This window comes from Phyllopteryx taeniolatus, chromosome 10, assembly GCF_024500385.1.
Source record: "Phyllopteryx taeniolatus isolate TA_2022b chromosome 10, UOR_Ptae_1.2, whole genome shotgun sequence".
Classification (NCBI taxonomy): domain Eukaryota; kingdom Metazoa; phylum Chordata; class Actinopteri; order Syngnathiformes; family Syngnathidae; genus Phyllopteryx; species Phyllopteryx taeniolatus.
In genome coordinates this window covers 19,112,289-19,174,808 of record NC_084511.1, presented here as the reverse complement: position 1 = coordinate 19,174,808, position 62,520 = coordinate 19,112,289, and the positions used below count along the sequence as shown (strand labels likewise).

General features: G+C 41.2%; 2 protein-coding genes across 4 annotated transcripts in view; both read left to right on the top strand.

Moving 5' to 3' along the window:
• The window catches only part of cysltr1 (cysteinyl leukotriene receptor 1), a 10,017-nt gene extending 897 nt beyond the window's left edge, over positions 1–9,120 (top strand). Inside the window, exons 2-3 of one of the 3 annotated variants that reach the window (XM_061787685.1) lie at positions 5,822–5,946; positions 6,812–9,120. In XM_061787685.1, coding sequence (XP_061643669.1) covers positions 6,821–7,885 — 1,065 coding nt within the window. In that variant the 5' untranslated portion in view covers positions 5,822–5,946; positions 6,812–6,820 and the 3' untranslated portion in view covers positions 7,886–9,120. Of the gene's footprint in view, positions 1–5,664; positions 5,947–6,811 lie in introns of all 3 variants that reach the window. The other 2 variants (XM_061787687.1, XM_061787684.1) reach the window with 2 other exon arrangements.
• A 26,409-nt stretch (positions 9,121–35,529) lies between these two features.
• On the top strand, positions 35,530–62,013 carry LOC133484852 (endothelin receptor type B-like). The gene is made up of 8 exons (XM_061787983.1): positions 35,530–35,680; positions 41,556–42,082; positions 53,982–54,094; positions 54,180–54,384; positions 54,966–55,115; positions 58,548–58,681; positions 58,800–58,908; positions 60,763–62,013. Exons 2-8 carry the CDS (start codon positions 41,696–41,698, stop codon positions 60,901–60,903), a joined length of 1,239 nt encoding a protein of 412 aa, XP_061643967.1. The 5' UTR covers positions 35,530–35,680; positions 41,556–41,695; the 3' UTR covers positions 60,904–62,013.
• Positions 62,014–62,520: the final 507 nt, after the last annotated feature.

The following is a 62,520-nucleotide window of genomic DNA, read 5'->3' as shown; positions in this document are numbered from 1 at the left end:
AAAAATCAGCAAATTCCACAAGTTGCATTTTTAGACAAATAGTGCATTTTGTGTTGCAACATTTTGTAGACACATTAGAATTACAATATCACAATCAAATACTTGTAAAAATGAGACATACCTGTACATTGTAGTTCTTGCCAAAGTAAACACCTATCATCTCTCATATGCGTGGACCAGCCAGGATATCTTCTGTGCATCAGAGCAAGGCTAGCATTGATGTCAACATTAATGTTCATGTCGTGTGCAGTGTTTGTACACATTTGGTCAGATACTTAAACGATAAGATCAAACAATGTTCCCTCCAAGTCATGAAGTCATACCACAGACATGCCTTGTTAATGTTTGGCCCCAACATTCAATGGCTTCACTTCTGTTGTTTTTGAGCGACCATTACACCAAGACAACGAAAAAAAAAAAATCTGTATTGTCTGTACTGTTCATATTGACCAAATTTGGACTGTGCATATAACCCATCTTTTTTGTAAGAACTGCAAGCATATATTGGAGCAAGGGATGGCTTTTTAGGGTTTTGGCACGTTACTCAAGCGGACCATACAGACATGGCTGCCCACAAACAAAATAAAACGCAAAAAACACTTTATAAAGTTGTACAAATTAAACAGTAAACATGCAGTATGTGTCACTAAGCATGGATTTCTAAGCAAGCTTAATGTCAAATTTGCATAAAGATTGTCAGCGTGTATACAAATACTTTGGGCACTTGAAATGGACAAACAAACTATTGACTTGACATTATCAGATCAGTAAGACCTTATCTGATTAGACAGTGCTTGTGTGCAGTTTTTTTGTGGTTTATGAGCGCCAAGGTTTATGTGGGTCCATATGTGAGCCAGGCCTGAAGTTTTTGGTGAGTATGATACAGGACACATGTACTGCGCATATGGAAATGCAATCATTATAATAGTGTATTTTCTATCCATGTATGGAGATGATGTCATGGTGATAAAAATGGTCTGTGTTTGATTATTTATGCCATTTTCACCATACATATAGTCTTGAATATTTCATAATTTACTGTGGTTCCTTACCTGAAGGATCCATCTGTATCTACTAACACACTGTGTGGCCCAGCAAAAAAAGTTAGCAGTTAAAAAAAATTGCAGATGTTTCAATAAATGTGTTTGTGGTCAGGTTACTGTGCTCTATTTTGCACGTCATTAAATTGTTGAGCCAGGAGCATTTCAGAGATAACATGACCTATATAAACATGTTCATCTGCACAGTATTCAATTTTTTCCGCAGTACATTTCACTGTCAGCAGGCCACCCAGGCATTTATGGTGCTTCATTTCAACAAACATTTTAAAATTTACACCCACCAAATCTGCGTGAATTGATACATTAAAAGGAACACAATAACATTTTGCAACTAAAGCAATGTCACAGAGTGGAAAAAGTTCCAATAGATGAGATCAGATCAGAGGTTGCTCTCACTTCCATGTAAGGAGCTGGAGCTGCTGCTGCTGGCTCAAATATGCACACTAACATCTAGTAAACACAAGTCATCAAGAGCAAATTCCTCACCACATATATACAGCACACATATATGAGGTGTTTTGAAAAAATGATAGATTTTTAGCATCACATTTGGCTGTTAAAATGTTTAGAATAAACTTCAGCTTGAAGAACATTGGCCAATACAAAAGCAAAAACATCCCTTCCATTGCTGTCGTCACATTCCATATGGAGCTCATTGTCGACATAGCCTAAAAAAGAAATACATATTACATGTGAAGCAAGAGCTTGATGCAATATGTATATTAACTTTTCTTTACGCACTCACATAACCTAATGCTGATTCAAAATAGTTCCAAAGAAACAGTCATAAGCATTGTTGCCAATGCACCTCACTACAGCAGAATTACTGTAATTTCCTAATTCATGTACAGTGGAACCTCCAAAGTTCAACTCCTTAGAAATTGTACATTGTAAAATTCAACCACAATTTTTAGGAAAAATATGGCTCTGAAGCTGGGGTGGATTAAAAATGGCCCGGTGGCCACATACGGCTTTCTCAATTCTTGAATCCAGCCCACCAGCTTAGCATTTCCGTTGTCAAGAGTCCTGTAATATTTGTTGCATCAACTAAGCAATTTTTTTTGCCCCCCAAAGTTGGTTTATTAAAACGGATGTATTCATTTTTATTGTTTTAAATAATTTCTCACAAAATTATTGTTTAAATGATTTATTAGAAATAATATATTTACCATATTAGTAAAATACACTTATTTTACATGTCACATTAAATAACAAAAAATAAAAATGAGCATCATAAGTATTTTAGTATTAAAATAACTGTTGCATTAATTAAGCCATCCATCCATCCCTTTTCTATACCCCTTATCCTATTCAGGGTCGCAGGGTGCTGGAGCCTATCCCAGCTGACTTCAGGCAAAAGGCGAGCTACACGCTGAACTGGTCACCAGTCAGTCAAGGGCACATACTGTATAGAGACAGACAACCATTCACTCTCACTTTCACTGAATGGGAAGTGAACCCACACTAACTGCACCAAAGTCAAGCAGATATACCACTACACCATCAGTAATGCTAATTTTGCCAGTTTTTTCTAAACTAGGTTAATCACGTAAAATATATTCTTGAATAACTTGATTCAGCATTCTTTTATTGTATTAAATAATTGGTTAGTGAATTCTAATAAATCATTTATGATTACTATTTTACAATAAGCATGAATGACTATAGTTAGTAAAATCGAAGCTCCACATTTGAACAACTTATACCTGATCTATGAATGACCTGGCTCGTCTGTCTGATTTTATGATCAAATGTGGCTCTCGAGCACAAAACCTTCCCTGCTCTAAAGGATCATAAAAACCTCTCATCACGCAAATTTCACTTCAGTGTTAACACCACAAGTATATTTTAAAATGTAAGCGTGACAAGGGAAAGCCACAGAAATTGTCTGGTGGGGAGGGTCACATGAGCATTTGCTCAGCCACCCACCCCTTCAGTACACAATCTTAACATTGTTTAGTGGTGATGGGATGACGTCCCAAAAGGCAAACTGTGAACTTCTGATTTTTTTAATTTATTTATTTATTTATTTTTGTGCAATTAACGAATGCATAATGCAACACATACAGGACATTTTATTTGACAACTGACAAGTAATTACAAGATTTTAAAATCTTGCACAGTAATTTAAAGGTTTTGTGTAATACTACTGAACCACTGGATTATGTTATACTTTTTCTTGTTTGTTTGAATAGCTGATTAATGTGCTATCAACATATTCAGTAAATACAAGCAAAGTTTTCACAAAACAAAACAAAAAATACAACTAATGTCTATCTTAATGGTCTAATAAATCTTTCCTTCCCCCACAATTTAAAAACTGTCCTGTAATTATTTGAAGCTCACTTTAAATGGTTCCTTGCACTAAACGTTTGGTTTCATGTTTAATTTTGATAGTATGTAATGGCTAAATGAGTTACAGTAAAATTGGCCCACCCTTTCACCACACAGGCCTTTCAACTGTGAAAATTAGTTCGTTCATTTCCACTCGGGCATCCGGATTTACAGTAATTTGCTAATCACAAGGCAAACTCATTAACAACTTTCAAAGGAAATGCTGCAGAATAAACACACGTCCTCTATAATCACAAGGAATCACTTTGTGTGACCTGTTTTTCAGCTTTTGTATTTTGATCTCACAACATCTAACTTTCAGTCCTAAATATTTAGATCTCCAAGTAAAGCCAACTCAGATGAGTAAGGGAAATGTAAACATAGTTATAATGTTTTAGATCTGATCATTCCACGGTCCCCTGGGAAAAAAGGGGAAAACAGTATCACTTTTTGGCATTTATTTTACGAAGAGCCATTAGAAAAATGGTTTCAGTCTTTGAAAATGATACCACTATCATTTCTTTATAAACATTGGAAACGTTGTCTGTGAAGAAGATGACTGGGTATGGACTTTATATATTCATTGTAAGGATGCATGAGTATGTCACAATCAAAAACACGTGGTGCTGCTTGAAAATTAGCTTAGTAATGCTTTTCTCGGAAAGTGTACCACTACTATGATCTGTGGGGATAGGTTAGAGTGGATTCTCACATTTAAAATACATCTGTTCCATCACCAGGGGCAGCTGGTCAATAGAGGGCCCTAGGGTGCTGCCCCAACATTGACAATGGTCACCACACTACCGTATTTTTCAGACTATAAGTCGCAGTTTTTTTCATAGTTTGGCCGCGACTTATATTCCAGAGCGACTTATATTTGAAATGATTAACACATTATTATATAATTTCACATGTTATTTTCACACTGACAACCGTAAGAGGGCGCTCTAGGCCTGTGTATCTGTACCTTAAACTGACAATGAGTCTGACGAAAGCGACGTAGGAGAGGAAGCGGAGCATCGTCCACCTCCGGCGTTGGCGGAGTTGTTTAGAAGTAAGACCGAGGATGAAGATTTAATTGGATTTAGTGATTTGGAGTGACACTGATGGTTTGGTAAACTTGATAGCATGTTCTTTATGCTATAGTGAGCTGAATGTGTTACGTTAACATGCCGTACACCTATTCAGCCTGTTCTCTATTCTATTTTTATTTTGAATTGCCTTTCAAGAATAAATGTCTGTTCTTGGTGTTGGATTTTATCAAATAAATTTCCCCCCAAAAATGCGACTTATACTCCAATGCAACTTCCATCACTAGGGTCGCGGGCGCGCTGGAGCCTATCCCAGCTATCATCGGGCAGGATGCGGGGTACACCCTGAACTGGTTGCCAGCCAATCGCAGGGCACATACAAACAAACAACCATTCGCATTCACATCCACACCTACGGGCAATTTAGGGTCTCCAATTCATTATAAGGCGCCCCGTCCATTTTGGAGGAAATTTAAGACTTTTAAGTGTGCCTTATGGTCTTGAAAATACAGTAGCTTCTAGGAACATTGGGACACACAAACTCCACCACAGTAATATGATCTTTAGAGCACTTAACTTTAGTGCAATAAAGTTTGAATAACTGAAAAACGCACAATGCTTTTTAAGAACACAGACAGATGGGAAAGACTTGAGTTTGTTTCCACTCTCTCAGCTGCTCAATTATCTCTTTCAGCTGCTCAATTATGATTGATTCCACCCTGACATGAATTTCACAGGATAAAGATAAAATCTCAAGATAAACACCATGTTCCAAATTATTCGACAAAAACTGTTTTTATTTTTTTTACATTTTCTTAGTCTATATACAATTTATATATATATATATATATATATATATATATATAGGTGTACCCCGCCTCCTGCCCGATGATAGCTGGGATAGGCTCCAGCGCGCCCGCTACCCTAGTGAGGAGAAGTGGCTCAGAAAATGGATGGATGGAAGTTGCATTGGAGTAAAAGTCGCATTTTTTTTTCCAGAAAATGGATGGATGGATGTTTGTTTGTTTTTTAACTCAGCTGACCACTCCCACATTATTGTTCTCTGGATGTGAGGTTTAATTACTTTGTTGTATTTTAAGTCTCAAATTTTACTAGAATGCAATTTTTCTTCAGGATAGTGAAGTTGGCTTGAGTTGGGTTAAATGTATCCATGGATTCTGTGTTTTTCCACATTATATTGTAATAGAATATATAATATACAATAACTGGCTTTTCAGATATCATCATTAGTCCATTCATCAAGATGAGTAAAGTTAAACCACTGGAGGTCAGCACAGATATTTTCCTACAGATGATGACATCACCAAGTATGATGCACGGTAGTAGTGAAGAAGTCCCACCTTCAAGAGATTCAAAATACATGACCCTCTGCAGAAGCAGCCACCTGCAGGAGCGTCCTTCTGCAAGCAGGGTGTTGACATCAGGCAGAGAGGAGCAGCCATTCGCAGACAGTGCATCAGACTGACGTGAAGATCAAGCATCGTCAGGAAAACGTATTGGTGAGCATTCAATTTTTTTTCTAATTTAAATTGACCTTTAGCAAGATTTGTTTTGTTGCAGGAAAGTAAGATTTAAAAAAAATTTACAAGCAAAATATCAGTATGCAAGATATTTTTCTTTTACACATTTCTGTATTTTAAATGCCATCATAAATTTGTCATGTAAATGTATTGTATTCAAACTGAGACAATGTTTGAATTTAATAACATGTCAGATGAGTCTCTGCTGTGTTATCTAACTGCATTATACTGTATACAGCACATCTACACCTGCAGCCCAAAAAATCCCTGTATGAAAGACTAGCTGATTTAATATTTGGGTACTTAAACATTTTGCACAACGTTACTGCAGCAAATGAGAAAATAATGGAGACTACAACTATCCCATGGAAACTATAATTACAATTAAAAGAACTATTGCAAGCTCATATAGATGTCATTACTTTGTGTAAGTGTAATGAGTTGAGATGTCAAGATGAAGTTTTCGTCATAGTGATAAGCTTCTTGTATAAAAGACGCATTGCAAAAGATATTTTAGTTGTGACACAATTTCTCGTAACACAGCCTCAATGTGGCTCTGGAGCGCTTCACTTGAGTAGTTTGTAATCCATTTTGCACTGAGTTTAGTAAATTGTTGTCCCCATTTTATTAAAGGCACATTGCTAAATGATTAGATAAGAATTAGACAAGAATAAGATTTGAGAAAAGTAGTCTTTTATTTATCCTGTGACTACCATGACACAGGATAAATATCCATGTTAATCTCATTTATGGGTTTCCTGATGTCAGCACTGCAGGTGAAAATCTGTAAAATAATCTGTGAACCGTGTTTTACATTCAATGACATGATTTGTGCTCATTTCAGCAGCTGCAGATGGAACCAGTTAATCAAATGCACAGTGAAGAGAGCAACTCCACTAACTGTCCCTCCATCGATGACTTCCGTAATCAGGTTTACTCCACATCCTACTCCCTCATCACGGTGTTAGGCCTGACTGGAAATGGCTTCGCCTTGTTGGTGCTGCTACGAACGTATCGCCCGAGTTCTCCTTTCCAAGTCTACATGCTGAATCTGGCTGTGTCCGACCTGCTGTGTGTCAGCACTCTGCCAATGCGGGTCGTCTATTACGTCAACATGGGACAGTGGAATCAGGGCGATTTCCTGTGTCGCATCACCTCCTGTGCCCTCTACGTCAATCTGTACTGCAGCATTTACTTCATGGCGGCCATGTCTGTGACACGTTTCGTGGCCATTGTCTTCCCTGTGCAGAACCGACTGTTGGTGACAGTGAAACATGCACGACTAGTGTGTGTGGGCATTTGGATTTTTATCTGTTTAGCATCATCACCCTTCTTGATGTTTGGCCAGAAATTTGACCCCGTCTCCAATAAAACAACGTGCTTTGAACCTCCGATACGTCAGGATGTGTCAAAAGTAGTCATGCTGAATAATTTGTCTTTGGTCCTGGGTTTTATCCTCCCCTTCCTCATCATACTCATCTGCTATGCTGGTATTATCCATACCCTACTGTACCGCACCCCTGGTACAAGACGTCAGCAAGACACAGGCCCAAAAGCCATTCGAATGATCGTCATTGTCCTACTGACCTTCTTAGTTAGCTTCATGCCGTACCATGTGCAACGCTCCGTTCACATCCACTCCTTGTACCGGACTGACACTTCCTGTTCTGAAATAGTGATTATGCAAAAGTCAGTTGTAGTGACGTTGTGTCTGGCCGCAGCCAATTCATGCTTTGACCCTTTGCTTTACATTTTTTCTGGGGAGGGTTTTCTCGAACGTCTTTCCTCCATGCGCCTGTCACGATCAGCTAGCATCTCTAACCATTCCGTTAGGTTAAATGTTGCCAGTAACCAGACTGGCGTCAACAGACAGCTCAATGGCACTTCATTTGTACTTAACAGGAACGCTGTCCAATAAGGTGAATGACATGTCGAAAAGGTGGATTACTCACAAACAAAAAACAGCCTGTTGTCCACAAGAATTTAGTATTCGTCAAAAAAATAAATAAATGTAAAGCACTGGAATTAGTAGACACCCTACGAATTATTGTGGCTACTGTGTATATGAGATAATATCTATCCATCCGGAACTACTTGTCTTTTTTGTCGCAAGTGAATTTGGGCGAGAGCTGGGATACACCCAAAACCGTTTGCCAGTTAATCCCAGGATAAATACATTTTGAAGAAAAAAAAAATAAGTATAATACATGTTATTTTCCTGCTATTGACTGGCCCAACATTGTATTTCAAGGCATCTTTTCGAAAGGTCAAATTGATTGTCTTTATCTTATTGCAAAATATGGTGTTTTCATGGCAAGTTATTGTATTTGGACAGTTTGTCTTTATTCACCACCATAAGTTTTAAATAAAACAAATCATTAATTAGAGATGGTTCACAGAAATATGGTTACAATTAGAAATTACAACGAGTTACGTCCATTTTCAGGGGCTCAAAACCATTTGTAGTATTTTGACCAAACGGTATCATTTCGGTATCACATGACTATATGTGGGAATGCTGCAACTGTCGCTATGTGCACTTGCTAATCTTGGCTTTTCATCACAATATCCCCCAATTGCACAACTAACCTTTTTATATATATATATATGTATATCATCAACATTAGCAACAATGACTTGAAAACACTTTGCTTCGGATTTTGATCAAATCTGATTTCTCTACTGTATCCATGTCATGGAACTTACAATAAAGCTCAGACTATCACAATTAAAAATGCTGTATAGAAGCAGTTTTACTGTCAATCTGTATTAGTGTAATGTGATTTTGTTTGTGTCATGCATCATGCATGAGGCCAGGAAGGCCATGAACATGCTGACTACCCCATGACTGTACTTGTGGCGAGTTTCTGTGCCTTCCCAGGGTCTGGGTCACATAGCTGAACCTATAGTGCAAGGGTCACCAGCATGGTACCTGGCAGGCACCAGGTACCCCCTAAGGAGCACATGAGTAGCATGTGGGCCTGTTCTAAAAATAGTTCAACTGTGGTGGGAGATTGTGATTTCGTGGACATGTTGTAGAAGTGATCATTTGAAAATGTAAACACATGCAGAGATTTCTAGAAATAAATCAATTCAAATGGATATCTATTTCCAATGTTGTTAAATCATTGTTAATAATTATTGTTGGTCATGACCAATGACCAATGATCATGGAGGAATGTAATCAATTATTAAAAACATGTAATTCAAGATAACGAGGTAATTTATTGTTTCAGATGAGTTTTAAACTGGTAGCCCTTCAAATTTGTACATAAGAAGTAGTTCGAAGTTTAAAAAATGGCGGTGACCCCTGATATAGTGTCTCGCCTTTTTATTCTGACTGCTTGATGAATTACAACTTGTGTCCACTAGGTGTTACACCAGCACAGATATTCTCTTTGCTCTTCAATATCCCACCCTGATTATTTTCCAACGTTTTTGTCGACTAAAGATGACAAGATACAGTATTATTCCTTAGGGTGGAATTTATTCATTACTTTCTGTTGTCACTGGTATCATCGATCAAGCTATAAACACAATGGAGAAAGAAAACACATGACTAACAGGAACCTTAGGTGACAGGGCTGCATACAAACAAGTAATCAAGTAGTTGGGTGTCAAGGGGACTTTATGAGGTGAAATAGAACCTGCGCCTCAACGTCTTATTTATTGAGTAAAACAAATCGGCAAAGGAGTGAGTGTAATGTCCATCTTACAAAAAGGTCCCCAAAATGTATAAATGAGCTCTCTATCTGTAACAATGAAGGTTGTTAGCCTATAATCCCAGAAGAAGGTCCCTCTCACTTCAGTACAGAGACCAGATTTACACATTCATTAAGACAATAGACAACGCACATAACATGTCCCCTAGATCTGATCTAGCTGAGACTGACCCTGCTGATGAGCACATAGAAGGCCACTGTATTAGTGCTTCATAAACTGATTATTTCGAGCACATGATCAACTGCTTCCTCTCTTTGCACAAAAAGATGTTTGTTTCTGTCAGAAAACACCGACAGGGGACCATGCTTGCACTGTTAGTTTGGCTAATCTGTCTTCTAGCCATTAAAACGCAAAGGAAAGCGTTTAGATAACAATGATTGAATGATTATGGATAATATGGGAACATTTTGTTTATTTGTGTGGCTTCTCAAAAATGGCTTTATTATAAATTACATTTTGCGAAGTTCTGAGGTTTTTAGATGCATGCCCTGGAACAACATTGTCCACTCACATGAGTAGAGCCTGCACGTAATTAAGAAAACGGGTTGAAGACACTCAGGGCCTTATTTATTAAAGTTTTATGGGTGCAAATGTGATTGCATATGCAAATAGATGTGGAAGCTGATTTATTAGCGGGATGCAACTAGGACTGTTATTGCCAAACACTGCTGTCACAAGTTCTAATGTTATGCAGGGTGGGCACATAAATCCAACTGCTTAGCACTCGGGACAAGTTCAGTCAAGCAAGACATGGTTGTTATGTGGTTGCTGCTTTCCCCAAAATTGTTGCCATGATAGATCTTCTTTTCCTTTGAAAGTAATTGTTTCTCTTTCTCTAAAACTTCGAACTCAATCACTTCAAACTTCATTTTTTCACTGTGTTGACTGAGTTGTTCAAAGGTGCCCCGTTTTTTTTTTTTTTTTTTTTTTACCGTTAAGTAGTCTTATCGTGCTAAAGTGGATGCACTATCACATCATTTTAGCTGTGATATGTATTGGCCGAGGATATGTTTTCTGCCGGTTGTTTAGTATGCTGACATAGAACGGCGAGGAGCAACTGCGCTTCAGACATGTTGCAGGCATCCTCCCCCGGGTGCACTTCGTGAAGGAGGGACTCATCGAGGGAGTTACAGAAAAAAATTGCGACCAAGATGTAACCAGGAGGCTATGCATGGGCGATGTCGATAAGTGTCGGCCATGGCCTACATTTGAGAGTTTGACAGCAAAAGAGAAAAGGAATACATATATCAATACTTACTGATGTTAAAAGTGTAAATTAGATTTCAACTGAATTTGTGAACCCAGGGGGCGGTACTGTTTGAGCTGTTATGAGCCTGGGTGACTGGAATTAATGAAATAATTAATGTGAAAATTGAGGTCTCTATCTATCTATCTATCTATCTATCTAGATATGGAATAATATGAGCTTACTGGATAGCCTCCTGTTTGCAATCTTTTCTAGTCACATGTACTTCTGTAACACTAACGCCAAAGTAAGAGAGGATAAAAAAGGACAGGAGACTTAAATCGTTCCTTCTAACGATCTTTATGGGAAACAAGTCATTCCTCGCCAATAAAACAGAGGAACCGATGGCTGTAGTAAACAGCCAGAGGTCTAACAGGGAGTGTAGCCTCTTGTGTTCCAAGGAGATATGGCTGACATTAAATGTATTTATCTCTCACTTTGTTGTGCCCAGGAGTTTCCTGGACCTCATTAATGGCAGCCTGGTACTCATCACAGCCGCTGCCTTACTGGGCTTTCTCAGTGCAGGGTAACCCTCCAGATCCACAACCTGAGCAATAACCTATCCCAGTTGACTTAATGTAATGGACAGCATTGGGCAAACTAGACAGCTTACCAGTCATTAAAAACATTGCCTCTGATCCACCTGCAGAGCAAATCTAATACTAAATAAACATTTTGTTCGGACTCAAAATTAGTCTTTGAACGTGACTGTATTTTAATGCATTTTTGCTGCTTTATTGTGAACGCTTGCACACTTCATATCCAAAATAATGCATTTAATTTTCACTTTTGCTTGACACAGAGGTTTTAATCCTTCCATCCATCCATTTTCTGAGCCGCTTCTCCTCACTAGGGTCTTGGGCATGCTGGAGCCTATCCCAGCTATCATCGGGCAGGAGGCGGGGTACACCCTGAACTGCCAGCCAATCACAGGGCACATACAAACAAACAAACAACCTTTTGCACTCACAGTCACACCTATGGGCAATTTTAGAGTCTCCGATTAATGCATGTTTTTGGGATGTGGGAGGAAACTGGAGTGCGGCTGTGAGGCTGACGGTCTAACCAGTCAGCCACCATGCCGCCGAGGTTTTAATTTGTTTAATACAACTATCTTTAGCGGCACGGTGAAAGACCGTTTAGAGCGTCTGCCTCACAGTTCTGAGGACCGGGGTTCAATCCCCGACCCCGCCTGTGTGGAGTTTGCATGTTCTCCCCGTGGCTGCGTGGGTTTTCTCCGGGCACTCCGGTTTCCTCCCACATCCCAAAAAGATGCATGGTAGGTTCATTGAAGACTCTAAATTGGCCGTAGGTGTGAATGTGAGTGCGAATGGTTGTTTGTTTGTATGTGCCCTGCGATTGGCTGGCAACCAGTTCAGGGTGTACCCCGCCTACTGCCCGAAGATAGCTGGGATAGGCTCCAGCACTCCCGCGACCCTTGTGAGGATAAGCGCCTAAGAAAATGGATGGATGGAATACTATCTTTATTATTGTGGTAGTACTTTTTAGTGCGGCCTCCCTGTGGACTTTGTATGTTTTCCAAATGCTTGGTTTCACATTCCAAAAACATGCATGTTAGGTTCACTGAAGATTCTAAATTGTCCATAGGTGTGAATTGTTGTTTCTGTTTGTCTATATGTTCTATGCAATTAGCTGGCAACCAATCAAAGGTGTACCACGTCTCCCGGCTCCAGCGCACCCACGACCCTAATGAGGACAAGCGGTATAGAAAATGGATGGGTAGTTTGTAATAGCGAAAACTGTTCTGCATAACACAGACCTCTTCAAAAAAATTTGTCTCTCTCATGTTAATAATTAAGGTAAAAATACAGAAACACTCTTTATGATCCAGTGCAGTTTTATAAAACTGCAAACTACAACCACTAAAGTAAACGTAAAATTAATAACTCACTGACAATATCCATTAAAACATCTGTCACGATTCAATCGTATCAATGTTGACTGTACCCAGAAGCAGACGGAGGAAGTAGTGGAGAATGGTTTATTAGAATCCAGTTCAGGGTATCTCCAAGGCGTGATGGTGGACTGTCGGGACAAGGAACGTGCAGGAAGTGGGGGGCGTGAGCAGGTGGGAGAGCTTGGTGGCGTGGCTGGAGCGGACAGAGAGGCGGGAGGCACGGAAGGAGCACTGGAGACGAAGAAGAACACAAGGAGGTTAGTAAGTGTGATTACGGGAAGTCGAGTAATTTTTAACAAGAGTGCGAGAGTCAGCCTATGTACCACAATCGAGTGATAATACTCTGGCGGTGCAATCCTGGATCTGGCAGGATTATATGCAGGCAATGATGAGTGCTGATTGAAGACAGGTAGGCGACCCAGGTGATGTTAATTGCTGGGAAGAGAGAGGGCGAGAGAGAAAGGCAAGGCGCAACGCACCACCCAAACTCCTAAGGAGGAACTGCAGGGCACAGATCAAGAAAAGATCTTTGCAAAGCAAGAATTTTTGAAATAGCTCTTGAATTGGATATAATTAAAGTTTGCAAGTCGTCGTAATGGTGGACAACTGGTTACCACTTCTGCCTCGGAGTACAGAGGTTGCGTGTTCAAATCTGGTCTCCCACTTTCCTGTGTTGAGTTTGGTTGCCAGTTTATGTTTTCTCCGGGTACTCCGGTTTCCTCCCACATTCCGAAAACATGCATGGTAGGTTAATTGGCGACTCGGAAATGCCTGTACGTGTTAATGGGTATTTGTCTGTAGGGTGGCATCCAGTCCAGAGTGTAGAATGCCTCTCGCCTGAAGTCAGCTGGGATGGGGTCCAGCGCACCGGCGACCCTAATGAGGATAAGCAGTATTAAAAACAGATGGAAGTCATCATCATGTTGTGGTTGCTTAATACTATGAAAACGTTGCCTTTGGTTGGATTTTCTACAGACAAAGGCAAATTTTACTGAAACAAAAACAAATAGAAACATTACTTCGCAGTTCGCCTCCAATCAATCTATATTATAAATGTGGAATCTGGCACAGGCACACTTAACTTTTGCAGTAAAAAATATGGAAGCAGCCTACAAGAGCAGCAGTGTTAGTGTTAATGACCTCAGGGACAGTATATTGTAAAGCGAAGGGTTACTCCAGTCTTGAAAAACAACCCCTGCTTCAAAGTGAAGACATTAACAAATGTCACGCTACATGATTCCTATGCACGTCACTGGACAAAACCATTCGTCCTGATCTTATGTCATAAATTTGGACACAGAAAAACATTTGATGTCACTGATTGTGTGTGTGGCCGACTGGTTAGAGCGTCTCCCTGCCAGTTCTGAGGTCTGGGGTTCAATCCCCGGCCCCGCCTATGTGGAGTTTGTATATTCTCCCCGTGCCAGTGTGGGTTTTCAGCTTCTCTCTAAAGGTTTGAATCTCACACAGCTTCTGTGTTTTTCATAGTCTGACCGCATATTCTAATCATGTGCAACACAACGGGCCTCCCCTATTTGCGGGGGATAGGGATCCAACCGTGAATAGCGAATTTGCTGAATAACTGACGCTCCCCTAATCCATCCATCCATCCATCCATTTTCTTCCACTTTATCCGGGTTGGGTCACAGGGGCAGCATCTGATCGAGAAAAGCCCAGACGTCCCTCCCCGCAGCCACTTCTTCCATCTCTTCCAGTGGGGACCCGAGCCGTTCCCAGGTCAGCCGGGAAACAATTCTACTCCTTAGCCCTTCTCCTTCCTCTTATCCCTACCCCTTAGCCCTTCGTTTAAAGGGCCAAGATGAAAGGCTAAATGGCACTAGAAATTGGGACAACCCCTTAGCTCCTGCTGGCTGTGTATTAGGCAGACGTGACAATTGTTTACATTTGTAAGATGCCATCTTGTGTCAAATGAATGTTACTCTTATTATGAATAGCTTTTATTGAAATGTGTCTGTGCAGTTTCTAAATTGACTGGTATTTTAAAATTGCTCATAATAAATGTTTCCTACCACATGACAGGGTGCATACATTTCTATATTTCATTTTTATCTAGTCTAAAAACAAATTTTTAAAGAAGGAACTTATTTTGACTCACTTTATGGCCTAATGTTGGCCAATAAATAACACCAACAACAACCATCACAAAACACATAACCAAACATTTGTAAACACACACACACACACACACACACACACACGCAAGAAAAAATATCAAACAGAATAGAATAGAAAATAACTTTGTCACTGTCACAGGAACAATGAATATCAGTTAGACATCTCACAATTTGCAGCGTTGAGGTAAAATATAAGCATGCAATTATCAAAGAGACACACTTCTTTACAGAACATACAGTTATTGACATTTGGGAAAATGTCCATGTAGTAATGTGATTTCTTTATACTTGGGTATTGTAGATTTTCTCATTTGAAATTTGGAAAATATTTATATAAGAAATGTATCGAACATACGTGTATGACTATAAATACTTATGAAATACAAATAATACAATGTTAGGAACATAACCAACAAATTTAAATACAGTATCTAAATGTTACCTTTAAAATATATATTTTTTGCCTCAGTCTCATGTTGTTTTTATGCATATTCCTCTGAAACCATCATTAGAATTGCATTTTGTGTCTGTTGTCATTTTGGCACTGGGCTTGTTGTTCTCGAGTGTTGTGTGCTTTTGTAGAAGACGGTTGCCTTGTTGTGTCCCTGTGGAAAAGGCGTCTGTTTATTTATTACATTTACCTCATGTGTTTTTCGTAACCTAGTGTGAGATCAGGACATTCACGGGGAATCACAGCTAAGGGTTCACACCGATGAAATATTGCATTACACGAGTAATGTGGCTACAGCTTTAGTATATGGAAAGCTAACTTCACGATATCTTCAGAAGCGACATTATTAGCGACACTACAGTGGCGACTTTGCTTCCGAATGTGACTTTGCTGTGTAATAATTCTTTCTAATCGTTTGTAAAATACAGTACATTGTGGTGAAGTGCGGGCGATATGCTCATTGTTTGTCCGAAGCTTCGAAAAATACAACCCGTGACTAGCGCAGCTCTTGTCTTCTGATTTTTATCTGGCCCTTCGAGTCTTGGATTTATTTTTGCTTCCTGAAAACTTAGAAATATGTCTCATGAAGAAAACCCTGCCTGCAACCGATTCCAGAGGGTCCTGACCAAGATGCTGTACACCAGGGCTCGTGCACGCGCAAAATCAAGGACAAAGGGGAAGGGTTAAGTGGTAGAATTAGCATTGGCCCAATAGTCCCTCGAGCATGTCCTTGGCCATCCTCTGGGCCTACCACCTCAGCAGGGAGGCTTCCAGGGGGCATCCTAATCAGATACCCGAGCCATCTCATCCGGGTCCTCTCAATGCAGAGAAGCAGCGGCACAACTATGAGCCCCTCCCGGATGACCAAGCGCCTCACCATCTCTCTAAGGGAGAGGCCGGATACCCTGCCCTTGTATCCGTGATCTTGTTCTTTCGGTCACAACCCAAAGCTCGACCATCGTTGAAGGTAGGAACCTAGATCGACCGGTAGATTGAGAGCCTCGCCTTTCGGCTTAGCTCCTTCATTGTCATGACAGAACGATGCAGCGCCCGCATCACTGTAGACGCTGCACCATTTCGCCTGTCAATCTCCCTCTCCGTTCTTCCCGCACTCGTGAACAAAGACCCCAAGATACTTGAGAGGGCATGCCATCCTTTTCTGACTGAGGACCATGGCCTCAGATTTGGAGGTGCTGCCGCTTCACACTCGACTGCGAGAGTTGAAGATCGCTGCTTGATGAAGCCATCATAAACACAGCGTGTGCAAAAAGCAGATATGCAATACTGATGTCACCAAACTGAACCCCATCAACGCCTAAACCTAATTATGTCCATAAGGGTAATGAACAGAATGAGTGACAAAGGGCAGCCTTGGTGAAGTCCAACCCTCAGTGTAAACCAGTGACAGTGTCATGGTGGGTGGCATGCGCGGGCCACACCCCGCTAAATGCCTTAAAGCTTCTCTATACTCACGCGCGCGTCGACCGCACTGACGTCACTACAGCTGTCCCGCGCGTAGTTTGCCTTTATACTCGAGTGCAACCCACGCGTGCAGTTTTGAAAATGTACTGCAGTTCACCTCCAAATCGGGGTGTCGCTACGGCTGGCATTGGCTAGGACGCCACAGGGTGGAGTTTCCTCTGCATTTTTTGGACCATTTCCGGTAGCCGTTTTTACTTTCCTTTCTGTAGCAAGGAACAAAGCAACAACTATGGCGACCGTGGAACAGTGTCTGCTAGAACAAATGAACCTAGATGACCAGATGATACGTTTAATTATGCTGCAAAATCAATCGCGAAGGCGGCGGCGTCGATGGTATGTCGACCCAAGGGGCATGCTGATTACGTCATCACAGCATGTGACTAAAACGGACCAATCACGAGAGATGATCTCTCATTCTACGCACAGCAACAATTTTTGCCTTGTGCGCGTCAAGCTACACAGAGGGGCCAGGCAGGCCAATTCTTCAGTAACGTGATGCAATTCCGTTGCGCGGGAGTATGAAGAGGCCTTTACTGTGCGCCCCCCCCCCAAATGGGTTTTGCCGTGCCACAGGTTTCTGAAGTGTAGCCTTTTCGTGCTAGCCTTTATGTATAATTTCATCAATTTATTTCAGCCGCTAACAGTGAGATAAATATAAAATAGAAACAATGACTTTGGTGCGGGCAACGTGGGTTCAGTTCCCACTCAGTGACGGTGTGAATGTGAGTGCGATTGGTTGTCCGCGTCTATATGTGCCCTGCGATTGGCTGGGGACCAGTTTAGGGTGTAGTCCGCCTTTCGCCCGAAGTCAGCTGGGATAGACTCCAACGCCCCGTGACCCTAACAGGATAAGCGGTGTTGAAAATGGGTGGATGGAAGGTTCAGCTGGCGTTTGAGGAACGTGACGTGACCCAAAAGCGAGTGGAAGGACAGTAGGACACCGTCGCCAGTCGGTCACATTTAGAAAAATGTACAGTACGCCGACTCAACTCTTCTAAAGCTAAGCCATGTGTTTTATTGACCCAATGCCCACCGTCAAATACTTATTTTTTAACACTTAATGTTCAATGTGTGTGACTGTGTGTGTGTGTGTGTGTGTGTGTGTGTGGCCACCGTAACGTATACCTGTTTTAATGTTGTGTGTGACTGTGCGCAATGTAAGTGACCCAATCCACCCTATTACGTTGCAATTTTACAAAATATACAAAAATGCAATATAACAATGCATGGCATTACATTACAGAGTGAGAGAAATTATTTTATTATTTATTATCATTAATTATTAGATGCTTAAAGGTCAAATTTCTGAGATTTAAAAATTCCTCTTAATACCTCTCGAACTCCTTTACAAATCATAACTGCCATTTTTAGGTTATTATATAGCTAAAAATAAATCCAATCAATTTTGGAATAAGGCTGTCAGAAAATGTGGAAAAATAGAAGCACTATGGATACTTCCATCCATCCATCCATTTTCTGACCCGCTTCTCCTCACTATGGTCGCGGACGTGCTAGAACCTATCCCAGCTATCATCGAGCAGGAGGCGGGGTACACCTTGAACTGGTTGCCAGCCAATCACAGGGCACATAGAAACAAACAACCATTCGCATTCACATTCACACCTACAGGCAATTTAGAGTCTTCAATTAACCTACCATGCATGTTTTTGGGATGTGGGAGGAAACCAGAGTGCCCGGAGTAAACCCACGCAGGCACACAGGCAGGGCCGGGGATTGAACCCCAGACCTCAGAACTGTGAGGCAGAGAGCGTCTGCCATACTTTCTGGGTGTAATGAATATCAAAGCTCAGGACTTGTACTGAGGAGCATGGATTGCAAAAAATGAAATTCCATTGTTGACAGAAGCAGTCACCAAACCACAATGCCATATAATACGGAAGACATTGCCATAATTAAATTGATAATATTTTTTGACTGAACATCAAAAACAAAAAACGGCGTTTGAAGCAGCCCCTCAGATAATTGTCAGGTCCACTCATTTATGTTAAGGTCTCAGTTTTAAGTCATGTCTTTCATATTGTCATATTGCTTTTATTTTGTAGTGGAATGTCGGGTTACGAACGACCGGTACTACGTTGTAGGAACAACTTGGGTTACGTCCAATTATCTCGACTGTATTCATGTATTATTTTTGGTTTGCGAATTGTCTTGGTATGGATGAACGGAAGGATCTATGTTGTGATTCTCGAGCTGCATGACGATAATTGATTCCATGCATAATGCATTGCAGTAAGCTGAAAATTAGTTGTCTGCGATATAAGTCGGAAAGCTGTTCTACTTGTTGGCGGAAGTTCTTTTCATCAAAAAATACTATCTATGTTATGCATGTTATTGATTGTAGAATGTCTAATTAAGAAGAGAAATGGTTAATGTCGGGGTTGGAAAGGCAAAATTTCCACCTCTGCCTCCTCAATCATCCTCCTCAATGTTAAAGTGTTTCATGTTTTGTAAATTTGTTTTCTGAAATGTTAAAGTGTTTTTTGTTTTGTTTTTGTGGTTCCGGAAATCTTAAAGTGTTTTGGGTTTTGTTAATTTGTTGTTCTGAAATGTTAACGTGTTTCACAATCTGTTATATTGTTTTGCACTTGCAGGCCACCGTAGGGGCAGCAGCAGGCTCCGCCCATCAGCGATATCCAAGGAAACTGCAAGACAAAAATGAACACAGACAGAAACAAGGAGCAAAACAGTTTACTTTCTTCCAGTCTATTAATTTGACCAAGAGAGTGACTAGAAGCCTCTGCACCTCGGATGCTGTTTGTTTATTCAGAGTTTGACCCGAAAGTAGATCATACCACTATTATTTTTTTAAGTATTTCCAAATGGCTTAAGGTTCCAGATGCAATTTTCTTAGAACATATCGTGTTAGACGTGATTTGAAGCACAGGCACATTTGGTTTTATGAGCTGTTTCATATACATTGCAAATACACCTCATATACTAAATAAGTCACCTCCAAATTAGGAAGATGAAAACCACAAGTCTAACTGGTCAAGATATGCTATGTACTTTTGTGCATGTGTTAAATATACTTTGAATATGGCCACTGAACCATCTTCAAAGGTCCCATGCGGTTTGAATTTCTTTGGCTCCAGTGTGCAAGGTTAAAGGGTATTATTTGAGGTGATGGTCATTGTTGAGTTCCGACTGGAGGAAGGTGATGCAGACAAAAATAGTTATTCAGAGCTGGAGGCATCTTTCAAGACTCTAGCTTGCTAGACGATATAGCTTCAATCAGCAAGCCAACTTTCTGCCTGCACTATTGGGTTGAAAGATAAGGTAAGATAAAGTTTTATTTAAAAATAATACCTATCCGAGTATTTTATGTCACAATTTTTAGTTACGTGTCACACTATTAACTATGTCACGCCATGAGATAAGTTTATACAGTAGCCTACCTACTGTAGCGCAGAACAATTAAAATTTATTTTGTGGATATACATTTTATAGATTTATGTGTTCCATGTAAGAGAAAGGCAGCAATAATCGAGCTGTTGATGATCTATCTATGGTAATAAAGATTTTTTTGTTTGTGAAAGTTTGGATCTATTATTGGTGTGACTCGTTACTTGCCCCTATCCCTTATTTCACTCTGGCTGCTTCAAGTTTGAATGAATGTTATTTCCAGACCAGTGCAACTGGTAACCATTAAAGATTTTAATACTGGCCTTCTTGTGTCTAAGGCAGTGATTCTCAACCAGTGTGCCGTGAGCGCTTTTCAGGTGTGACGTGGAAAATTATAAAATTGTACTTAATTGCGCCAAAAATTATTTATTTACAAGAAATACTGTATCTTTGTTCATCTATTTATGCGACTGAGGCATAGTGACAGACAGAACAAATAAATGCTCTTCTATTAGATGGACGAAAGTACATACAGGATTTAATGTATCCGCTTATTGTGACATTTCTGTTTGTTGGTGTGCCGTGAGATTTTTCAATTGTAAAATATGTGCCTTGGCTCCATAAAGGTTGGAAATCACTGGCCTAGGGTCATTCTTGAATAAAGTAAACAATTGGGCTCTTCTTGCCAAAAACATGTAAACATTAATTTCACAGAGATAATCCAAAATGTAGACAACAGCCAATACTGCAGATGCTTCACACTGAACAAACTCTTTTCACCACCTTTTTAATGGCATTCCATTGCATCCAAATTTAATCACACTCTAAAAAAGTAATTGAACTCAGTTGTTTATTTCTCCAGATATAAATGCCACAGAACGAAGTACGAGTACTAACAAAGTATGAGCACAAGCTCATTTTTCATTATATAACTTATTTAAAGATGAACAAGACATACAGTAAAACTGAAACAATAAATGTACTCTTTACCCAGATCACATCTGTCAGATTACTGTATGTGTTTATGATGAGTCTCCTCACATTAAAATGGTTCCTGACAAAACAGCTGACTTTGCAGTGTGTTCTTTTTTTCTTACTGTATATTAACAATGTTTAGAATGGCATTTATGAAAAACATCAAATTGTTGTATATATTTTTCTTCAGGTTCTAACACCATCAAGTAAAGGCGCAGCATTGACAGCTAACGCTCCTCATTAAATGGCTGAGTGGGATTAAAGGTCTAAATGCTTGCTATCTAATTGCTGCAAATCATAACGATTGCATTGGTTACAGGCGCATATCTAAGCTTCTGAACGTTCCAGTGAGCACGGTTGGGGCCATAATGCGTAAGTGGAAAGACAATCATACCACCATAAATTTGCCTCGATCAGATGCTCCTCGCAAGATTTCTGACAAGAGGAGTGCAAAGAATAAACAGAAGAGTTGTCCAAGAGCCAAGGACCACCTGTGGAGAGCTTCAAAAAGACCTGGAATTAGCAGGTACTATTGTCACAAGGAATACAGTGAGTAATGTACTCCGCCCCTATGGCCTGTATGCACGCTCACCACGCAAGACCCCATTGCTGAAAAAAGAAAGCATGTAAAAGCTCATTTAAAGTTTCCTGAACAACATTTGGACAAGCCAGTTAAATTCTGTGAGATTATAGTCTGGTCTGATGAGAGTAAAATTGAACTCTTTGGATGCCATAATGCACACCACATTTGGAGGAGAAATGGCACTGCACATCACCCTAAAAACACCATACCAACAGTGAAGTTGAGAGGTGGGAACATGACGGTGTGGGGCTAACAAATAAAATTCATCCTCTGCAGGGTTTAGGTCTGGAGATTGCCAGTCTAAAACCTTCAACTTCTTGCTTCTGATTAGCAAACTCCTTGGTATGGCAGTGTGTGTGGGTCATTATATTGCTACATGATGAAATATCTTCCAATCAATTTCCAATCTTTCTAAATTGGCAGACACAATTTTTCAGTTGACATCTGAGTTCATTTTGCTGATGCCATCATCTGTTACATCCAGGGCTTGACATTAACAGCCGCCAAGCCACCAAATGCGGGTGAATTTCAGCAGTGGCAGTTAGCACCACCCGCTCCAACTAGCCAGTTTTACGGTTGTATTTTCAATCGGGAAATAATTCCATCTCCAGCCCCCCCAACCGCGTTGATAAATGTATTTTGATAAAAAATAGCTCGATCAGCATTCTCCCTCCCCGTTGACGATAGTGGTTGGCAAAATACTTACATACAATATAATATAGTGGCTGGTTAAAATGCTGGGTGGCTCGTAACTCTGGGAAACCAGTAGCCACGGTGGCTCGTGACCCAAAAAGTTCATGTCAATGGTTACATCATCAAAGAAGATTAGTGAGCCAGCCGTTCCCAGAGCTTGTGCCATCTGGAGGTTGTTGCTGATGTCACTAAGTTGTTTTTGTGCCTTTTATCTAATCAAAACTCAGATTAAAACTCAGATTGAGCAATTTTATGATGCATCAACCTTAATTATGAAAAAATATTGGTGATACTGGCATTGATATTTATTTTTCAGGTTGATACCAAATCTTGCAATATTGCGTACCATTATCCACTTGCCACTATTAGCACCTGTGCTCGGCTCATGTCTTGTTCTCTTCAGTTTTTGTGCTTAAAACACTCTCCCGATCCTCACTTTCCTTGGCAGCCCTCACCCATGAAAATAGTTTGGTCAAGTTCTTTCTTGTTTAGTTGAGTTTAGTATATTTGACGTTTTTTTTTGTTAAATCTCCTCAACCTCTTATCGTCACAGCCTGGTACGATGTGTTACTGTGTCTTACAGTTATAAATGCTACGCACAGCTACCCAGAAGTACTTGCAAAACTTTTTAACTCTTAACTTCATTCTCCTTTAATTTTCTTGGCATTGGTTGATAAGATCTTTTCAGTCATTCTAACATGTGTAATTGTATTTTAAATGTATTTTATTGTGTTTGTATAGTTCTTTAAAATTCAGTGATTCTTTCACTCACTTACCAAACTCTGAGAATGACTGAGCTCCACGTTCAACAGGTACACCAGGGCTCCCTTTGTTCTTTAGAAAAAATAGCCAATATTTGTGCAATGGCTTTGATTGATTTTCGATATTTTCTTAGCTTCACAGTTACATGTTCTCACTCATAGAAGGCTTTCTGGTTTTCATGGTGGTGACACCTACACCTTTGTCTGAATAGGTATAGACATTCAGTACTATTTATTGTTTAAATAAACACACCTGTTAGTCATGGTACTTTCACTCACTCACATGAAAAATGGGTAGGTCGAACAAAAGGTTCTATTTAGATGTATATCTGATCCAGATGTAAAAACCTGAAATTAAAAGCTGGAATGTGGATATAATGTCCCATATTCATATTTTGACTTTAATTAGTTTCTCCTTGTCAGTATAAATTACATTGTTTGACAGCACACATTGGATATATGATATCAATATTCAGAACAATGGAAAAGTTCAAGGAACTTCGTGAGAAAGAGTGAATTTTTTTGTTATTTGGGTGTGTCAGCACTTTGCCAAGATCTGGAAGCTGACACAACACATAATACACATACTGTAATCCTAACTGACTTAAAAGAGGAAAAGTTTAGTCTGATTTTATGCCACAGTCAGGAAAAAAGTGTTCTTCTTTCTTTTCATACAGTCATGGCTAAAAAGGCGGTGCCAATGTATTTGAGCATGACTGTGTGCATTTAAAAAGACTGAAAAAATAGCCAATTCAGTTGCTATACATGTAGTACAAGCTACAGCAAAAGTATAATACTGTTAAATAAAGGCAATTTAAAGTGCAATTAAAACCTCTTTACAGAAATATTGATCTCAGAAAGACAGTATTAGATTCACTGGTGTTACTTACAGTTAACGTTAGCTTACCTGTGTTTAACACCTGTGTTCGTAACACATTAGTACTGGTCTGAACTGGTCTCGATGGAAAATCCAGACCTTTTGGACAAAACATTTCTGGTGTGACTCACAAGACAAAGATTGAGCTATTCAGCCACATTGACAATAAGTATCTTTGTAGGAGTCAAGGCGAGGCTTTCAAACCCAAGAACTAAACCAACTGTCAAACACGGTGGCGGTAGCATCATGCTATGGTTTTGTCAGTGATCATGGTGCACTGCACAGTTGATTAAAAAATGAAAAAAAGAGAAGCCCTCAACTGGGTATTCCAATAGGACAAAGATTCCAAACACATCATGAAAACTGCTTTTGGAATTGATAAAGCATACTGTATATCTGAGTATTATAATTTTTACCCAGAGTGGATTAAAGAAAAGCCTAAATGGCTTCCAACCATTAAAAAAAAAATCCTTAATAATGTTGTATAGTCATTGCACCCAGGAAAATTTTCAATAAAAATAAATAGTCACAAGCCCAAAGTGAAAATAAAGTTCATGCCCATCATGAGTTTATGTAAATCTCACTGTATGTGCAGTCAGGCTTTTGTGGGTAAACCCATTGGTTGGATTTTGACAAAATCTAAATATTTTTGGATCTGTTCTAGTTCACCCATGACCCTAATGAGGACATTTTTAGGGCTTAAGCGTTGTGTTTAACTACGCTATTAGGAATGTGTAACTTGGTTAAAGGTCAAGGCCCTTGGATGTTGAATGAAGACTGCTGTTTAGTTTCTTCTTTGAGAGGTCATTGTGTTTGTTTGTGGCATCACATGATACCTTGTCACAGTCTCCTCATAAACTACTTCCCCCATCCATCACAAAGAGATGCACAGAAAATTACAATAGACTGCTTGTTGCGATTATACAGTGTGTGGAAAAAGTATGTGAACCCTTTGAAATGTCTTCAATTTCTGCATAAATTGGTCATCAAATGTAGTCGGACAAAAAAAAAAAAAAACGAAGTCTGCTTAAACTAATACCATACAAACAATGGTGTGTTTTCATATTTTAGAGAAAATAGCATTCAATGGGCAGGGAGGAAAAAATAAGTGAACCCTTGGCTTTAATAATTGTTTGACACTCCTTTGGCAGCAACAACCTTGTAAATCAAACATTTCCTGGAGGTGCAGATCAGACATGCACAACAATCAGGATGCATTTTGGATTATTCGTCTTTACAAAACTGTTGCAGTTCCGCAAAATTCATGGGACGTCTGGTGTGAATAGATCTCTTGAGGTCATACCACAGCATCTCAATTGGTTTGCTGTCAGGACTTTGTCCCGGATCACTCCAGAAGACATATTTTCTTTTTCTGAAGCCATTCTGTTGATTTGTTTGTGTCTTTGAGATCATTGTCCTGTTGTAACACCCACCCTTTTATGAGCTTCAATGTTTGGACAGATGGTCTCAAGTTCTTCTGCAAATAATTTTGCTAAAATTGTGTATTAATTTTTTCATTGATGATAGAAAGCTGTCCAGACCATGGAGTAGCAAACACGCCCATACCATGATAGTCTCTCTACTATGGTTCACACTTGGGATAAAGTTTTGATGTTGGTGTGCTGTGCATTTTTTTTCTCCACACATGATGTTGTGTGTTTCCTCCAAAACAATTCAACTTTGGTTACATCTGTCCATAGAATATTTTCCCAGTAGTGCTGTGGAACATCCAAATGTTCTTTAGCGAACTTAAAAAAATGCAGCAATGTTTTTTTTTGGACAGCAATGGCTTCCTCCTTGGTATTGGTTTATATATATTTGTTGACAGAGATGTTGGCAGGTGCCAGTGATTTCTGAAAGTCTTCAGATGACATACTAGGGTTCCTTTTTTTTTTTTGGAGCATTGAGCATTCTGCGCTGTGCTCTTGCAGTCATCTTTACAGGACGGCCACTCCAGGAAAGAGAAGCAGCAGTCCAAGAGCTTGATTTAAATACACAACACACAATTCTCTTTTTTTTCATATCTCAAGTTTGTGCACGTAAGTCAAAGAAAAAAAATCGACAGCTGGTATCTCAGAAAACTTGTAAGTCGGGTCACTTATATCTCAAGGCACCACTGTTAGTTCAGGTTTGTCTGTCTTATCTTTCCATTTACTTACACAGATAAGATAAACGTACAGCTGCCCTAAATTAACAGCACTGGTAATTAACAATACAGTTTTTCAAATGTTTCTTTAAAGGTTAATACACGAAAAATCTAAATTTAATATTAAAACACAGTACATGTAAAATACCCAAAAACTGAAAAATTAATTCACATTATTTTCATATTGGCATCCACTGTAAACTTTGAGCGAAAGAAGTGCATGTTTTTTGTTTGTTTTGTTTTTCAATTTACCTGAAATGCAATACAGTATTGTTAGTCATGAATTAGCGACCTCTTCAATTTTACTCCCCTTAAGGGCCTCAAGAACAGCCAGGCCACAGCCCCCATTTGCACACATTTAACTTAAAAAGCTACAATTTTGAGTGTAAGCTCCTAATCAACTGACATGATGATGTTCTTGACTTTGTCTGATTTTATTTAGATAATTATTAGATAATAAAACAAAAAAGCTATACTATTTGGAAAGTGCTTGACAGAAATGTTAGGATTATAGAGTTCAGAAGCAGGTCTGTACCTACAACAGAAATTATTCAATGTTTTAATGCTAAGCATTAAATATTAAGAGTCTGAATAATTGTTGTTTTCCTTCCTGCTATCTGCCAGACAGAGAAAAACAACTGGTGGTATAACACTCTATTTACAACATGTTTTATTGTAAAGAAGGTAGAACTTTATATAAGATCACCAATTCTGCACACGGATTTACTCCAGGGGCCTCCCTCACTTCGACCTTGGTGATGACGACTCAGTTTACATGGCGGAGGAATGAAAAATTGAAATATAAAGCAGATATAAATCCATCATAATGTTTCAGGAGTATGTCAGTTCTGATGGTATTCTCCACTCCATGGCCAGGATGAGTTCAAGACAGTCCTTTTCAACTGGCTCTGTTGAACAGATATCCCCTCAGACTCTTTGGTGGAAATACTAGGAAATGAGAAAATGAGGAAAGCTTCAATTGAAAGTGAAATAGTTCAAAGCTTCAAATCCAGATTTCAAATGGATAAGGGGTTGTATTGGGTTGTATTGTCAATTTGATATCTCAAAACAAATTATTGTATTGCCCCTGGATGAAAGTGAAAAGCATTCAAACATAATTTAGGTTTGCTGCCATTCGTCTATTAGTTTGCATGTTGTAAAGCCATACTCTCCTCTGACTTCATTGTCGCATAAAATCATAAACACCAGCCGAATTACATGGCCACAGAAGTCAAAATTATGCTGATCAGAGAAAAAAACAATGAGCAGCTTTGCGTCTTCAATTACACCGTCTGCCAACCAGTAACGTGGAACATGAGAACTTCATTAGGAGGTCCACGGTGAGCCTCTTCTTCAAATGACGCAAAGATTTAGAGCACACAAACACGCTGCAAGCAAACAAAAGACCACAGTGGACAAATTCGTCCACTCAAAACAAATACTCAACATTCCTGACGTGGGGCCACACACATACTGACGTACTCCCATCGTGGTGGGCCACCATTCAAAGACAATATTTCTCAAGAGGAGGATGGACAACATTTGTTGTCTGTAAGAATGTGCAGAAAATGTCCTTGAAAAACGTAATTTGACTTCCAACTGACCCCACATCAGATAACAGATCTCATGCTCTAACCTTCTAAGGGAGGAAGGGTTTTTATTATTGCCTTTCCTCTAAGTTACTTGAAAAACATTAGAAAGCCCGTTGTTTTTTTAATATTTTATGGACAGGTGTCAACTTGAAGAAAAAAAAACCATATTCATGTTAACTGGTCAAGTCAGTGAAAATACCTAGAGGAACTTTAAGAATTACTGTACCTAAATCTTTACTCACATATTTCTGTTATGGTTAATATTTTCCTAGTCAACTGACAAAATTTGAGTAAAAAAAAAAAATAAATTAAAAAAAAGACAGCTTTCTAAAAAACTAACGCGGTTCAAGAGTGCAGGTACTTTTGAAAAAAAGAGCCAAAAAATATTCTTAGTTATCCCTTGTTGTGGTTTTATGACGTGTGCAACCGTATGCAGAACAAAGTACAGCTATCCTGGATATTTTGGTTTCCGACCGTGTCGTCCATCCTCAAACATGGAATGCGCCGACAGCTTGCCCCCACTAGCTTAGCAACATGGAATGCGCCAATACTTTGCCCCTCTATCTTAGCGTAATCGTAGGCACGCGGCTCAAAGGATAGCGTCATATCTACAATGTTGATGATTAATGAGCTTGACTCGCTCACTTCCGACTTTTCAGCGTTCTGCTTTTTACGTCGCGTCGTCACAAACTGTAGAAGGTTTTAAAAGTAACAAGCTCAATTTTAAAATGTAATGAGTATAAAGTACAGATATTTGTGTTTAAAAAGTAAGGAGCTAAAGTAAAAGTCACCATAAAAATAAATACTCAAAAGCAAATACATGAAAAATCTACTTAAGTACAGTAACAAAGTGCTTCATTACTTCCCAACTCTGCCATACTTGCAATACTAGCAGCAGTGGCCGCTCATACAGAGAGCTGAGACTCTGACACTGGTCTTATCAACATAGTGACGATTGATAGCATGTCTCAAACCTCTTTCCTATTGTCAATAATTATTGACCTTTGACCTCCAGGGTAGACCTAAAGACTGGACAGATTAGCTAGAAGTTTACAATATCTGTGTAAACTTTCACTCACAGTGAAGTGAGAAGGAAAATGAAAATGGGGAGGATTCATGTTTGATGTGGGAAGGTCAGTTGAATGCATAAGCATATGACTCTTATTTGAAATTCTATAATTCACATGTAATTTTTGACTTTTTTGTAATAACAAGGTTTCTCAAATTGAATGTGAACCATGAATCCATTTCAGACGTGACTTTTATCTCCTGCTGCCATCGTTGTGTATCAGCAGTTTCCTGCACAGAGACAGAGTAGAGAGGAAGTACCCACATATCCTGACTCCTTCTCCTTTATGTTTATCCATCCATCCATCCACGAAAACAGACCCCCTTTACGCCTCGGCTGCGCCTAGAAATTCTGTCCATAAAGGTTATGAACAGAATTGGTGACAAAGGGCAGCCTTGGCGGAGTCCAACCCTCACCGGAAACGAGCCCGACTTACTGCCGGATATGCAGACCAAACTCTGACTCCGGTCGTACAGGGACCGAACAGCCCGTATCAGGGGATTCGGTACCCCATACTGAAGCACCCCCCCCCCCCCCCCCCCCCCACAGGACTCCCCGAGGGACACGGTCGAACGCCTTCTCCAAGTCCACAAAACACATGTAGACTGGTTGGGAGAACTCCCATGCACCCGCGAGGACCCTGCAGAGGGTCTAGAGCTGGTCCACTGTTCCACGGCCAGGACGAAAACCACACTGCTCCTCCTGAATCTGAGATTCGACTTCCCGACGGACCCTCCTCTCCAGCACCCCTGAATAGACCTTACCAGGGATGCTGAGGAGTGTGATCCCCCTGTAGTTGGAACGCACCCTCCGGTTCCCCTTCTTAAAAAGGGAGACCACCACCCCGGTCTGCCAATCCAGAGGCACTGTCCCCGATGTGCAGGCGATGTTGCAAAGGCGTGTCAACCAGGACAGCCCCACAACATCCATAGCCTTTAGGAACTCCTGGCGAATCTTATCCACCCCCGGGGCCTTGCCACCGAGCAGCTTTTTAACCACCTCGGTGACCTCAACCCCAGAGATAGGGAAGGTGTGTCGGTGGAATTGAGGAGGTCTTCGAAGTATTCTCCCCACCGACTCACAACGTCCCGAGTCCAGGTCACCAGTGCCCCATCCCCACTATACACAGTGTTGATGGTGCACTGCTTCGCCCGCGTCTGGGCAAGGGAAAACTGAGGCCATAGTTTGTCATCAACATAGGGGGTCTTTGAACCGTGCTTTGTCTGGTCCCTCACCTAGGGCCTGTTTGTCATGGCTGACCCTGCCAGGGGCATAAAGCTCCAGACAACTTAGCCCCTTGGATCATTGGGACACACAAACCCCTCCACCACGATAAGGTGACGGCTTCCAGGAGGGGCCTTTATGTTTGTACTCAGAGTAAAGACCCTGACCAATTGTTCTCCTTCCAAGCATACGTTGGACAATAATAAACCACATGCATGCATGCAGGGCATTTCCCATTTATTAATGTCATTATTTGGAAGTCACCGTTCATGTTCTCAGAACGACACAGCCACGGTGGTTGGGTCAGTGATTACTTTTTATGAGTGAGGTAGTGGTACTCTGCACAATACCATACCATAATATCCTGAGAGAAACCATTCTGAGCAAGCCTGCCAAATTGTGAGCCTTCCTTAGCGGCTCACTGAAGCTTTTTGAACATCCATCAAGCAATTAGTTTCACGAAATAACCCAGTTGTGTGTTGAAAGAGGAGGGAGAGTCAGCTCATGTCATGAAGAAATGTCCTGCTTTTTTGAGCGCAGACCTTTGTAAAAACATGCACCCACTCATTTCTATATACGCAGCTTACCAGTACATATTGACGTTCAAGCTAAAGCTACTGCCCCCGCGACCCGACCTCGGATAAGCTGTAGAAAATGGATGGATGGATGGATGGATGGATGAGGGTATGCGCCTTACACACCGCCAAATGACCCAGGAGACTGCTGTGTAACAATATTTACGAAATCATTCAATTATCATTAGTGGGCCTATCCATTTTTATAATGAACTGCACAGGTCACATCAAGTGTGGAAACCCCTGAGACAGAATAATGTAAATGTGCAGTAGATTTACAGTATGTAAAATGAGAACAATCAATTTATACCGTGGTATGGGTGCACGCATCAAACCTGAAAATGCGAACAGTTAATACTCCCAAATAATACTAATACTAATACTATTTCCTCCCTATACTCTATAATGAGCGCAGCAGGAGGACATCTTGCCATAGCAGTCAAACAACTGAACGCTGTAATCGTTTAGTTCTGAGACGCATGCCAACTTCCACCCACACCAGCTGCAAAACATAAGCTTTACAAGCAACAACACTTCAAGACACAACTGTCATCAGTTACATTTATATATACTTTACAGTATGCTGACAGAAATGCTAGCAGCTATGTTAGGTATCTTTATATATATAATAATAAACACTTTTCTGTGACCTTTCATCATCAGACTTTTGCCAAAAGTTGAAGAGCAAAGTAAAATATCTTCATGAATTCCACAATAAAATCAGCATTGCATCATCTGGAAGATTCCAAAACAATGTTGTATATGTGATATTTGGATTTGAGAGTTGTGGAAGAGTCTCTAAATTGCAATGCATAGTGACCCCTTCTCTAACGACCACAGCATTCGAAGAAATCAATTGTGATTCAAAATGAGACATGCATGAGATTTGCCAGGATTCTGAAGAGAAGAACAATCAATGATAAGTACAGAATGGCCAATCTTCCAATTAGGGGTTGCAGCAAATGTTTTGATTTAACAATTTTTTTTTGTTTGTCTGATCCAAGTCCAACATTTTCTCAAAAATTATCCAAAATATATGTAACACCTTCAGTCAGTATGATGCAATTTCAAATTACAACTGTATATATTAATAAACGTATTGTTCACCAAATACTCTGGTGTGAGTGCTACTCCTTCCAAAGAGAAAATGAACATGCCCGGTCCTTCAACTCTTTAGTGTCCCGTACACTTCACAATCAAGTCCCCCATAATTATCTAAACAGAGAATATTCAGATCATTTTTTTTCAACTTTTCAGTAAAAAGATTGACTTTCTTCCATCTTTCAGGGACAGTGTTGATAGCATCTGCAAGTTGTATTATGTAGGCGAGGTGATGTCAAGAGTAAAACCAATATATTGTTCTTCATTTCACATTTTCACACATCCCAATTTTCAATTGAACAAAAGGAGTTTACCAAGGATGACTTGTGGCTTATTTTCAATCTACATACCCACGCGTAATGCAGTGCCGCTCCAGAGCCATAAGAATTCTGTGTAAACAATTATGAGTGCCTTTCGAGCTTTCACCCTTTTTAGAGCCGCTTAGTTAGAGGTTGTAAATAAGTCAGACTTCCATGTTTCATGTTTGACACCCAAATATTTACTTTTCAGTGGTAGGCTAGTGGAAACATTTAAAGCCAAGAGAAACATGTTACGACTTAGAGGAAAAAAACTGGTGCATTTTAGGGCTAACTTGTGGTATGTTAAAAGTTTAAGTAGGATTTAATAAGAATCAGGGGCCTATCTGGTGTGTTCATTGGACAGCTTCCCTCTATATTTCAACTCAGTTGGTGGATCTAAGCCTTATGTCTATTCACCTTCTCAGATGCGTTCAACTGTTTTTTTTTTTTTTAAATCTTTAAAGAGTTTTCAATCACACATCACTTGTAATTCTGATACAACCACAAAAGCAAACAAAATTGGAATAGCAGGTGTGACAGACGTCGGCCTTCTTATACTGTATTTATAAATACTGTATATTTGTTGTTCCCAAATCAAGGTACCTGATAGTGATGATAAAATGTGTCTAATGAGGTACAGATGAAGTTTTTTTATAACAATTTTGTCATACTGTAAACCACTCCCGAACCATATTGTGCATATTTCCCAACAAGAGGATTGTAGCAGTGATACTATGGCTCAAGCACAGACGCTATTGAAAGAAGAATCCAATCCCAATTCTTGTCTGTACCCATTTCTTATTCTTGTTTGTCTCTTTAGAAATCTCTCCCTTGTCTGGTGCTGATCAGCTATAAGTATTGTACATGAGTTGTAATCCATCTCTTACTCGTAATTTCCTCCTGCCAGTCTTTTTTTTGTTTGTCATCAGTTGCTATTTTGGAGAATAATGTGTCCCTTTCAACGGCATCAACTGTACAACATGTGAGGTTCAAAGCAAGTAACTTTCCTATGCGAGAGGATGAGGACCACTTACTGTGTAAGAAGAGTAACGACTCATTACTATACAGCAGTGTTTTCCAAACTTATTGAGCCAAGGCACCCAGAAAAATCTCATGGAACACCACAAAGTAAAAGTATTGAATTAATGATGATCTCGTTTCAATTTACTCACAAATTGAGCCAAATCTGGGCCTGTTGAATTGAACACAAAGTTGATATTCTCACTGGAAGTCATGATTTATTCTGTTGTAGGAAAGGCGAAATGTGGATACACAGGTTTATTGTACATTCTGATTCTGCCATTTAATTGAAAATCAATTAATTGTTCTGCTTTTCAGTATATGTTGTAGATCGATGAACAAAGATATATTTCCAGTTCATATATAGTTTTAGGACAAATTAAGTGGAAATTGATATTTCCCACACAGCACTCTGGTTAGGAATCACTGCTATACAGCAACTTTCCAACATCATCCTTCTGCCAGGGTCACATGATGAAGAGTACTGGAGTGTACTGCAACAACAGCATGTCCTCTACCAATGCACATCTCTCTGACATCCCCCCAACACGCACGCGCACACACACATGGGCAATACAACTAGGGGATATTTTGTTATTGCGTAAATATGTAAAAGCAGTAGTATGTGCTAATGACAACAATGATGGAGTAGAAAAGTTGCTTCTGGAAATAGTTAGGCCATTGACAAGAGTGCACAAATAGGGGGTTTATGTGGTGTGGTAATATCTTTGCCCACTATTGATAATGCTGTGAAGTGACCAATGTGTTGTATGTTTGATGTTGATGTTTACAAAAGAGCTTGTTTCTGTTGATGTTCCTTAAGTGGTCAAAAATGATCGAAATTCATTAACTTTTTAATTAGCAGTGTGCACATTGAATAAATAGTCCGTACACAACAGGCCATTAATCACGTTTTGGAAAAGACTTCCTGATATATATTTATACAACAAGTTGTCATTTGAGGTGGCACGGTGTTCGACTAGTTAGCACATCTGCCTCACAGTTCTGAGGCCCGGGGTTCAAAACCCGGCCCCGCCTGTGTGGAGTTTGCATGTTCTCCCCCTGCCTGCGTGGGTATTCTCTGGGTACTCTGGTTCGCTCCCACATCCCAAAAACATGCATTGTAGGTTGATTGAAGTTTCTAAATTCCCCTTAGGTGTGAATGATTGTTTGTTTCTATGTGCCCTGCGATTGGCTGGCGACCAGTTCAGCATCTACCCCGCCTCTCGTCCGAAGATAGCTGGGATAGGCTCCACCACGCCCATGACCCTAGTGAGGAGAAGCGGAACGGAAGATGAATGAATGAAAAGTTGTCATTTGTTCCTTAGTTTCTTTTATAACTCCATGAATCAAAAGTTGCTCATGACTGGTTGATCTTTTAAGTCACTATGCTGATGAAAGCTTGTTTTCCAAGGACAACAGGCATAATGATGCAAAAGATGACTGTGCAAGGGGCTTTGTTTGTTTGTTTGAAATGAAATGATAACTATTCACGCAGGGAAGAGCCCAAGAGGCTGAGCTGCTCCCGTGACAGAAGTTTTCCAACACAACGGACAGAACTCCTCTTTCATCTCCAATGCAATGTTAGCTCTCCATGAAGACACACAAGAAAAAACAAAAGTATGATTTTACAAAAGCCTACATTCGTAATGAAAGCTGTACACATATACCAAGAAAACACTGACATTTAAGCAAAGCCTCATAATGCCAGGGAAGATAGGGTGAACATGCACAGTAATGGCCACATCATTAGGTACAGCTGCACATTCTACTGAGTTAAAAAAAGAGCTCTATCGCAATCTATAATTTCACTCAAAAATATATATAATTTGTTGATTGACATTGTACTAATTGGTTTATTGTGTTGGTTGTACTTTACTGCATCATTCATTCATCTTCCGTACGTCTTATCCTCACTAGGGTTGCCCTACTGAGAGGTATTTCATATTTTTCTTATTATTTAGCTATAGGGAGGGACAAAATGTTAGAAGCAGCAAATGTGTGTTTCAGCTCTACAACCATTACAATAAGCCCATTCTTAATACCTATTGTAATATAATACAGCCAAAACTTGTCCCCATTTAGAAAAAAAAATAACTGTAATTTCTGAATTTTCTGACACAGCACGTTTTGCAAAAGACACGTGTATCTGAGTGATGTGGCCAGTAAATGTCCGACAATTTAAGGGGGGTTGATAGGTTAAACAAACTTACTTTAAAAAAGTATTACACAAAACCTAGTTAAAGCGCACTTTGGGTATCGATGCTGTCACGTGATTGGCCGTGTGTTGGCGCATATAAAGCCCCGCATTGCGCTCCTGCGCGTCAGAGCTCAGGGAGGGAAGAGTAGAGAGGAGCAAACTACCACCACGACGCTCTCTACACGGCTCGAATTTTTATTTACCTGGAAATCTAGTGGAACGTTGATGAGGAAACTTTAACCCTGAGTAGCCCTAGACTCACTGCAAAAATAACTCTCCGGTAAGTAATCGAGCTGGTTTCAACGAGGGGAGAAAAAAAAAAAAAAAAAAAAAAAAAGAGATTGCCTAATGACAATTTTAAAGTAAATACTTTAGATATAGAAGTAACGACCGCTTGACATAATTGTTTATGTTTAAGTTCGTATTCTGCCCAAAAATAAATAAATGTGTACATCATTAGTGAAAAGTTAATCAGACGGTTCATTTATCTGTTTTGGAAATACACTGCATATAATGAAACTATTGGACCACCACCCAATGTAATGTTGAAATTTGTTTAAATATTTATTTATTTATGTAATGTTTAACCCACATGACATTTTAATGCCTAATTTACTTTTTTATTGCTATCAATGAACTTTCAAATGTTTAGGAAAAAAAAATGAAAAATAGTAAAACGCATTACTAAAGGTGTTAAATTATAGTTTACTTGCATTCCTGTACAGAAACATTGTTTTTTATTAATTGTCATGCTTGATTAATTTGTGAATTCTCAAGAAGCCTATTGAGCTAAATTGAAGTTGCAATTCCTTATTCTCGTTCAAAACGGTAAAATGTCGAAAGCCCACTAAAAAAGAGCGTCTGCATTAAACCACTTCAGATGGCCCCCGAGACAAGTACTTTTAATGGTTAAGTAATTCGGTAATCACGATATTAATTTAGACCATTAATTTAAAAAGGCTCTTTATTTTGGTATCTTCACTACTTGTGGATCGAAACTTCTAGAACAATATACAGTATTGATCAGTAAAACTAAACAAATAAAGTTCATTTTACAGATTCCTGTACAGTTTGAAAGGGTATATGTATTTGTCTCCGAGATGCTCTTAAAATACAATGGCATTTGTGTGTGTGTGTGTGTGTGTGTGTGTGTGTGCTGTGCACTTAAAATAATAACAGTTCGCTCCAGCTGATGTACCATCCAGTGACAATGCACATGATTTTCACTTGCATGATGTACAGTTCAGCATGTGGGACTACAAAAGCACACACGTGTGGGAATGTGTTGCACTTCTACAGTTCTATTGTGAAAACAGAAATATAAACATAAATCATTTTTCATATTGTAGGTTTTGTAGGATTTGTGGGTTTGTTTTATAGTAAAACAATTAAACTTCAGGAGGCTGTGTATTTCATGGTTAGAGTCTGAAATTTGTGTACCATCAAATCCCCTATTGGATATTTATTTGTAGCGATCCATCTTTATTCCTCAGTTCCAGCTGACAACATGTCTGTTTGCATTGAGGGTTCTCAGGCAGAGTTCCATCGGTGCTTGTCTGAAAAGTTGACTCATAAATCAACAGGAGCATTCAATACAATGCCAAAATGATCCCCTCATAAAAATAACACAAAAGGAAGTGTAAAACACACCCATCAAAGACTCGAGAAAAACAAGGAGTGATGTGTGACTGGGATTTGTTTAATACTTTATTGTCTTTAATCTTATTGCGGTTGTTATTCTTGTTATCTGAGGATGGTTTTTTTTTTTAGGAGCAGTCTGTGGAGTGTTTTAAGTGCTTTTCCATTTTAAAGAAAGAGGATAATTAGACTGTGAATATTATTAACACATATGCCTCACAGTTCTGGGGACTGGGGTTCTAATCCCGTCCTCGCCTGTGTGGAGTTTGCATGTTCTCCCCGTGCCTGGGTGCACTCCGGTTTCCTCCCACATCCCAAAAACATGCGTGGTAGGTTGATTGAAGACTCTAAAATGCCCGTAGGTGTGAATGTGAGTGCAAATGGTTGTTTGTTTATATCTGCCCTGCGATTGCCTGGTGACCGGTTCAGGGTGTACCCCGCCTCCCGCCCAAAGATAGCTGGGATAGGCTCCAGTACCCCGTGACCCTAGTGAGGATAAGTGGTAAAGAAAATGGATGGATATTATTAACACCATGCTGGATCTTGAGTGTTGGAGTGTGGTGCAATTGTTGTGATTTCATACTTAAAAGACCGGTAAACTAACCAAAAAGATATCTTGTAAATTTGACACACCACAGAGAAGACTGCCGTCAACAAGTCTGCCAAATTTGAATGAATAAAAAAAATAATAATAATAATAAAAGAAAAAATCACAAGTATATACTGTAAAGTCTCCCAAATCATGAAAACTAGAGCCTGCTCTCCAGCTGAAGGATTGTGTGGGAGTGTCCGCTGAGTGCACTCTGCGGAACCTTTACCTGTCAACACATATGTGTCTGTGGCTCTTCGCGGCACAGAAAGCCACACACAGCCTCAAGCTGATTGTTGCTGTGTCTATTAAACAGTTGACTTTCCCTGATGCATCACTGTTATGTGGATGCACACACGACACAAAGCCAAGTGAGGCGGCGACTTATAGGATGAGCCGACGTTGCACTGGCGAGTTCGTTGCCTTGTTAGCTTGTTAGTTCACACACTTAATAAATAGTTATCTTACCCTAAAGTGTCTCCGTTGAGGACCTGCGCCGGGCGAGTTGGACGGGCCCCAATGCCGGTGCGGCGAACTGCGGGCGGCGAACTGCGGGCGGCAAGCTGATGAGGGGTGGGGAACCGTATAGGGTCGTATAGGGTCACCCAACAGAGACTGTAGCCCAAATAACACTTCATGGAAGATGTATTTTTGGGGCTTGTAGGAATAGCTTGATGACCACTTGCATGCTGTCGTGGTAGACAAATGGTCCAAATGATCAATTATGATGTAGCAATTGCACAGAAAGGTCACTGCATGGAATAAGGGCGCTTGGTACTTATATAGAGGGAGAGGGACGACTCATGCCAAAGGCCTGCTTGTGTCATCTGGCTTCATTTTAGCCCTGTCCAAAAAATTCGCTCAACTGAGAAAGAGAAATGGAATATCTTAACGATTAAATTCAACAAAGTTTCTTCGCATGGTTTCAGCACTTATCTTCAAACATATTTAACGTATTTGGATTAAAGAAAACACACAAAAAATTTTACTGGGTCTTTAATGCTGTTAAGTCTCGTATTAGGAAGATTTGAACTTCAAAGCACACAACCACAAGTAGGCGATACAATAAGACTTTAATACAACTAAAAGAGCACTTGACAGTGAGCGTTAACAAATAAGGAACGAAAATAAGACGACGACGACAAGTGACGATGTGAAGATCCAGAAAACAAACACTGAAACTAACAAATATGGATGGACAGAGTGCAACAGGGAACAGATGGTAGGTGTCTGTCCCCTGTTAGTTCCATGCTTAAAAGCCAAGCTGGTAGCAATGTGGGACAGGTGCGCACAGGAGGCTCCGCCCATCCTTGACAGCAATTGCAAAAAAAAATAAAAATAAAAATAGATACCAGGCAGGATCAGAGGCTCATGACAAATGTATTTCCACTGCCATCTTGCAGCCAACTCGTGTCTCTACTGTAGTCTTTATAGGTCACCCTTAGGACCTCTGTGTGCTCTTTGGCTCCTTTTCACTCTGTCATCATGACTTCTGCAGTCATCACTCCCATTGTTCTTCACATTTATCAAATTGCCATTCATAATAATTTCAGTCCATTGCTTACATGTCTCACATACATGATTCCTTCATCTCCGGGCCTTGACCTCATTCACTGTTGAGGTTGCCATTTTACGAAACTCCTCCCTTTAATTTTTGGAGCCAGCAAAGCAAGAGCTCAGACGGTTTCAGAGGTAAAAATCTATTGGATTAAGAGATTCTTTTCAATCAAAACTCACATCACACCACACTGTTCTATCTTGCTCGCTCAGTGCTTAATGACCTTGTCTCTTGAATAAAATGGGCCAGCACAAATTCACTGAAGAGATAGAGCCTTAAGTGTGAGTTTGGCATTTTTGTTGTTGTGACACAGCATGTGTGATCTCATCCATGTGATTTTGTCTTTGTGTGTACAAATACAACAAGCCTCTGTGTTTGGGACTTAAGCCAGCCATCAATGCCAGATGTAATTTGCAGGCTGTGCATGTGCATGCATGAAGATAATTCATTTGCGTTCAGGAACATTATAGCAAAAGATCTCCTGTGAACACACATTGGTATTTTAATACATTTCAGTTTATGTATGTGCTTTGAGATTAGAAGATTGTGCATGTAGGATATTGTAAACAGATGTTTTTGTTGCCATGAGAGCTGCACCTGGCAAAGCATTCTAAAGGCTACAGACGACACACACGTGTACTCACTGAAGAACAGTTTCCATCCAACTGGTAAATTGGTCATATCCATTATCATCATTCCATTTGTTTGACCTTTGGCTCTGCCAAACACATGGCGACACACTCTGTTCACTTCATTGTAAAAAAAAAAGATTGCATGAGTGAGCCTTTTCTTTCTGCCAGAAACTTTCTGTTCAAGTCATAAATGTGATGCCAAAGGTTTTGACTACCCCCAGAGTGAGAGAAAATTTGTTTAAATGGTTACAGGGACATCGGTAGTATCGTGGTTAACACAGATGAGTACGGGAGGAATTCTAAAACAATGTGCGCTTCCGAGTTGCCCGGTGATTAACGGGCCGAGATTTATTCTGCTTTTCACTCTGTAAATATCATCTTCTTCATTGTCATGACAGTTCACACTTTTTACATATAAGTACTGATGCACACACGAGACCAGACGGTGAATAATAGCGCCTGGGCAGCAGCTCAGGGATTCGGGGCCTTGCCCAACAGCTGTTGATGTGGTGTCCACATAGCTGCCCCATATACTGTATACTGTATGTCAATCATCTGGGATAGATCCCCTGTCGTGACTCTGAACTAGGTGGATAATTGCAAAAACAGTAGATATATTATTCTTGTGCATAGTAATCTTGCTTTCAACTTAACTTTTAGTTTTAGTAGATTCTATTGTTTTAATGTTTTTCATTCATTCATTCATATTCCGTTCTGTGTATCCTCACGAGGGTCGCGGGCGTGTCGGAGCCTATCCCAGCTAACTTCGGGCGAGAGACGGTGTACACCCTGAACTGGTCGCCAGCCAATCACAGGGCACATATAAACAAAGAACTGTTTGCACTCACATTCACACCTACGGGCAATTTAGAGTCTTCAATCAACCGACCCTGCATGTTTTTGGGATGTGGGAGGAAACCGCAGTACCTGGAGAAAACCCACGCAGGCACGGGGAGAACATGCAAACTCCAGTCAGGCGAGGCCGGGATTTTAACCCCGGTCCTCAGAACTGTGAGCCGGATGTGCTAACCAGTCGTTCACCGTGCCACCTTTAATGTATTTATTTTATTTATTTATTTATTTTAACTTTTCTTGCATATTTATTGATTTTAACCTCATATTTTCATGTTATCTTACTGTTAACATTGTTTGTATTTAGTTTTAGCTGTTTTTGTTTAATATTATTTCAGATTTGTCTCAATCCTTTAATTTTCTAAAACATTTCTAATTGCTTTTATTTTATTTTATAAACTGGTATTTTCTCACAACAAAGAGCTGATAATAAGATAGTGCTTCCTTATTTATTTCTTTTCATTCTCTTGCATTTCGTAGTTCTGCGGGTATGTGAACTCACATGTTGGTCCTACAATAACGTGTGTGTGTGTGTGTGTGTGTGTGCGCGTGCGTATGCGTGCATGTGTATGCTTAGAGCATTTGTTCTGTTTTGTTCCTTTTTTTGTTATGGAGAGTGATTTGTGCTGCATTTTAAAGTGCTATGTAAATGAAGTTTTAAGAGGTAAATTCTATTCTGTTCTATTGTAAAATTATGATAAGGTGTGGGATACAATACCCAATAACTTACTGTAGCTTTAATTGCCTAATAATTAACGATGTGCAGAAAGTTTCAGCCTCAAGCATTAATGCAATAATTTTACAAGCCTGTTTGAAAGCTCACCTCTAAAATACACAGCTGGTTTTCAGCTTGTCTTGCATGATGATTTTTCTATTTTCTATGCAGGACAAACATCTTGCGATAAGGATCCAGACCAAAAGCAAATAAGTGTGGAAAATGGGTATGTGAGACGGTGTATGTTGAGCCTGCTGTGTGCCTTTGACTGAGGAAACGCCTCGCTGTGAAAGAACCCCCCTCACTTCACAATGAAGGCCCTCACTTTGCTCTGTTTCCTGATGGCTGTGGAGGTCGAGGCCTCTCGGTTCATCCGGGACTCCCCGGCTGTGCCTGACACTTCTGAAGTCTTCAAGAATAATGTTTCCATCCCACGTCTACTTCCACAGCCAGCCCGGCCGAGGGGCTCCTTCCCCCCCATGTGCATAAGGCCCACAGAGATTAAGCACGCCTTCAAGTATGTGAACACCATTGTGTCCTGCCTGATCTTTGTGGTCGGGATCATTGGCAACTCCACGCTCCTCAGAATTATATACAAGAACAAGTGTATGAGGAATGGACCCAACGTCCTGATTGGCAGCCTGGCACTGGGGGACCTACTTTATATCATCATTGCCATCCCCATCAATGTGTATAAGGTAAAGTGTGGTATTTTGGATTGCTGTCTCAGGCAGTGGTGGTGCTAGACATTCATCCTTGGGGTGGCCAGGGGGTGGCCAAGGCTATTTCAGCGGGTCCCAGACTATGACTATGAATTTGTTTTTCGACCAATGAATTGCAATCCGAGTCTCTAAATGTTGCAATGTACATACTAAGCACACAGAAGATGAGGTTTGTGCGCAAAGTTTATTAACAATGTTTACAACACAATGTACACACAAACACAACTTCAACAACTGCAACAATTTTTCAATAATCACAGAGTAACTCGCTTACAGTTATCCACTCACACACAAACAAGCTATTCACTCACTCTCTCTCTGTCCACTTTACCGTTACCTGTCTTGCTTCTCTTTAAAAAGAAGTTATAGATCTTGTCTCCCTGTCTTTTCATTTTCATTTTCGTCACTCTTAGCATCACTTACAATTGCAAAATGTAATCAAATCCCCACTTCAAGCCTAAAAAATGTCAGGGGAAATAGACCACTGTAGATGTAAGTTTCATATTCAAACTTTCAGCTCGTCAATGGTTCCCAACTGGTTTCGCCTCCATCCATCCATTTTCTGAGCCGCTTCTCCTCACTAGGGTCGCAGGAGTGCTGGAGCCTATCCCAGCTATCATCGGGCAGTAGGCGGGGTACACCCTGAACTGGTTGCCAGCCAATCGCATGGCACATATAAACAAACAACCATTCGCACTCACATTCACACCTACGGGCAATTTAGATGAATGAAATAAGATGCCATACAGAAGAGAAAAAAATGCAACAGCAACACTTTTGACACTGTAGCGGTGTCAGTTTTGAAGCTTTTAAACAAACATCAGTATACCAACAGTTTAGAGACATAAGGGCAAAACGTGAAGGATAATCCCCCATTCTCCTTCACGTTATATTTCATTCAGGCCAACAGAGCATGAAACTGTCATGAACGGAACAGAGGATAGGACCCAAAAATGCACGACTCCAAAACAAATTGACAGTTTCCAAAAAGAGAGGTTTAATAGACGGGCATAGGTCGGTACACAGGCAGGCAATCCAAGAGAGGCAACAGTATCCAAAAACATGAGGCAAAGAGACAAGGTCGATAATCGGAACAGGGTCAGGTCTTACTGTGAATCTATGACGTGGAAACAAGGAATGCTGGAACGCGACGACAAGGTACAACGAACTGGCAACGAGAGGAAATGAGACACGAGGTTATATACAAGGGGTAATTAGGGTGAACGAGGCACAGGTGATGAAGATGCTCACATGAGCAGGTGTGTGTGAAACGGGGGGAAGACAAAACCCGGAACACACACACATATGACAGTACCCCCCCCCTTAACGGCCGGCCCCAGACGGCCCTGGGGCCCCTGGATGCGCAACGTGGAAGTCCCGAATGAGCGAATCATCCACGATAAACGCAGACGGTACCCAGGAACGCTCCTCAGGGCCATAGCCCTCCCAGTCCACCAGATATTGAAACCCCCTGCCCCTCAGACGAGATGACAACAGCCGCTTCACAGAGAAGACAGGGCCCCCATCCACAAACCGGGGGGGAGGAGGGGGCCTGGAAGGCGGGACCAGAGGGGACTCCCGGGCTGGCTTGAGTAGGCTGACGTGAAAAGTAGGGTGGACCCGCATAGACCTTGGGAGCCTCAGCTTCACGGTGACAGGGTTGATTATTTTTGTGATGGGGAAGGGCCCAACGAACCTGGGAGCGAGCTTCTTGGACTCCACCCGGAGTGGAATATGTTTGGTCGAAAGCCAAACTCGCTGACCCACTTTGTAGTTCGGGGCCGGTGTCCTCCGACGGTCAGCAGCGGCTTTGTAGGACCGTCCCTGGCGCAGCAGCATCTGGCGGGCTCGCTCCCAGGTCCTCCTACAGCGTCTCACCAAGGTTAATGCCGCTGGAACTGTGGATTCTGGGGCTATGGCAGGAAACAGAGATGGTTGGTAACCATGCACAACGTGAAAAGGCGATAGACCAGTGGATGCAGAGGGGAGGGAATTGTGGGAGAATTCGACCCAAACCAGTTTCTGAGACCAGGATCGCGGCTCCTGTGAAGCGAGACATCGGAGCCCCGTCTCCAGGTCCTGGTTCAGCCTCTCGGTTTGGCCGTTGGTTTCAGGATGAAACCCGGATGACAGACTGACGGTAGCACCTATGAGTTTACAAAACTCCTTCCAAAATTGCGAAATGAATTGGGGACCCCTATCAGACACCACATTCTTGGGGAAACCATGGAACTTAAAAACCTGATTAATCATTAGCTCGGCAGTGTCTTTAGCTGAGGGGAGTTTTGGAAGTGCAATGAAGTGCGCCATCTTAGAGAACCTGTCAACAACTGTAAGAATGGTGGTATTGCCTTTAGAGGCCGGTAATCCTGTAACAAAGTCTACGGAAATGTCTGACCAAGGACGTTGTGGTATTGGCAGGGGTCGCAACTCCCCAGAAGGACGTTGATGAGAGGCCTTGTTAGCAGCACATACCTGGCAAGCATTGACGTAATCGCTAACATCCCTCCTAACATTAGGCCACCAAAAGCGCTGTTCGACCACTGATAGCGTCTTGGCAATGCCTGGGTGACATACCGTTCGGTTCGTGTGAGCCCAGTGGATGACTTTTCCCCTTAAGGTCGGAACCACATAAAGCCTGTTCTCGGGGCAATCTTCAGGGCTAGGAGTGTCTTTCAGAGCCCCTTCAACCGCAGTCTCAATGTCCCAAACAAAAGCGGAAATGAAGCATGACTTAGGCAAAATAGTCTTAGGGTCGGACAAAGAACTCTCCTCGGAGAAAATGCGTGACAAAGCATCTGGCTTACCATTTTTAGAACCCGGTCGGTATGATAACGTAAAATTAAATCTAGAGAAGAAAAGAGCCCATCTAGCCTGCCTCGCATTTAATCTTTTGGCAGTTTTAATATATTCAAGGTTCTTGTGATCTGTCCATACTAAAAACGGAGTATGTGCCCCCTCTAGCCAGTGCCTCCACTCCATCAAAGCCACCTTGACTGCCAGCAGTTCACGGTCGCCAATGTCATAATTTTTTTCAGCTGGGGTCAATTTTTTGGAGAGAAACGCACAAGGATGTAACTTCTCATCCTTGAGAGACTTCTGGGAGAGCACTGCTCCTATTCCGGCATCAGACGCATCGACTTCTACCAAAAACTGCTGTTTGAGATCTGGCAAAGTAAGGATGGGAGCGGAGGTAAAGCTCGACTTAAGTTTTTGAAAAGCTGCATGACAAAGCGGGTTCCATACAAAAGGTTTGTGTGGCGAGGTAAGATCATGCAAAGGAGAGGCTATAGAACTGAAATTCCTGATGAATTTCCTGTAGAAGTTTGCGAACCCTAAGAACCTTTGTACATCTTTGCGTGACGTGGGAGTAGGCCAATTAATAACGGCATCGACTTTGCAAGGGTCCATCTTGACTTCACCTTGAGCCAGGACGAAACCCAGAAAAGAAACGGACGCCTGGTGGAACTCACATTTCTCAGCCTTGACATAGAGTTGATTCTGCAGTAACTGCTGCAAAACAGAGCGGACATGAATAATGTGAGTCTCCTCATCCGGGGAGAATATCAGAATATCATCTAAATAAACAAAAACATAAACATTCAACATGTCGCGCAGGACATCGTTGACAAGGTTCTGGAAAACAGCTGGAGCGTTAGTAAGCCCAAAAGGCATTACCAAATATTCATAATGTCCCGTTGGTGTGTTAAATGCTGTTTTCCATTCATCCCCCTCCCTTATCCTGACTAGATGATATGCATTTCTTAAGTCCAGTTTTGTGAAAATCTTGGCTCCCTCCAGGAACTCAAAGGCGGTGGAGATGAGAGGAAGAGGGTACCTGTTTTTTACCGTGATCTCATTGAGACCCCGGTAATCGATACAGGGTCGCAGGGTCTTGTCTTTCTTGTCCACGAAGAAAAATCCTGCTCCCGCAGGGGATGAAGATGGGCGAATGATCCCGGCTGCCAGTGATTCTTCTATGTATTCCTTCATGGCCTTGTGTTCCGGCCCTGAAAGAGAGAACAACCTCCCTCGTGGGGGTGTGGTTCCAGGCAGCAAGTCAATAGCACAGTCATAAGGTCTGTGGGGTGGAAGGGATTTGGCCTTGGACTTGGAAAAAACATCTTTAATATCCTGATAACAGGTGGGCACTTGAGATAAATCAGGAGAGCCTAGTGTCACTTTAGAAAGAACCCGTGTAGGGTCTTCCTTAATGAAATTCAGACTCACCTCTCCCGTGCCCTGGCTACCGGCACCGGCAACTTTGACGTGACAGTTGCTCACGGAATGACCCAACTGACCGCAGTAGAAGCACCGCCCTTCCCTCAGCCGGCGTTGACGTTCCTCAGAGGAGAGACGGAACCTGCCCCATTGCATGGGCTCATCCGTGGTGACGCTAGCCAGTGGATTGAGACTGGCAGCAGGGAATCTGCCTTGGTTTTGCTTGTCACCGAGGCTCGTCCTCCAAGTGCGCGGTGAAGCATCCCTCCGCCGATCTCCATCCAGCTCGCGATCCAAAAGCCTTCTGTCGATCTTGAGGGCGAGAGCGATGAGAGTGTCCAAGTCGGGTGGCAGGTCTAGCGGGACTAAATGATCCTTGACGGCGGGGGATAGTCCTTGAAAAAAGGCATCGAGTAGCGCCCGATTATTCCAATGAGTCTCAGCTGCTAGAATGCGAAACTCAATCGCGTAATCTGACACCCTGCGCTTGCCTTGTTGTAAGGTGACAAGGGAGCGAGCTGCCTCACGATCAGGAGTGGAAAATTGAAAAATTTGCTCCATAGTCTTGACGAAAAAAGCCCATGAATGACACGCGGCGGAATTGCGGCTCCATTCAGCAGTAGCCCACGCCTCCGCATGACCAGTCAGGTGGGAAATGACGAATGCGATCTTTGCCCGCTCGGTGGGGAAGGCGGCTTCCTGCAGTTCAAAGTGGAGTTCGCACTGCATGATGAACGGCTTAATGTTCCCAGATTCTCCAGAGAACCTCTCCGGTCGAGAGAGCTGTGGGCAGACAGCAGCGGAGGTGGCAGGTGGCTGCATGGTGACTACTTCACACGGAAATACCGTGGCAGTACTGGGTGTGGTGCCCACTGGTTCTTTCTCTTGAAAAAAATTCAAAAGAAGTTCAAACTGCGAGGCCACCTGTCTCATCATATTGTCCTGATTCCTTGACAGTCCCTCTAGATGAAGGTGGAGGGCGGCAATCCGCTCATCCTGCTTCGCGAGGCGTTGACCCTGCGCTTGAAGGGCTTCGCGCACCGGGTCTGAGTCTGCTGGGTCCATGTTCTGGCCAGTTCGTTCTGTCATGAACGGAACAGAGGATAGGACCCAAAAATGCACGACTCCAAAACAAATTGACAGTTTCCAAAAAGAGAGGTTTAATAGACGGGCATAGGTCGGTACACAGGCAGGCAATCCAAGAGAGGCAACAGTATCCAAAAAGGCAAAGAGACAAGGTCGATAATCGGAACAGGGTCAGGTCTTACTGTGAATCTATGACGTGGAAACAAGGAATGCTGGAACGCGACGACAAGGTACAACGAACTGGCAACGAGAGGAAATGAGACACGAGGTTATATACAAGGGGTAATTAGGGTGAACGAGGCACAGGTGATGAAGATGCTCACATGAGCAGGTGTGTGTGAAACGGGGGGAAGACAAAACCCGGAACACACACACATATGACAGAAACAGCTAGCTGGCCGATTGTCTCCGAGTTTCATTCCTCTAAAATCATTGGAGAAACACGTCAATATAAGCACCAACCCGAATTAAATGTGCACATTAATTTGGAATGGCTGTTGGAAGCTGACACTGGTCATGTGTAGACGCCATGAGATGTAACTTGTCCACGTGCCCGTGTTTGTGTGTGCCAGCGGGCGAGAGAGAGTGGCACACTCCACTGGCTGGTTATTGAAACACTGCATGCGCTGGGTGATAAGTTTTCATTTTTACCGCCATGAGATGTAACTTAATGTTAACTTTAGCTTGATACCCGTGGCTGCTGGCAAAACGATCTATCTGAACACAAAAGTGATTATAAACAGTGACTCATGAGGACACCACCGTAAAACTTACTTTAGGATAAGGTTGTGACGTAGACTGGCTCTGGGGCAAATCCTCTTCTTCTGTGGCGATTCTTCTTCTTTTCCTAATAAAATGTGGATTACAACTCTTTGTGGTACATAGTGCCAAGTACTCTAGAGGAGGGACTTAGCAGTCAAAAGGCGTCACTGATTTCAAAATGCAAACGGCTCCTTCCCACAAGACGTGCGGTGCCGTGATATGTCAATCATCTGGGGGGTGCACCTGGGGGGGTCCAATCAGATTTCAGGGGGTCCAGTGCTACTCCGGCCTCCCCTCTGGCTCCGCCCCTGGTCTCAGGTTTTACATCACTTATGTTGCCCTGGAGACAGCCACAGATAAGGGTTTAAAAGCTGTAAAAGTAATTAACTTTTTTTTTTTTACATCATTTTCATCCAAGCCATTACTACAGGAAATGACACAATACTAATTAATTTTATAAAGTGTATTCGATCTTTTATATTTCGCGTCAACCGGCAACATTCCCATGCTCTGCCGCACTGAAAATAACATATGACCAGAAATGACACATTTTACCATGGGAAAAGTGCAGCCCTTTGTCTCACATTTATAAAAAGCTAACTAAACATTATTTTGCATTTCCGTAGCATTGAAACTCCATCAGCACAACATCAGAATCAGATTTACACATTTATGAGCCAAACACTTCCCATGGGCTCACCACCTGTGGGAGGGGCCATAGGGGTCGGGTGCAGTGTGAGCTGGGCGGTGGCCGAAGGCAGGGACCTTGGCGATCCGATCCCCGGCTACAGAAGCTTGCTCTAGGGACGTGGAACGTCACCTCTCTGGCAGGGAAGAAGCCCGAGCTGGTGTGTGAGGTCGAGAAGTTCCGACTAGATATAGTCGGACTCGCCTCCACATACAGGCTTGGGCACTGGTACCAGTCCTCTCGAGAGGGGTTGGACTCTCTTCCACTCTGGAGTTGCCCACGGTGAGAGGCGCCGAGCAGGTGTGGGTATACTTATTTCCCCCCGGCTCAATGCCTGTACGTTGGGGTTTACCCCGGTGGACGAGCGGGTAGCCTCCCTCTGCCTTCGGGTGGGGGGGACGGATCCTGACTTTTGTTTGTGCCTATGCACCAAACAGGAGTTCAGAGTACCCACCCTTTTGGGAGTCCTTCGAGCGGGTGCTGGAAGCGCTCCCGCTGGGGACGCCATCGTTCTGCTGGGGGACTTCAATGCTCACGTGAGCAATGACAGTGAGACCTGGAAGGGAGAAACGGCCCTCCCGATCAGAACCCGAGCGGTGTTCTATTATTGGACTTCTTTGCACATCACGGATTGTCCATAACGAACACCATGTTCAAGTATAAGGGTGTCCACGTGCACTTGGCAACAGGACACCCTAGGTTGCAGTTCGCTGATCGACTTTGTGGTCGTGTCATCGGACTTGTGGCCGCATGCCTTGGACACTTGGACGGAGCTGTGGCCGTAAGGTGGTCGGTGCCTGTCATGGCACAATCCCCGATCCGCTTGGTGGACACCAACGGTGAGGGATACCGTCAAGTTGAAGAAGGAGTCCTGTCGGGCTTTTTTGGCCTGTGGGACTCCTGAGGCAGCTGATGGGTACCGGCTGGTCAAGCGGATTGCAGCTTCGGTGGTCGCTGAAGCAAAAACTCGGGCATGGGAGGAGTTCGGTGAGGCCATGGAGAAAGACTTCCAGACGGCTTCGAGGAAATTCTGGTCCACCATCTTGGGATCTTGTTCACGAGTGAGGGAAGAATGGAATGGGAGATCGACAGGCGTATTGGTGCAGTGTCTGCAGTGATGCGGACTTTGTATCGGTCCATTGTGGTAAAGAAGGAGCTGAGCCTAAAGGCGAAGCTCTCAATTTACCGGTCGATCTACGTTCCTACCCTCACCGATGGTCATGAGCTGTGGGTTGTGACCGAAAGAACAAGATCTCAGATACAATGAGTTTCCTTCGCAGGATGTCCGGGCTTTCCCTTAGAGATAGGGTGAGAAGCTCAGTCATCCAGGAGGAGCTCTGAGATGAGGTGGCCGGGGCATCCGATTTGGATGCCTCCCGGACGCCTCCATGCTGAGGTGTTTCGGGCACGTCCCACCGGGAGGAGACCCCGGGGACGGCCCAGGACTGTCTCTCCCAGCTGGCCTCGGAGCGCCTCGGGATCCCCCCGGAAGAGCTGGATGAAGTGGCTGGGGAGAGGGAAGTCTGGGCGTCCTTGCTAAAGCTACCGCCCCCGTGACCCGACCTCGGATAAGTGGTAGAAAATGGATGGATGGATAGATGGATGAGCCAAACAGTGGCCTTTTTACCATTAAATTAGCAGCCAGACATGAAAAAAATGGTTAAAAATAAAAAACAGCATTCTTTTTTTTACACATAATTTTTGGCTATAGGGAACATTAAGACAGACCATAGTAGCGAATACAATTTCTTACTTACTTAAATAAGCTTCTCATTAAATTATTTAAGTGTTGTGCAAAATGAATTTGAATTCATACCTATATAGAAATATTACGGTCATATTTGACCGTTTATTAAAAGAATAGTCTTCCTTGATCAGTCCTATTCAAAACGAATGAGTCTTTTTAATGGGAGAAAGAGCTTTCCACACTGTTGTAGCTGGCACAGTGAGCGCAAGCTGGAGTAACTTTCACCTCTAGTCCAGTGTAGATCAAATCCTTTTCGGCCAAAAAATGAGAAGCTGTCCGGGAGTTTTGCATTCATTCCCGACAATTTGTGAGCAGCACATACACAATGAATGGGTTCGTTGATGGCGTGTTGTACTTTGCTAAGTGTAATGTGAAAAGGCCTCAAATATGTAACACACAAAAATTAATTACATTAGCCAGACTATGGAAAATCAGAATGTGTCTGAGAAACTAGTGTGTGAGAAATATTATTGGAGATGTCAAAAGAGCCAGAACAGGCACTTGGTAATAGGCTCCCCTGTTGTAGTGCAGCAATTTTACTAATAGATAGTGCTGCTGTGCTTTTTTTTTGGGGGGGGGGGAATCGCACAAGCTGAGGAGTGGCTGGCTGCTCGCCACCGGACTTCCCATCCTGCCCATGTATTTGAACTGGAAATAGACCAATTCAGCAATTTTAACAATGAAATCATGGACATTACTGGGGGGAAAAAATATCAGTATAAAGCATATAGAACTCGAATGGAAAATCTATCCATCCATCCATTTTCTGAGCCGCTTCTCCTCACAAGGGTCACGGGATGTGGGAGGAAACCGGAGTGCCCGGAGAAAACCCACGCAGACACGGGGAGAACATGCAAACTCCACACAGGCGGGACCGGGGATTGAACCGGGTCCTCAGAACTGTGAGGCTGACGCTCTAACCAGTCGTCCACCGTGCCGCCAGAATGGAAAATAATTTTATGTAATAATTTTTTTGTTTCGGTTTTTTACTCTACACATGGAGGTGAGGCTCTGACTCCCCTGCCTCCGCTGACTGCACATCCCTGCCTGATAGGGACACAACAATTGGAGCTACAGGCTACCCTTCCCACAACTGGCTCCGTCGGGGCCATTATGTCTGTTATGACAGAACACACAAACAAATTCATGCAGTAAACCAAACAGAAAGTCAGCCATTTTGGTTTGAAGTAGCCTCTTACAAACCTCAAACGTTAGTAAATTAAAACAGAGAGGATTGATCCCTTTGCTACCAAATTTTGATCACCTGTAATAGACAGATGAGCAATTCTAAATTGTAAAGCATTTTGGGCTTGGCCATATGACATGGAAGAGCATGGAGGCAAATGTCGACCTCAAAACTGTCTCAGCTCCACTAAATTGGATCTTAGCCAAAGTTTGTTTGCGTGATGATCATGCCCCGGTCATGGAGCATGTTAAATTGCAAATTGTTTATCACAGCTGGTGGGCAGAGTATAGTGGCGACTCTTGGCCTCTGCCATTGAGAATTACATTGTTATAACTCGACTGCAACTGCTTAGATTTCATGGAAACCTTTTCAAGGATCATGATATGAACCAATTGTCGCTCTTCAAGGGATGAAGAGTTTCCCACTGTCGCAGGGTGGTGTACTTCCCTACTGTAACGGTTGTATGAACAAAAGTGTATACAGTATATACTGTATTTTAGAGGTTTGTTGAAACCAATGACGTGAAAATAACCCTGAACCTTATAACGGCTCATAACGTAATAAATTTGCCCTTTTTAAAATGTAATAGGCCCATAATAATAACCAGCCAAGAAAGTAATAAAAGTATTAAATAAAAGAAAAGAAAAAGTCCTGAACTTTATAACATAATAACTTTTGGCCAGTAATATAATAACTTATTATGTTATTGGCTGGTTATTACGTTATTTCCCTGGTCAATTTATTATATATATATTTTTTGCAAATGTAATACTGTAACTGAGCCCATAACGTAATAATGTTAATATCACTTTATTTAACATTTTATTTTTGGATATAACTGTAAATATGCATACTCTATGCATATAACTGCAAATATGCATACTGGCTATCTCTGTCTCTCTCTCTCTTTCCCTCTCTACATGTACAGTATTTGTTTATTTAACATGATGGTTAGCATGATCTCTCATCCTCTCTGCTGCTCTTAATTTCAAATTATCTCCACATGCAGTGAATGTTCGGGACTTATTATGTTATGGGCCTATTACATTTTAAAAATGCCAAATTTATTACATTATGGGCTGTCATTAAGTTATGGGCTTCGCTTGTATAAGACCATAACGTAATAAAAGCCCATAACGTAATAACGGCCCATAATGTAATAAATTTGTCTTTTTAAAAAAGTAATGGGCCCATAACGTAATTTAATATTACGTTACGGGCTCAGTTATTGGATTTGCTACATGCACCAGGCAATAATGTAAAAATCAACCAATAATGTAATATGTTCTTACGTTATTGGCCAAAAGTTATGACGTTATAGGTTCTGTACTTTTCTTACTTTATTGGCCAGTTATTACATTATGGGCCTTTTACATTTGAAGAAGGTCAAATTTATTACTTTATGGGTAAGCGGAACAGAAGATGAATGAATGAATGGGTCATTATTACGCTATGGGCCGTTATTACGTGATGGGCTTCTACAACGCTTAATCTTAAAAGATAACCATTCGCTCCAGAATCCATCTTGTTGTTGGACTGGGACTAAAAATAAAGCAGTATTTTTCAACATGGTAAAGCCCTGTTCAACATTTTAACTACTGTATTTATTACACCAAGATGTCACATCCAACTCATTATCCATCCTCTGGCCAGTATTTAATTCATGATGGCTTTACTCTAAATCAATTTCCCTGTGTGTACTTAGTTATAGGATTAGGGTTGTATTTTATTTCTGTGTAGTGCAACTCAGTCTTTAACACTGGGATGTATTTTAAGATGATGGCTTGATGATTAATTGTCAGTGTGTGTTAAAAATGGCATTGAGGTTTTGAAAAGTTGAGAGGTTGTTTTTTTTTTGTCCTCAAGATACTGTAACTTGAGAAACTGCCCTGATGCTGAACTGATTTGATCAGCCCCTGGGAGAAATAGTTCATCTGAAAGTAGACACTGCACTGTTAGTTTTGGGCTTGACTATCATATAATAGAAGAAACACAGAGGAATAGAAAGGAACACCAATGCAATAAACCAGTTCAGGATGTACCCCGCCTCCTGCCCGATGATAGCTGGGAGAGGCTCCAGCACGCCCGCGACCCGAGTGAGGAGAAGCAGCTAGGAAAATGGATGGATGGACCAATGCAATAATTCCATAACTGCAAATTTGTCTGTCTTTATTATTATCCTCAGCTAATAGCAGAGGACTGGCCATTTGGAGTGCATGTCTGCAAGATGATACCATTCATCCAAAAAGCTTCAGTGGGTATCACTGTCCTCAGCCTGTGTGCTCTAAGTGTGGACCGGTGTGTATGCTAGTAATCCACAAAACAATGCAGAACTGAAGTGCTCAAAGTGGCTACAGCAAATGTGTCTGCATTGCATGTGCAGCTACCACGCAGTAACATCATGGAGCAGGGTGAAGGGGATGGGCATCCCTTTGTGGAAAGCAGTGGAGGTGACACTGATTTGGGTGATTGCTTTGCTGCTAGCAGTCCCTGAGGCGCTTGCATTTGACATGCTGGAGATGCCATACAGAGGCAACAAGCTGCGTGTGTGTCTGTTGCATCCAGAGCAGAGCTCCAACTTTATAAAGGTAGGCACTACCTGAACCATTTACATCTTAGTCTGCAGAAAATGCCATGGACTCAAAACCTAAAATAGTATAGACTGAACTTTATGGGTCAAAGTTAATTAAGACAAAGCAGTTATTTTAATGTATTGTATATACTGTTTTTGCTTTATTTTATAGGGCACTCATTTAAATACTTGAAAAAGTAATATTTTAAAATTGTACATTACATAACGAGACATACATTTTCAACCATTTGTCACATTTATAATAATAACATCAATATAATATTATTTTATATCTACTGTATACAGCATATTTAATTATAGCGGTTCCATTATCATTACATTCATTACATTTCTTTCAACTGCTTTACAGTGAGGTACTGGGTTCTGTTTTATATCACCAAAATATGGTTCCTTGCCCTATAATGGGCTATGAAGTGAGCAAAAAGTGTTTGTGGAATACTGACAGGATAACGGTTTGCCTAATGCTAAATGTATACTACAATCGGATATATCTGTTAAAGTTTAGGAATTTGATTAAGTTGTTCGTATTAAATAGTTTTAAAATGCACTTTCTCTGAGTGTGTTTGCATCTTTCAGTTTTACCAAGCTGTAAAAGACTGGTGGCTGTTTGGCTTCTACTTCTGCCTACCACTTGCCTGCACAGGAATCTTTTACAGCCTCATGTCCTGCGAGATGCTGAGTCGCAAGAGAGGCATGCGGATTGCACTCAACGACCACATGAAACAGGTATGACTGCAAGCATTCTGATGTATTGTGGTTGTCAGGTGTCGGAGAAATAATTGATTCTTTGATGCATTGCAATGTTGATTCAGAATTACTTTATACATTTAAATAATGGATTATTAAATAACATAATGCTGGTAGAAATAAAAAGGTGGGAAGTGCAGTGCCCTCTCTTCAGTCAAAGTGCTGGACATAGAGTGTTGTGAAGCAAAGCAAAGCACATGTATTTATATAGGCCATTCCATTTACAAAGTAACTCAATGTGTTTTATATTATTAAAAGCATTAAAAACTAAAAACTGCTCAAAAACATTTAAAGACAAAAATATAAATAAAATAAAAACAATATACAATGCAAAAAAAGATCATTTAAAAGTAGAAATGCTCTAAAAAGAACAAAGAGGAGTTTAACCTGGACCTAAAGACATTGACACTTGGGGCTGACTTCAATTCTATTGCCAACTTATTCCATTTGCGTGCAGCATAGCAGCTAAAACCTGCTTTATTATGTTTGCTTTGGACTCTGTGCTCCGTTATCTGATCTGAGTCAGCAGATCTTAAGAGTCCTACTGAGCTTATATTCCATTAGCATGTCTGTTGTAGTGAAACTGTTTTTTTGGGGGTTTTTTACACAATAATTGTGTCAATAATAATAAATACATAAAAACTATTGTGACTGTATTGCAAGTGCACAAACTGTATGTACAACAAAGAGTGAAGCCACAAGAGTGTTTGAGAGCAGAGCAGCAGCATGTCAGCCAATGTGGATGATTATTCTGTACCGGAAAGTGGATTGACGTAATAGCCACTACTGGATCTCCAAACTCGCAGGGGTCCATAAAAAATTGAATATGATTGAAATACATTATGTAAATCACACGCTCGTGTTTTGGCGTGGAACCAGAGGTGTGCACCGCTCCACTTCTTAGCTCCTCTCTCAAGCATAATGAATACATAAAGTCCATCAACTGCATCATGTGAAGAAAAACAGAAACCAGCTGAACTACTGTATAAGATGTGACAACATTAATCTTGAGTTTGGTCTGTCTGTGGTGCTGAGGAAGGTGACTGACCTCACACATCAGTGATGTCACATCCAAGAGCACCACCACCTTAGGTCCAGTACAAACATAGACAATCGGCCTGTTTTTGTTTTTGTTCTTTTTTTGTATTCTGCCCCTTCCCGGCAAAATACGTCAAACGCTAGACAATCTTTTGTCTTACAAGATTATCCTATAAGATTGTCCTTAGGTCTGATGTGTGTTAAGAGTGGATGCGTCCAGATTTTAGGGTCCGAAAGAGGTCGGGGACATTCTTAAATAATAAAATATGTTCAGTATTTACGATCAAAACTCTTCATGTGTGTGGGGAACGCCGACTTCTACCGAGACGTGATGCTGAGAATGGTGACGTTGAACAGAATGTAGCCAATCAAAGAAGCACCCAAGGCTGACGAACACGGAAGCGACTGTAAATAAATACAAAAATCTCTTACCCGATGTAATTTTATGTATAAAAGTGGGTTCCTAAGAAAGAAAGAAGTATTTTCCAATGCAAGTTGTTTTTTGAGAACATCGCTATTTTTCAAGGCTCTTGGCTCCGGCAACCTTCGGGCACACTCGGGGAAACATTGGCGCGTAACCGGAAGTGTTTCTTCTTCTTCGGTTTTGTGAGATTATGTTAATGATGGGCAGGACAGTTCTTTTGAGTGTACTGAATCATTCGAATCAGTTTAGTAAAACGATTCATTCATCGAATCGTTCAGTTTTTTCACAAAATCATTCAAGTGCTTCTTCATTCATTTAATGATCCATCCCTGAGGTTCACGTTCACTCAACACATTCACTGAAGGACTACGTGTTGCTGTTGACATGTAAAGACGGGGAGATGATTTAAAAAAAAAAAAACAGCTAAATTATCACCTACCTATCTCTATCTCAGCAAGCTCTCGAACACCCGGCTTCGGTTGGTACTCGTGAACATACATGCGGCGAGCATGCTACCGACCATCCTTCCCTGTCCCCTGAAGTCCAGCTAGGCTCTCGCCAGCCAGCGTGACTTTTCTGCATATTATTATTATTATTATTATTAAATCAAAAGCTTTAATAATTGCATTAGAAACACAGAGGGACTTGTATGTATGTGTACGTATATACATTTATTATTAATTATTATTTTAAATCTATGTGCTTGTTTTCATGTGCTTGACTGACTAAAAAAAAAGCTGTTAGCTTGAAACTGCTTGTGAAAGCTATCTCCGCGAGAACGTCAGGACTTGCGGTTAAAATCACTCATGAGTACGTGCACTGCGTAGTACGCCGTTCCTTCCGCAAACGAATCACTCGTCGTACAAGTACACAAATTCACTGAACGAATCACTTAGTTCACTTATGTCCTTCCCCCACCTGCAAGGCGCTGCCTGACGCTGGCTGCTCATTGGTCATTCGCCGAAGTGAGTGACAACGCTGGCGAATCGCAAATCACATGGCAGTACGTTAAATTAAGTCCCGCCCCCGCCTGCACGCTAGCTGCTCATTGTTCATTCGCCGAAGATTCAGGAGTGAGTGACAGACGCTTCAGCAGTTCCATTTCCACTCCCAGCCGAGTCGCTTGCCTCACGGTGGCGGCCAACCTAAAAGAACGAATCATTTCATAAACTGATTCGGTTCAGTTCGTTCACTAAAAAGATTTGTTTATCTGAACGAAACAACACTACATTACGTGTGATCACGTGAGACTTTGAGATCGGCGGTGCAATAGAATATTTATGCGTGTGGTCTGCTGTGTTGAGATTCTCGGAGCACACCAAACACGACGACCAAAATTGTTGCAAGTCCGATTTTTTTTATCTTTACGTGTGGGGTATGTAGCAGATAAAAAATCTTTTAAGAGTGGAAAAATATTTATTTGTACCAGGCCTAAGCCTTCTTCAACGTAAACGCACATGATACTGAGTGCCCTTTGTAAGTTATGTGAGTGATGTGGGAATGAATTTGTGTGTAATAAGAATGTGATACAGCTGAATGCAAATAGTCGTGATTATAAGCTCAGTTATGATTTCTTTTTTCAATAATTTTAATACACTCAATTGAAACCCTACTGTCAGCTTTCTGCAATGGTGAAAAACATTGGCTGGCAAATGTTACATTGTAATTTACACGCCTTCCATTCTGTTTAAATAAAACAATTGTACTACATTTACCTGTAAGCTATAGTATTTTAATAGTGGAACTATGGGTCATTGCGAATACTGGTTCAAAAGTAGTAAGTAGTCACAACAGGAAAAAGAAAATATAAAAAAAGAAATATTTGATTGCAGATTGATCCATTAAAAAGGCATTGTGATGCATCGATAATTGAATCAAATCGTGGACCTCCAACTTCCCTAGTGGCTGTGGTAATTCCCCAAGTTGAGCATAATTTTGTTTTTGTCTAGAGGAGGGAAGTGGCCAAGACAGTGTTCTGCCTTGTGCTGATTTTCGCTCTCTGCTGGTTGCCACTTCACCTCAGCCGTATTCTGAAGAACACAGTCTATGACCAAAATGACCCCAACCGCTGTGAACTCCTCAGGTAGGCTTACACAGGCAAATACACTGCACACATCATGAGAACCCATTGTTCGCAGTCCTGTGACTTCCTGTTGAATTCACTAAAAACCCTTGTCACTCCTACCACCTCCCTCTTTCAGCTTCCTCTTAGTGATGGATTACATTGGCATCAACATGGCTTCCCTGAACTCCTGCATCAACCCCATTGCCCTCTACTTTGTCAGTCAGAAGTTCAAAAACTGCTTCCAGGTAAGATTGCTAAAATAAAATTAGAAAGAAAGATCTGTCTCGTTTTTTTTCCTGACAATATGGGGCGCTGTTTCTGCATGAATGAGAGGGCTAAAATTATTTTAGCAAATAGCTGCAATATAACAAAGAGTGAAAATTTTAAGGGGGTCTGAATACTTTGTTTGTGTGTGTGTATATATATATATATATATATATATATATATATACACACACACACACATACATATAAACAAACCTGAATTCCAATGAAGTACGTTAGGACATTGTGTAAAGGAGAAAATAATTTTGAAGAAAAAAGTATTGAGCTTTTGCGGCTATTTTTTAAATACAACCCCAATTCCAATGAAGTTGGGACATTGTGTTAAGCATAAATAAAAACAGAATACAATGATTTACAAATCATGTTCGACCTATATTTAATTGAATACACTACAAAGACAAGATATTTAATGTTCAAACTGATAAACTTTATTGTTTTTAGCAAATAATCATTAACTTAGAATTTTATGGCTGCAACACTGCTGGGACAGGTGACAAAAAAAGTTGACAAAGTTGAGGAATGCTCATCAAACACCTGTTTGGAACATCCCACAGGTGGGTGCAATGATTGGGTATAAAAGGAGCTTCCCTGAATTGCTCAGTCATTCACAAACAAAGATGGGGCGGGGTTCACCTCTTTGTGAACAAGTGCGTGAGAAAATAGTCGAACAGTTTAAGGACAATGTTCCTCAACGTACAATAACAAGGAATTTAGTGATTTCATCATCTCCGGTCCATAAGATCATCAAAAGCTTCAGAGAATCTGGAGAAATCACTGGATGTAAGCGGCAAGGCCGAAAACCAACATTGAATGCCTGTGACCTTCGATCCCTCAGGTGGCACTGCCTCAAAAAACGACATCAATGTGTAAAGGATATCACCATATGGGCTCAGGAACACTTCAGAAAACCAATGTCAGTAAATACATTTCTGCGCTACATCTGTAAGTGCAATTTGAAACTCTACTATGCAAAGCAAAAGCCATTCATCAACAACACCCAGAAACGCCGCCGGCTTCTCTGGGCCCGAGCTCATCTAAGATGGACTGATGCAAAGTGGAAAAGTGTTCTGTGGTCCGACGAGTCCACATTTCAAATTGTTTTTGGAAATTATGGATGTCGTGTCCTCCGGGCCAAAGAGGAAAAGAACCATCTGGCCTGTTATGGACGCAAAGTTCAATAGCCAGCATTTGTGATGGTATGGGGGTGTGTTAGTGCCAATGGCATGGGTAACTTACACATCTGTGAAGGCACCATTAATGCTGAAAGGTACATACAGGTTTTGGAGAAACATGCTGGCATCCAAACAACATCTTTTTCATGGAAATGAACAAAAGCATTTGCAAGTCAATTACACAATTTCTCTCAGTAATGTAATGAATTACAATTACATAAATTGTGTAATGCAATTACATAATTCCATTACATGTAATTACAGTAGTTACTCCCCAACAAAAGAGCAGGATAAGCAGTCCAGAAAATTAATGGAAGGAAGGTCCGCACTCATACTGTTCGACACTCGTGCAATTCAGCATATTTGTTTTTGCCATCACTTCATAATACAACAGTGTATTACTGCAACTTTACTCGACATGTGGTTCATTTAGAGTAATTGTCGATTTATCATGCGTTTTTCTATTGTGCAAGGTAGTGGTAATCATTCATAACTGGCAAGAGGAATGATCACATTAATTATATGACATTTCACTGTTGTGTGCACATGCATGAGGAAGTCCTCTGGGGGCAACTCATTGGCTCCCTGCAGGTGAGAGCTTTCCTGCATGAAACATGATTAATAACTGTTTTCTCCTTGCAGTCTTGCCTGTGCTGCTGGTGCTATGGAACATCTACACTGGATGAACGAGGTTCCGGCCCAGGGTGGAAGGGCTCCTACCATGGCAACGGACTCGATCGCTCCAGCTCCCGCTCTAGTCAAAAATACACAAACTCCTCATAAACACGCACATGCTTAACATGCTCTTCTTTTCTTACAAACTCCATGTCACAATTACCAACGACAATGGAAGGGATATCAGCGCTAGGTAGACGTCTTCCAGATTTGTGTCTGAAGTGGACTGAAAGACATCAAAGGATCAGCCCAAACTGGACTGTACCTGCAGAAGGACAAACACCAAGGTTTCACGCTTTCCTTCACATTCCGCAGAGGCTGAATGTTGCTCTGTGGTCGCGAAATACATTTATCAAGTCACATGTGGATGTCTGTACAGTATTAATTTCATGCAAAATTGCAGACACACACGTACATGCACGCACACACAAAGTATGTATAGCTTATATTGAAAGCAAAGTGGTAAAAGATGAGCCTGTGCTATTGTTTTAAAAAAGCATAATTATGCTTCTAGACATTAATCGAATCAATATCTAAAACTGAGCACCGTCAATGCCCACGTGCCTTCAACATCATACTAGACAAATTGTGATGGCACGTTGCTTATTGTCAAGCGGAGGGCAGCTGTTGTGAAGATATTGTATGCATCAGATCATTCCTATTTTGTGAATATTATTATTCTTTAATTATTCCTGCTTGATGTTGCGTGTTCCAACTGTGTAGAGCATCTTGTCCTATGACAGCTTCTGTTGCCAGGCAAAATTAGCTTTGATGGTCCTCAAGTGGTGAGCAGTTATTATTTTCACCTCTGTCACCGTGTGGTTGCTGTCTTTGCGACATTCGGCTTGGCCCCGTCACAGCAGGAAATCACTTCAAGGGGACCAATTTAAAAGCTGTTTTATTAAATGTGACGGACTGTGTTATGTTTTTAAGAAACACTTTTTGCTTACGCCTTTATGAAGCAAATGTTTTATACCTTCGTCGTTCTATTAAATATATTGTGAAGACTGGAAGTATACTGTTAAAATGTGCTTTTCTAAAGGTGAGCGCTTGTAATGTGAATGACAGACAGCAAGATTATCTTAAAAGCGCTCAACATTTGTGACAAAACTTTTAGTGCCATCATACAGTGCACTATATGTACAAAAATGTTGGGACACCTGGCTATTACACCTGCAGGAACTATGAATGGAATAAAAGTGGCAAAACTTTCTTCAAGATGTTGGAGTATGTTTGTGAATAATTTTTATTTTTTTGGGGGGGGCGGGGTGCCTCAGAGGTCATTATGTTGATGTTTGATGGAAGCATCCCAAGTGGGTTTAAGGTTGAAAGTTCCAAATTCATCTAATCATGCCTTGATGGACCTTGTTTTGTGCAGTGGCGCACTGTCATGCTGGATGATAAAAAGCGGCCTTTGCCAAACTGTTCCCAAAAAGTTAAAATAATAGAATTGTCTTGTCAATATTATAGACGAAATTGATGTGTAGTCCTTGTATTGGACAATTGTGCAAAACGGGCACAAACCTGATTGCTCATGCAAACTGATGTGGAAGCTATTTAGAAAAGGAGCATCAGTAGGTTTTATGGATGGGGTCAGGGGCTTAGCCCCCAGGACATCAGCCCTGAGCCCCTTCCTGTTTGCAGTGGTGATGGATAGGCTGACAGATGAGGTTAGACTGGAATCACCGTGGACAATGATGTTTGCAGACGACATTCTGATCTGCA

Bases quoted from the DNA above. Each gene is read 5' to 3' on its own strand.
- LOC133484852 (XM_061787983.1), top strand. From the start codon at position 41,696: ATGAAGGCCCTCACTTTGCTCTGTTTCCTGATGGCTGTGGAGGTCGAG. The intron at 42,083-53,981 runs GTAAAGTGTGGT...TATTATCCTCAG, and splicing joins TCCCCATCAATGTGTATAAG to CTAATAGCAGAGGACTGGCC. The intron at 54,095-54,179 runs GTGTGTATGCTA...TTGCATGTGCAG, and splicing joins TGTGCTCTAAGTGTGGACCG to CTACCACGCAGTAACATCAT.